Source organism: Calliopsis andreniformis, chromosome 10 (assembly GCF_051401765.1).
Source record: "Calliopsis andreniformis isolate RMS-2024a chromosome 10, iyCalAndr_principal, whole genome shotgun sequence".
NCBI lineage: Eukaryota > Metazoa > Arthropoda > Insecta > Hymenoptera > Andrenidae > Calliopsis > Calliopsis andreniformis.
In genome coordinates this window covers 7,470,971-7,543,059 of record NC_135071.1, presented here as the reverse complement: position 1 = coordinate 7,543,059, position 72,089 = coordinate 7,470,971, and positions in this window count along the sequence as shown.

Genomic DNA, 72,089 nt, shown 5'->3' with positions numbered 1-72,089 from the left:
ATCTATTATTTGAATTGAAGTAATTATTTATTTTATCTGTTATTTATATTTCAAATGAAAAGTACCCAATCCTATATGAAACCAACAGACAACTCCCAAGAGAATAAACTAAATGCTCATCATTATTCTAACTGCATAGTATACCGTATACTGCACCTGACGCGTCAATTTTCATTCCAAAACCAAAAAGTTGCAACTGAAGTCACAGATGCACAGATATGCACACTCGAAAAATAGTGTGCTCACAAATTCACGCACAAATTAGCGTCACTAAACAAGTGACTCAAAAGTCAAAAATGAACCGTTAGTCATCCTCCGAGGCCTCATTTAATCTCGAATGAAAAATTTGCATCGGAGAGTTTTTTTTATTTTCAAATTAATTCCACCACCAGTGTCATTAAGTTCGGCGGGCCGTATGATAATTTAAGGCACCATTAATCAGCGTGGTCAATGACAAGTGCTCGATTACTCGAAATCGGGCCTGCCCTTTTATGAGAGAGGAAATTTCAAAATGGGAACCATTGATCTTCGGATGATGTTGCCTTCAGACGTACCTCGATGACGAACGAGAAGCTTCACGAGTGTCGATGACTTTGAGACGAGTAGAAGCACGATTTGTAGAAAGGTAGTGGCGAACACTGAGAGTAAACTGGTGGTTCCTGCAAATCGGCACTGATATATATGTACTCAGTGTAGTAGGTACCTGACAACACTTCCGTGCACGTTCACCTATATGCTGATAAACTGTAGCTCAGAAATGTTAGATAGATTGGTACATAATTTTTTAACAATAAGGGATGATCGAAAACTTTGTACAGAATGGATTAAAGTGAATTTTCTTGGTTGGGATTACTTTTACCTTCGTTTCCGAGATAGGTTCGGAGTTTTCATTTCAAATTCATTTGAATCGTTTTTAGAGCAAGTATGGAATTATTTAATTGCGAAGGTGATTATAAAATTGAAGTTTTCCACATATGCACGTGTATCATGAAATAAAATACATTAATTAACAACATAGTCACGTTTATGTATAATGTTCATGTTTATATTTGAATTTTTGAGTAGTTATTTCAATTTCAAAAATTTTTCAGTAGGTATTTCAATGTCGAACACCTTGGAAATTTCAGTGTTAAAGCATTGTAACTATTTATTTAAACACTTAAATATTGGAATAGTTGAATATTAGCATTTACATACAGAAATCTTGAAAAATTCAAATATTTTTAAGTTGGAATATTTGAAGATTTGAGTATTTAAGTATTGAAATAATTGAAAATTTAAAAATTGTTAAATTCGAAAATTGATAACTTAAATATAGGTATCAGAAAAAACACAGTTTGTAAGAACAAAAATTTGTTCTAAAAAAATTAATGGAAGAAAGCATCTTAAACCCCATGCAGACCACCAATTTTTTACGAGCACTCGTATGTCTTTTCTTGTTTCCTCAGTTAAAAGTAATAAAACAGACGTAGAATTATGTGGTAAAAAGTTACTCGTCTGCATCGAGCCTCCTCCTTCTTTCTGTTTTTAATCGCATCAATTACTTGCTTATTAACGACTGTAAATTGTTTTAGACTATTTTGAACATTATTATCGAGCCGTATTATACAAGGTTTCAATACTTCTAAACGGTGATGTGTACATATAACACATTTTACTAAATAATACAAAATGTAGTATAGGGTGGAGGATGGCGAGGAAATTCCTCCAACTATTTCTAAAAGAGAAGCATTGGAGTACTTTTAAATATGAGTGTATATATTTGTAATTAGAAAATTTTTGTTTTTCTCTCTGAAGGACTGACAAGTCTGAGTATACAGAAAAATCGTTTTTTCTTGAATTGAAAATGAAACACATTCTAAACGAAACCAGTAACCAATCCTTTAGCTTTATCTACAAACAGCACGTGCCCACGTAGGATTAAAGTCAATGGTGTAATAGTATTTGCTGGAAAGAGAGGTGGTTGTTGTCAGAGGTTTAATGTTCCGGAAGACCAGTCTCATAGTAAATTTGATCGCGATAGCGAACAGGTTTGCACCCGGACCTAATACATTATAAAACGTTTTGAAATGTCGTGTGCAGGTATTTATGCGTGAGTTTATTTATTCCGAAAAAATAGTTTGCTAACCAAGTGAGTTTTTCTCAGATTTCTATAAGTGTTTTTCGCAATAGCTATGTTGAGTTTTGGCGGCTTCTTTCGTTTATGTATAAGATCTTACTTAAAAACGATAGTGAGGAAAATCTGTAGACTTATTAATTCTTAATTGAGTATCCAAAGTGTATAGTATTATTTAGCTAAGTGAGGGTACCACATGTTTTTTAAACGTAAATTTGGATTATTTTTGAATATATTTATTTTCAAAATGTCGAATTTGAAAGGTTAATGAAGATAACTTTGACAATTTTTTGACTATTATAAGAAAGAATACATCTTTTTAAAATTTAAAACAAAATTGAAAGATTGAAATATTTAAAAGTGATTTAAATGAAATAAAGTCTAGTAATTTTTTAAGATACATATATTGTCTGTCTACATGCGAAACAACATTTCAATGGAATATTTCACTCCGCCATTCTTTCCATCTAGAACCAAACAAAGGGTATTATCCCAGATATGTCGCTTACTTGAAACACAATACGAGTTACCGCACTACTAAAATATCTAAGTGCATTTATTACTCACCCTAATAGTGTAAATCGTGCGAATAAATAAACTTTCACGAGGAGATTATACAAGAATTATGTATTGCTAAAGATTGTTAAAGATAATTTCTGTTGCAATTTGAAATTTAATTAAGTTGAAGCAATTTATCAGTCAAACGACGTAACAGCTTCACACATAAAAAATGTCGAATCTGTTCATGTGAATTATTGCCAAATTAATGAAAATACGATATGTTATAAATCACTTTGAATTAATTAACTCTTATTATTTATTGTGAAGATTATTATAACTGTCAATGATTATTATCATTGTACACTTGGTTAAACATGTTTTATCGTTCAAAAAAGAAGCTAGATCAGTAAATAAGCTTTAAAAGTCCTAATCGCTATGTTATGATATTTACTTGAGTCTAATTAGTATAATTCACCCTGAAATAATAAACTACTTTTTCGGATTATCAAACATCACACTGGGATATTTAAAAATTAACATAATTTCTGTATATATAGAACGTGCAAAACATTTTACAAAAATTTATTAAAATACATTTGAATGTATAGTTTAAATGTTCAAAAGTAATGAGAATCATTTGGAAATGAATAATGAAAAACTACGACTTCGCATTGATGAATTGAAGTTTTTAGAAAAAGTGTTGCTTAAACGAATTTTTGATAACTTATACTTATATGAGAGAATGAATATTAAATTTTTATATACTTTCAGCAAGAACGTTTTGTATAAAATAAACACTTTTTCTCTTTAATTTACTAATACACAATATGTGAAAAAGACCTCATTTCTACAGACAGATATTTTATAGAATAAAGGCGATTTCATGAAATCCAATTTTTATTTATTTATATAAAAATCACTCTCTATTCATTTATAGACAAAATTTGGCGGGACACAAACAGACGAAAAACAGTGTGCCATTCCAGAATTACATGAAGTTTGCTTACAAATAAGAAAATTCATTACAACCTTAACATAAATAAAGTGAAAAACTTGGCCATTATGGAGACCAATGGTTATAATAGGATTTAGTTTGGATTATTATATGGAAGCATTATAGTGTTTCATGTGGATTCCTTATCACATATACAGTAATTGTGATCAAAAGTGTTCAATGATCAATTAGCTGAATTCGGTATCAGACTTCGTGGACGTTAACGAGATAGCAATAAGAAAATAAAAAGCTATACAGGAGTTCACAAGAAGAACTCGTTACCTTCTTGCGTTGATTGACGTATGAAATTGTATTTAGCCCTTTCCCTTCATGTCCCCGCCACCACTTTTCATTAATCATCGCGGAAGTCCTTTGCGAACAGTGTAATCAATGTTTCTCGAAATGAGCACTCGCCAACGGGGTTGCAAATTTGTAAACGTAGGAAGGAAATATAATTTTAGTTTAATTCCAATCAAAATGTAACGCAAAACAATAATCTTATATGCAGTAGTCCTATGTTCATTTATTATAACTTTCTTTTATACAATATTAATACTGCATTGTCGTGATCACTTTCACAATCTGCTTCCTCATGTTTTTATTAGTATCATTAACAAGGTTATAGTGGGTAATCAAATTATTTATTATGATTTGGTAAAATATATCATTTCTTTGGAATTCAATGAAACTGGAATATAAGATATATTTAAAATGTAAAATTTATTAATGATATATAAAAAGGATTTTAAGATTTGTATGTCAGCACGTTTTCCATTATCCTTTTCTTTGTATCCGTTTCTTTGTTATGAATAAATAATGAGAAAAAAAAATAAACAAAAAGAAATTTCTGAATCACTAATATAGAATCATATTGTTTATAATGAGAAATAGCTGCACAAAGTGGCAGCCTGTTATAAATATAAATTTTATTGTGTATTAATGAGACAGAACAATGTTATCAACAACTGGTATACCAAAATATTCTACTTTTGAGGGAATATTTGTTATGTTTCCGTTCTTTGCATTCTTAAAAACAAAATAGAAAGCACAAATTGTTTGCTTCCTAATCATCACTAAAACGTAAAATAATTTTACGGTTTTTATTTGTAATATTCCCATTGAAAGTCTGATTTCAATTATTGATTCGTAAAACAGAGGTTTTTCAAGTATAACATGATTGTAGAACGAAATAAGTGGTACAGACAACGTATAAGAATGCGGATAAATGTAATGGCATTTTAAAGCACCAAGTGCCCATCAACGGCGGTTTGAGGGAATTTTACTTCAATGCAACTGTGGAAAACGGAACGTGGGCAAGCCACTCCTACTCTATCAGAAGTGTATCATTGATAATCAAGAACTAAATACTGTACAAATGTATCACATTTGTAAAAACGCAGTCGTAAACGACACCACCATTCATTGGTGGTCGCATTTCACTCAAGTAATTATTGGAGAAATGCTGTTGATTATTGCAAGCTACTGTTTTCACGATTGATTCTGTGAAATCTTAGTGCAACAGGCAACTTTTTCTTGAGACAGTTTTTTCCCTATTTGAGGAAATGTTTGCTATAGATCTTTACATCTACATGTCTAAATCAGTATATGTATAGATTTTATTTTTTATTATGTCCTACTTTTTCAAACAAGCTGTTCCAGTATATAATTTTTTAATTTTTTGCATTTCCTATTTCATTATTTTTCAATTCAATTCGAGTCAATTTTTTAGCTTTTTATTCTTCAATTTTTCAATGTTCTATATTTTCAATCTTATAACTCTTGAATTCCGCAATTGTTCCATTTTTTGTTACTTGCGGTTTTCAGTTTTTCTTTTTCCAATTACTCAATACGTCAAGTTTTCTATTTTTTAATGTTTCATTACTTCAATCTTTGATATTCCTAAATTTTTAATCCTGTCATTTTTCAGTTTTTCAATTTTTCCAATTTTCTTCAGTTCTTCAATTCTTTCAATTTTCAATCACTTGCGTTTGTCAAGTATTTAATTTGTCAATTTTTCTTCAATTTTTCAATTCTGCAATTCTGTAATTACTTCATTTTTCAATTTTCAATTTGTCAATTATTTAAAATTTATTTATCGATTATTCTATTTTTAAGAATAGAATTTCTATGAATATGGTGCTCTTCACAAACATTCAAGGTCTCGGGAGAAATAAATCCAGCATATGAAAACTTCAAGACACACCTGCTAAGTTCCCACAGTGGAACTCTGTTTCAGAACAGCGTACTCACAGTTTCTCCGTACTTATATCTACAATGACCAATGATCAAAAGATTCATAAGAATCTGCATCAATGACAATCGCGTTTTCGGTATAAATCTTGTCCTTCCGCCGTGATTTCGCGACTATCTTGCCTAATTATCCAATAAAACCCGCGAACGAAGCACCGCGCAATAAGTCCAGCACGAACGCGCGTGCACGTTGAGGATAAATTGCTGGCCAAAGTCAATTCCAAACTTAACCGCCCCCTGTAATTTGTAACGAAATCTCGAAATCCCTGAAAATACGTGTCGCTCATTAATTTCACTTTAAGCCTGGTTCGGTGGCTCTTGCGTGCAATTATAAAGCGTCGGGGCCCGCCGAGATTGAAATTCTGCCATACGAGTCGCGCGCAATCGCGTACAGAACTTTCGGGCAAATTGCAATCATTAGTCTGTCCGGCTTCTCCGATTGTAATGAAATAATTGCCGAGACTTGCGTCTTGCACGGGGCCACAGCTGCCCGTTTCGATCAACTCGCATGAGGCGCATAAAAAGATTTCTTCATTTGCGAATTCAATTGTGAAGGAAGGAAAATTAATGGCGGACCTGCTCGGCTGATTCACTTCGCTCCAAGAGCTATGGATCGCATGCAAATCTGGGTTTCACTGATAACGAACGGACTTTTGCTTCGAATATGCACGGTCGAGCGAAAAGTATCCTTTTCGAAAGTTGTCTAACTTTCAGGAACACGATCAAAAATGCAAAGACTAAAAAAGTAATCAAAGAGGAAATATTGATAAAATAGTTCTTTTTATGTGGAATGTTCATATGTGCCTATTAGAATCTTTCAAAAACTTTTGTAGATATTTGTGGATCTAAATGTTTAAACATTTCAATATTTGATATCTTGAAAATTTGGATATTTCAGTATTTACAGATTGGAACATTAAAATATTTGAATATTTAAAAATTATGATAGTTGACAATCTTGAAATTCGAGTATTGGAGGATTTGAATGTTTACATATCTATTAAAAAATGTGCAAATTTAAAAATTTAAATATGTGAATATTTATATTTGTAAAGATTTAAAAGCTTGAATATGTTAGTAACTGAAGTATTTAAAATATTGAAATATTAAGTAGTTTGAATATTTAAGTATTGAAATAGTTGAAAATTGAAAACAATGAATCTTTAAAAATTTAAGAATACGAATGATTGAAAGTATGAATATTTCTGAAATATTTAGAGATTTAATTGTTTGTATATAACTGTGATGGCCAACTTGTTCGGGTGATTCCCTGAACTTCCAGGACTGTCAGTCACATGTAAAATGTCACTACTAACGAATAAATTCAAGCGACAATAATCTTGCCTTGATATCTAACTTTTAAGAAGATTATTTTACTCTGAAGGATTTATTACGTTACCTTTCATGAAGCTTACATAGCGTAACGTTGATGAAAGTTTTGACGAATGGAACTCCTAATCATTTTTAAAGGCTCACTTGAACGATGTGACGTGTAAAAGCTACATATATCTTGTGTTTATTTTTCGTCTACACTATCCTTTTATGATCACTTCGTACTCTTTATATTTTTTTGGTTCTTCCTATTATCGAGTATGGATCTGTTATTTGGGTTCTCTACTACAAGTATCATTCATCGTTGATCGAGGGTGTACAGCATAGATTCTTAAGTCTAGCTTCAAACTGAACTGATTCTCCTATTTCTTTTTTCTGTCATACCTATAAATCTGTATTACAGCACCTTGGTTTGATGACCCTCGCGTAGCGTCGCACTGTTGCTGACCTATTATTTGCTTTTAAAGTCATCAACCATTTTATCTTCTGTTCTGAATTATTTGAGAAACTAAATTTGTATGTATCCACGCGGACTCTTAGGAAACACTCTCTATTTCTTCCGGAAGCACATCACACACATTCCGGATATCAAAATAGTTTTAGCTGCCTTTTTCTAACCTCTAATCGTTTTACTGTTTTTTTAGACTTTCTCAATAAGACTCTTGACTCTTCCAGGTGCTCATTTCTTACAGTTGTTTATGATTCACTTTAATCTTTTTTCTTCCTCTCTTTTCTTTTTTGTCTTGTATAATGCGCTCTCTATCGACCTTGTTTTATTTTTTTATATTATATATACATATATTATATTACATTATATGTATATATACGTATATTCTAGGGTAAAAATAGATGCGAGCACGTCAGGTTTAAGTGGTGGCATGTTGATTATACCGCAACTGCAACATTTCATGTTTTAACACTTTGCGTGATTAATTAAAAAGTAATTAACAGTTACGTAAAGGGGATAAATGTTTTTATACGTACAGTGGTAATTAGATACACTTGAAAGCATCATTGCATTATATTATTCGAACGTATACACTTTCAAGTGTTTAGTTGCATGAAATGAGGAAGCTTTTACATTTTCAAGTGTTTTCTCATGTAGGAAATCAATTGTTCAAATTTTTCTTTTCTTTGATCATTTGTGCTACATTATTAAACTATAATCTAGAAATCTCACATCGGGGACTTAAAAATATTGTATTTGAGATCTCAACAGAAGCAATAAAAGTAACAATCGGGTATTCAGAACCGGAGTCAAGGATGGCACGTGGTTTTCGTGCTAACGTAAGCTACGCTTTCTGGCACGCGTTTCGGTGGTCCACGAGTGGGGGAAGCTCATGGGGCCTGGGGGCACATGGGAGTGGGTCTCACAAGACAGGAAGAGGCAGGTTCGCGTAACTTCCCCGTGCCATATTTTCTTCCGTTCACCATGAGAAAGAAGTAACGCCTCTTCGCGATTCTCTTCGCGAGTGCAAAATATTGATAGTACGTGCAGCTAAATTTGTAACAGAAACGCGTATATTTGAAATAAATATTCTTGCAGATAACGCATTGTACTATCACATTTCACATCTTACCATCTTACCTAATTTATTGTTTCGAATAAATCGACTTCAGAACAAAAACGAAAGTAAACATTATTTTTATTGTCATTTCAAGTTAAATGCGTCCTTTTAGTTTACAATAGACTGTATAATTCATACTTAGAATAAATGTGTGAATAAATTCCCAAAGGTTTGTAAGTCTTTCCGTTAGTTCCCTCAAATACATCTGAAAAGTTTCTTATATTAGCCTATTTAGAGATCAATTTCTAATGAAAATATCTGTTGCTCCATTGATAACAATTGTCATCGCTCTGAAAATGATTTCTTTTTTTATTATAGTTGAATATATACTTAAAATTACCTAAGAAACTGCAGCATTAAATATACAAGTTTTCCAAAGGTATGTAGATATTACGATGCCTGTTAGCTATTCCTCATCAGTGAATAATTTTCTAAATTAAAACTCCTTCAAAACTTTCCTTCATCAATCTAGGGATTAACTGACAACGAAAACTCTTGTTGCTCCCTTGATAACAATTATCGCTTATTTTCGGGGTCCACGAATGATACGTTACTGTAGATACGAGAGAAGAAAAAGAGAGGAGAGGCAAGAGAACGCGCAGGTGCGCGCGTTTCGTTCGTGTTCCTCCGAACAACCTCAGTTTCGTTCCAAAGCCGACTTGAATTCGGCTCTTCGCGATTTTATCCTTATACACCTTTGCCCTAGAACAAAGTCTGTAGAAGAAAAAACATAGTCTAGAGAAACACAAAATTTCTTCTTATCACGCTTCTCTCTGTCTAGAATGCTTTCAAATATGAAAATGAAAATTCTGTTCCCACTTTTGAATCAGTAAAACCTAAACTTCAGTTGTTAACTGAAACCCTTCGAAGCGGCGCAGGTTGCCCCGTAACCTGTGGGAGCCACTTTAGGGATGGATTCAGCACAAGAAAACACAGTTTCAGCACAAAAAAAGGTATACGTAAACCTATGTCCTATTTATTCCTGTTTTCGAATTATAGCGAGTTTTAATTATTTTAACAGGCGGAAGTAATTGAACTAATTCCATTTTCCTTTTTACAAACAATACATAATATCTGACATTCAGCCTTGTAGTCTAATTCTGTAAACACTTCTTCTTATCATTAGCATATCACGTATAAGTTACTAAAGGACACTCCACAAGCCCGTACATTAGGTGTACTTATATATATCTCCCTCATTTTTTTTATTAGAGTAACTCATTTTTAGTTTACTCCTATAATACTGTGATGACTAATACATGAAACGCTAAGAATATATATCCTCTGTAAAGCAGTTCTAACATGTTATGGGACATTGTATATAACTTTGTTTTCGCGTGGTTGTAAATCGAGATTTTGGATGTGGAAGAGACTAATTTGCAAGCAACTAATTTATTCATCAAGTCGACTTCAGCTCACGTTCAAAAATGACCAAGTAGGCTAACATTTTTTGCTGAATTGTTTCATATAGAGCACTTAAAATCCATCGATTATCATTGTCAGTTCTATAGCGATTCAGCTTGTATGATATATTGTTCATATGTGATAAAAGTGACACAACTCAAGAAGCTACATTTACTGGAATATACTTTATATTAAGCTGCTTTACGGTCGTAATTTGTAAACCACATTTCCTGTGAGTTGTGTCATTTTTATCGCATTTGAGCAAGATATATATCTTCGCGTGGTATTAAAAGTCACGAATTAGGTACCTTATGAGCTAAATGACTATAAACCCCAGACTCTCAGAATATGAAACAATTATTTGTAAAAAAGATGATAGTTTACTTGACCATTCGTGGATACAAGCCGAAGTCATCTCGGCGAATAAATTAGTTGCTTTCAGAAACATGACTGTCGTCGCTGACGCGAGGCACGTGAACAGTCCCTTACTGTCTCCTGGCGCAGTTGGGCCCGAAATGGGGCTCAGTATGAAAAATTCGTACTCTGCTGGGCGAACACAGGTGCATGGGTTAACGAGCACTCTGCCTTCTCTGTCAGCTAAAATAAAAAAGGAAAGAGCAGAGGAAGAAGGCGAAATGGAAAACATATACGAAACATATTAGTAAGAGCTAGAGGTCGAGGGACATCAGATTTGAGTAAATTTGATTTCAAAGGAAAAAAAAAAAGTAAAGGGATCTGCACAGTTTTGTCAAGGTAATCGCTAATTTAGAGCAATATATGTATAATTTTTTAAAATATTAATTTAGAGATTTTTCTAAATATAGTCAGTCGATGTTTAAATAGTCAGGCGGAAAAATAGCACAAAGTTGCAACTAGTGAAAGTTGCAACTATTACACGATGTACACAACTTTGCTTTGATATGACGTAATTGCATGCAATATCTTCTGTAGACATGCAATTAGATTATACGTTACAGAACCAGTGTATGTGATAAAATATGAACGATTTATGTTTTACACTTTCTTACGTTATCTTGTATATTTATTGTATAATGTATTTAGAGAAAAAAAAGAAAAATGTCTTTTTGTCTTATTTAATTAATCCAACATATTGTCAGTGATAAAATTGTAAGTAAAGCAGCAGTACTCGTTTAGAACAAATGAACTAATAACGCGGCAGATAAAACAAAAACTTCAAGAAGGTTTCAAATAAATGTTACAAATAAAACAAAATTAAATGATACGTTAATTTAATGTTGATATTATTTATTCATGAGTTATAAAACGTATTTAGCGAGTAATAAATTCTTTGCCTTTACATACGCTGCGCTAATTCTATTTAGCGATTCTAATTTTAACTTTACGAGTTTTGTTATGGATGGCGTATTTGAAAACGCTGGTGAAATTATGCACACCTACGTTATTATTTAAATGACTATTATTCAAATATTTTATCTAAATAATACCCAAGCCTGAGGCAGATAGAGGAACAAGATAGCAAAGAGATTCTACGCGAAGACAGGAATCGCGGAGATTATTATCAAACACCGAATATTACCGAAAGGAGCAAAAAGCGACGAGTGATGCACGGTGAAGATGAAACGATATTAAATCGAAAGGACACTCGGAACGCGTGCGTGCCAAAAACTCGGGACATTTATGGGCCCTGGAGAACCAAGCTCCAATTAAATGGTTGGAGAAATCGAGAGGAGACTGCGATGCATCCAGCCGAGTTTCGAGCTGTTCGCGGTACGTCTGTCATGGAAGAGCGATAATTTCGTCGATTAGAGGCTGAAATTAATCGTTTTAGTCGGCCGTGTGCGTTTGATGTCTCAAAAGATTAATCTGTAGATCAAGTCGACTCGTCATTTGAGAGTGTCTTCATATTCGACGAAGGAAATTAATTTGTCACGAAAATTTAATTACAGTTATGTAAAGGCAGAAATGATAGTGTATCGAGTCGCGTGCAGTATTTGCTCTGAGTGAAATGAGTTAATTCGATTTTAATTATTTTTTAATGTATGTCTTTAATTATATTGGATACTACACTTGATGTATTGAGTTTTAATCTGGAGCTTGGGATTCATTGGATATATGAGGGCAATTTTTGTTAATAGTAAATAAATTGTAGAAATTTAAATGCATTTATGAGAAATATTTAGGTATATTTAAGATGACTATTTTAATCTATCTTCTATCTTTGGTCACGTGGTTTCATTCTAGTCGTTTATAGTATAACATTTGAAAATTATAAATATATTCATTATTTGAATTTTGGATGTGCTAATTCGATTTATTCAACTTTAAAATTATAATACATCGAATTAAATTTTAATCTACAAAATATGCTTCAAAATTTTTTCATACACTAAAATATTCTTATCAAATCCCTAACTCTAGAAGCTCGAAAGTGTAATCTGAAGGAATCTAAGTCTAAATATTGGTTAATCATATTAACTTTATTTATCTATTACTTTGACTCCTATAGTTAGAATTATTGCAAAAGAGTCCGCAAATTTATTTGCATTCTCTAATGCCAACATTCAGCTGAAAAATGGCATAACATGACATTAATCTAATGGGATAAGTTGGACCAAACCTAGAATGGTCATACATACTACGTAGTTAGAAGTCATATGACTGGTTAAATTATTGATGCATTTGTGTATGTAACAGGCGGCATTTTTGAGACGAGTGTACAGGTGGCCGCAATGTCAACGTATCATGGCAATCTTAATTCCAGAAATCCTGTAGTGAATAATTTACTAAAATTAGAACTGCTTTAAGTAAGGATAACTGAGCTAAGTAAATAGAAGATTACGTTTTTGACGTTATAGAAAATTTTCATTCACAACTAGAAGAAAAAGAAACTCAGCAATACTAGTTTCAGAGCAATTGATTATCCATGTTCATTATAGTCTAGTAGAACTGACCTAATACTGGGTCAACGAAAACAACAGTCGAGTCTTGAATTTAATCTTACCGATGTTTATTGATGTTTAATCGATTTTTTTTAAACGGTAACACATTTTTCTATGGGACTTCTCGTACTTACATTGTTCGCCTATACTTAAGTAGAATACACAATTCTTTTATGTAAAAATATTGAAAATTATAAAAGATACAGCTGCTTTAGTATAGAGCCTTCTGTTGAAAGTGTCTTCATGGTTGTCACGATTCTGGCCGTTCTACTGATCTAAAATAAACAAATTAAAAATGATCTTGTTCAATGTGAACGTAGCTATAACCGGTACTAGCATTGTGCAAAAATATTGAAAATTAAAAATTTGGCAACACATTAAACTTAGATTATTCTTTTTGTGTCCATTTTTATCTTTGACATGTTAAAAAAAATACTAAAGAACACCGAATTTTCTAAATTTTTGCTCGCACGATAAAGACAGACGTGTTGAAAATTCCCTTCAAATTTGATGCCAATTGGATCATAGCAACGATTTGGAAAAATGTAGTTTCGAGAAAATCGTCTTTAAAGTGTATCTAATACCGTGTAATGGTGCGTCGCAAATTGCGAACAAACACTTACAGCTCCATTAATTTTACGAATCCAGCAATATATATAAAAAATAGAACAACCCCTTAAGATATAATAATCAGATCGAAGTATTTTAAATTCTAGAGCATGAAATTATTCTTCCTATTTTTGCATCCTTAAAGTACAATATTCCAGGCTTGAGCAAACTTGATTTGAAATAAATATAAAAAATAATGTTTTAAAATAATGGATCTCTTTAAATACTTATATTTTAGAAGCAACTTAGAAAAAATACTTCTACTTTGTATGAAAATTAAACAAATCATTGTTAAACAATTTTTAATGAAACCTCTTGCGTTGAGATTACTTGCTATTTTATTAGATGAATTAACTTCTATTTTACTATAAAAAATTGTTGACCTTAGAGTATGGGGAGTTATAGCAGTGTTTATAAGGTTTTTATTTTTTTATTGAGTATTTAACGAACCGTAGTTTAATAGTGTATAAAATATTACATTGAAATAGAAATTGTCAGTATTGTATTAGAGCAAAGAATTAAATGTATAATAATAAATTCTCAGAGTAGTGTATTTGTAGGTGAGTTTGAGAAAAAAATCTAAATGACCAATAATGTGATTCGCGTTGCGACAAATTCTAGTTACAGAATCACAAGGAAGTCACTCCTATTTGTATCACTGAGTAAGATTAGAGTGTTGTATAATGAACGACAACTTGTAGTATATAGATTTAATTAGTTGACATAACAGAGGATTGTCAATGTGGTCGTTAATCATCGTAAACAGGGAAAGAATGTCGATAATGATTCTCCATTTTCCAATGTTAGATATCCTAGGAAAGGAGATACAATCGCAGGAATTTAAACTATATCCTTCCTGTTAATTGAATATATGTATTTAGTTTGATAAGAAAAAAATTTATATATTTAAGAAATCTGTATTTTTTATGTGGACGCAGTAAACAGAGTTAACAAAATAAAATTAGAAATTATTTGAAAAATTATTTCCGGCTACATTTAGCCTTTTGCACTCTTACCGACAATTGGGGACCATCAATCTTGTCGTTCTAATTGTAAAGGCCGATTACGTTATTTATTAGATGGGAAAAGAAGGATTCTATAGTCTGCACAGAAAGAGTGTTAACCTGAAGTCATTAAAGTCCTTTGTAGAATTTATAAAAGTACTCTAACAGGTCTGAGTTTAATAGAATCAGTAAGAGTCGACTTTGTAGATTTAATAAAGCTGCTCTTACTATAGTCAAGCTACCTTTGTTAATTTCACAAAGATTTATAACATATTCTACAAAAGTGTACCCTGTTTAAATCTACTTAGGAAACTTTTAAAAGATTTGTATGACCATTTTTTTCCATGAATCGACCTTTAGACCGACAAAATTGCAGGTCACCGATGGTTGCTCGTGTGTGCATAAACTTATTCATATCAACTAGCGCATATTTACTTCAAGATAACATCTAGGCAAATAATCATTTTTTAAATACCAATTTTACTTAAATAAAGCCTATAAAAAACTTTTTCTGAATATTTTTGCGTTTTCAAGATACTAGTAGTCTACTAAAAATTAATGAATTCGAATTCTGTGCGTGATGTTAAAGAAAGGGAGTCTCCTGTAACGCATGCAACCGTTTCGCAGAGCTGCACAAAAAATGTATCGACCGTTGGGTGATGGGCAACGAAGGTAGAAAAAGATCCCTGGACCCGCAGATTTAGCTCGATGAAATACCGTTCGTCCAATTAAGTTGTGATAAGATCATTGCAGTCCTGGGTGGCAAGTTTGAAAACGACTTCATTAGACTACCCATAAAAATCATTGGTCCGTTGTAAAACGAGCAGAGGACCTGATGCCCGTGGACAGGTTAAAGGGACAGGTGGCGTCGTCCATCACTTTTAAGGCACCAGCTACATCTACGCGGGAAACGTCTCGATTTCTACAAAAAAAGGAATGATTAGGGTTTATTAGAAGCGACATACCGGTCTCTGGGATTCCGAAAGGACTGAAATGGAATTCTTGCGTGTGCTTCTATCACCAGTCATTCAACTCGCCGCTTTCACGTTTCCTTTCGTAGAAACAGAAATTTTTTCTGTGCCGTGTGAACAGATTTGGCGAAAAGGTTTTTAGCGGTATTTGTTAAGGAAGTATTTATGTTTATTCATGACTAAATTTGAGTTTATAATGTTATACATATAGTGTGGATCAAAATTGGCGATACAAATAAGGTCAGGGAGATAATACAGCTAAAAGTAAGACGAAAATCAAGAGTAACAAAATTTCAATGGAGGCTTCGTTTTTGAAAAAAGTGAATTTGAAAATCAATTTAGTACACGTGTACCTAAATGAAACTCTCGCCTCTTACGGACACGTAAAAGAAATAGTGTATTCCGAAATTATAATAAGTCTTGAGCAATTAAAACAAAGAATTATCCTGGCATTTGAAAAATAAAAGAGCAGAATGTGCTGCAAGCAGTTCGCCATAATTTAATTCGCAGAATACAACTTTGCATACGGAAGAATAGTCAACATATCGAACAGTATCTAATCTAAAATGTATATAAACTGGACTAACAAGTAATAAATTAAATTTGATTGAAACTCAATGTTTAATTCATTAGTATCACTTATTACATCTATGTATTCGTTTGCAATCTTTAATAACCATTCAGTAAAGGTAAGTTAGATGCACGTGTACTAAATTGATTTTCAAATCTACTTTTCTCAAAAACGAAGTCTCCATCGAAATTTTGTTATTCTTGATTTTCGTCTCATTTTCAGCTGCACTATCTTAGTGCAATTTTAGTCCACACTGTATAAAAGAAGCTTGGAATTGATGAGGTGATCATTGATCATCTTGAATTATTAAATCTGATTTGCTTTTAACCTTTAACTCTTCGCATTCTAAGGTGAAGGTCATCACTCTCGAACACGAATGGTTTAGAATGTTCAGATTTTCAAATTTTTGAATTTTGAGCTTTCAAAAACTTTTAGCTTTTAAATTTTCAAAGCTACAAATCTTAAAATCTTCAAATATTTAAAATACATATAAACCTGAAATTTGTCAAATTACCAATATTGAATTTTCAAATATTGAAATATCTAATTTTTTAAATCTTTTAAAATTTTTTACAATCAATATTAGGCACAAGTAGTTGATTTCCGATTGCTGATGATTTATATTATATTTCATAAATAATAATAGTTAGCAGTAGTCTGTTCTAAATTTGGAAAGTAATGAAAAAAATAGATCTTGAAAATAAATATATTTAACTTTCAGCTGGTACAGTAGTAGTATTCCACAGGTCGTGTAGTTACGTTATAATAAACCTATTGGAAAATATGATTTAATTTCAGATAGATTTTAAGAATGGGTATATCTAGAAAGGATAAACAATTTATAATGTTTCTAATTTTTTTCTCTTAAAGTATAACTGTTATTTTATCTGTTTTTTATTGAGTTTCATATATATTTAGCTATAATAAATAATTTTCTCAAATACAAATATGTATACTACAGTCCAGTTATAAAAGCAAGTTTCGCATACGTCCTTTGCTATAAAGATTTGTGGTTATCACTTGTCACGATCACTTACTCAAAAATTATTGAACCGATTTAATTCAAATTTGCACAGCTATTTTTTACACCAGTATGCAATTCTTGACGTAGTCGTTTCTAAAAAAGTCAATTTTAAGAAAATGACTGCACTCTGAATATATATTTTAATTTTCGGGTAAAGAATTTATTAATTTTTCTGTAGTAAGGAAACCTATAAATGAAAAAAAGGTCGCAAATTTGAGCTAAATCGGTTTAATAGTTTTTGAATAATCGTGACAATCGTAAATATCTCTAGCGCAGAACGTGTGTGAAACTTGTTTTTGTAACTTATTCATTATAGCTAAATATTAATATTAATAAGAAACCCAGACACAATAACCTTTGTTAAGTACATTAAGAAAAAACATCAGAAAGATCATCAATTGTTTGTCTTCTCTAAGTGTATATTCCCCCTTGAAAAATTAAGTTAGCATACAAATATTTAGACATATCCATACAAAACTTATTATTTTATCTATATATAAAATATTCTCTACAGAGAATGTTTTGCGGTAAAGCAGGATATTCAGGAAAAGCATAGAAAACGTTGAGATACATAAAGAGACCGATAGCAGCAACCTGATAGAGACGTTCCAGCAAGGAATAATGATACAGGTCGACTGGACACGCGCCCATGAAGCTTCCGCGGTGCCGTTTATAACCAACCGGTCTCTGGCAACCGACAAGCTTCTTTTCTGTTGTTTTATTTCCCTGAAATGAGATCAAACGGTCGGCCATCGACGAAATCCGTGGCCACAGCGAAATTTGGCACCACAGTCTTGCCTAAAGCTGGATCTACACTACATATTATTTAACAAAGTTATATAATTTTTTAGAAAACAGAAGACATTATACATTTGTCTTTTTTCTATTTTCTCAAAAGTTATATAACATGTCGTGTAAATCCAAATTAAGACTCTTTCGTTTAAATATTATATACCTTTCTACGATCAAAGATTAGTGCTGTATGAGATTCTAAGATTAATCTTGGCATTGTCTTGTCTTGTCTCGAATTTCAAAACAATAACGAGATAAGACTACTTTATACAATATACAAGACAATACAAGACAAAGTTGTCAATAATCTTGGCCTAGACAATATTTTTTACAATAATTTAAGTGTTTTCTTCATTTTAAGAAATGTATAAAATTATGTATAAATGTATACCTAAAATTACGTATAAGAACATTTTTGTATCTAAAGTAATTACAAATAGTAAACATTTAAACAATTTTTTATGATTTATTTAGAAACAATTATTACTTATTTACATATGAGTTAATTTTCAATTATTTGATCTATGTTGTTTGTGTATATAAATCCATTAGTTACTTTAACACTTAATTACGGAAAATTATTGCGCCATTAATTATTCTATACTATAAAAATTAGATATAACACATGGTTAATACTATGGTTAATGGTTAATACTAATTAAATCAAATACAGAAAGTAAATCTTGGCCTAATTGAGTTTCTGTAAATTACCGCAGGATATAAATGTACGTTAGATATAAAATATCTCTAGTAATAACGCTTCATCCTTATTGATGTCAAATGTAAGACTTGATATGTCACTGTTTTTCATTTTAATTTCTTTTGCGGCATTCTATTCTTTACATAGTAAGCACACTCCTATTTTCGTAATATTTATATTTCTTTTTGTAATGAAAATAGGTTTGATATGTAAGCACAGCTGACTTTATTACTAGCCATGCTAAACGAGAAACAGCAACACTGCGAGACTCCGATTTTAGACTTAATAGAAAGAGTACGCAGCATTGTGCATCTCTGTCTATCCAGTGCAAAATCAGATTCTCGCAGTATTGCTGTTTTTCATTCAGCATGACTAGTACTAGAGTCGGCTGTGACGGAGACAAGGTGTTAGATATGATACATCAGATTGGACATAATATCAAGACAATACAAGATCCTTTTAATCAAGACCGAGACATAATTTTCAGGACATAAATTTTCAAGATTTTTCAAGAACAAGATAATATTCTTACAAGTGTTACGTACGGAGAATATTTTCCGTCTACTCTCCCAAATATTCAAGTCTCTGCCTGTTAAGAGAAAACGCCCTAGCACTCTCGTTTTTCCGTTATCTTAATGTAAGCGCGACTCCGAGCAGCTGGGTAGCAACCACGACGCTGTACCAACCGTGAGAAATTTCCTTATATGGAAATTTCTAACGAACCCCCACTCATTTTTCGGCCTATATAAACTCAGAGATTTTAGCCCTAACGGGTTCAGAACAGTACCGTCACGTTGATAGTCAAGTTCGTCAGAGTTGATTGCTATCCAGTTAGATCGGGCTAAAGTTCCCTTTCGAGTCTACAGTTAACCTCATAGAATCCGCGAGTCGGCATAAATTCTATCTGGCAATTTCTACGACCACTCTGTAAGTCCCCGCATCGCCAGTGCGTTAACACCGTGCATTAAAATCATACACTTTACGCGACAACACTACACTGTACACTTGTACGTAAAGACTGATTTAGAATATATTCAAGTATTCATTGTAATTTTGCGTAGATTGCTTACAAACCTATAACTACCTTAAGCGATCCCATTCGAAGTTGACAGATCCACCACGATACAGCTTAACCGCTCAAGTTGTATCAATTAATAATTAAAAGTTACGAGGCTCACTAACATCTCCTGCGGCTCTCTGATCTTACATCAGTTTCGTCCGCTTACCCTTACTTCCAAAGAAACTGCATTCAACCTAGTGGCTCCTCGATTTATTCGAGTTCGTCCACGAAAGCTAACCTATCCTGTAGCTAACTGATTTTTACATCAGTTTCGTCTACTTCCTACAGCTACCTGATACCAGGTTCGTCTGTACATTATCCAACTTCCTTACAGCACCCTGATTTCGCATCAGGCTCGTCTGTTCGAATTCGCCAACCTCCTTAACAGCACCTCAATTTAATTTGAGTTCGTCTGTAAAACTGATCCTAGTGACTCCCTGATTTCGCATCAGGTACGTTCACAAACTCACTCTCCTGCGGCTCACTGATCATCGATCAGTTTCGTCCGCAAGCACACCTATCCTCAGAGGCTACCTGATTTTACATCAGGTCCGTCCTCGTCTACAATAATCCTAACGGCTCACTGATCTCGCATCAGTTTCGTCCGTGTACCATCCAACACATCAACCACTATATTCTTTGGAATTATACCTATCTTCGACGGTCTCTCGCGCTGCTCGCCTCCCGTCTCGTAACACAAGTATTTTTGTCTTGACTCTCGTAAAGCAGTACCTTGTATTTTTCGAGGAAAGAAAGTGTAGAATGTCGGTACCTAAACGTTTCTTAAGAAAAGTGGAAATTCATTTCTGCGTTTCAAGCCACCAGAGACTATATATGTCTTGCTCTGTAGTAAACAAGTTATGCAATACAAATACATCATAGTTCCTCGTTATTTTTTATTTATGTGTAGGAAATAGTTAAACATCATTAGAATGAGATTAAATTGATTGAGATTGAATTCAACTTTTTGCGTGTATTTATTTTTTCATTTCTTCTACATTTCAGAATGTTCTTTTTCAATTTTGTTTCACCATTGACGATTCAGTTGTTGTAATGTATAACACAAATACACAAAATAATACAGAATTACAGCCCACTTCAAACAGTTAGTAAATATTAGGGCTGGAACTATTCGAAGAATCGGATATCCGACTATCGGTTCGATTTACATAGTTACGTTTTTAAACAAAGATGCAACTAAGTAAATTTTATTTAACAATATAAATTACAGGGTTCCAGTCTTACAATCATGCATAAATGTACGATCTACCTTTATTCCTATCTTAAGAAAAATATTTTTTCAGTTATTTGAAATATAAGAAGGAAAAGATTACATATATTAATCACATGACTTAAAGGCCGTATACATTTCATAAATAGCTTAGCAATAATTTAATATTTTTATGTATTAGTTATACAATATATATTAGTTATATAATATTATTATAGTCATATTAGATACATTAATTATATAATTAATTATTGTATACTATTCATATTGTATTATATTATCTGTAACCTTATCTTATTGTAAAATTGCAATAGATTTAAACCATTGTGGTAGTTTTGCATATTTTCTTTTTATTATCCGAATTATATGGATATTTTTAACTATTTGGAATATTTCGTTATTATTTTGAACGTTCGAATATGCAGATTATCTGAATAATTAAATAACCCCGACCATTCGCCCAGTTCTAATAAATATACAATGATTTACGAACTTGTTTATGAAGAGTGAATAAATCCTTAAGTATAATATGGTTGCTTTTCAACTCAGCTATATTTCTTAATTATAGAAGTATTTTACGCTTAAGAGTTAACTCATTTGCAATTCTGAGTGCAGTTTTTGCACCTCCATTTTCATTTGAAGACGGATTTAATATCGAGAAAGTGAAACGCAAATAACTCAATAAAAGAAATTCTTATCAGGCAAAACACCATATAACATGTCAGTTTTAAGATATTCGAAGTTTTGAATCTGAATTCTATATTATTAACTAGTTCCTCATTATTTCTCATTTTATAGAAAAAATATACCTTAGTTGAACCCCTTTCGGCTGAAAATATATATTGCATTTTATGAGCTTTAAGTAAAGTATAAATTTAATTATTTGAAAAATATGACTTAAGTCATTTTGTCAACAGAATTATTGCAAAGATTTCCAAGACAGAAAATTTTTCCCACAAGGGTATCGAAAAGTGTCGTTTGGCGAATCGAAAGGATTCGGTCAAGCAACCATCAGCCTTCAGTAGAATCAAGAGCTTTAATTGGCGGAACTACACGGAGATATCAAGGATGGTACGAGGAAGCAGACGATAAGTAATAACTCGCGACGAGTGAAAGAGAAATCGATTGGACGCGAGGCGAGAGCGAATGAAGGGTAGAAAGCGTGCGCGAGGAAGAGAAGGCGAGGAACGAGGCGCGCGCGAGTCAGAATGAGCGAAAGAGGAGGCCATTAGACGACTGTGCACCGAGTCGAACCGCGGACCCCACAGTTACCTTAATTATTTCCACATGACTCGTCGAAAATCTCGCGTGGACCTCTAATGAATACTAATTTCGAAGGCCCGGGCAAATTTCGGGCCGCATGCCCGGGAACCGCCTTTCGTTGGTTCCCAGGATCCCGCCTTTCGTTGATTCCCAGGATACCTTCCATCGAATTTCATCGTTAAGATTAAACGAACCAGGGAAATCATCTTCCATTAATCGATTTGTTATTTTCAAACACCTTCGTCTCTTTTTGGTTCACTGATTCTAATCAGTTTTCTATTTTCCTTGTTATTTTGGTTCAATTTCAAAATCTCGTTATTAAATTGATGGGAAAATTGGATTGAAATAAGTACTGATGTCGTAAAAGATAATTAACATGCAATTAACAATCAACCTAATACTGTGAGTAATTTGTTGTAAAAAGTACCAGAACAAACTGATAGACTTTTAGACAGATTTGATTTGAAATAAGAATCAAAAATCAAGAATCAATCTATGAGATATAATATGAGTTCTCTTTTTAGTTCAACTGTTTTGTAATCAAACTTCAATTTTCAAAACAGTGGAGTATGTAGGTTATTCAAAGAAATTTGGAACCACGTCACAGTTTGAGCAATTTCAGGGGTCAATGTGTTTAAAATGATGAAATTTGAAGCGTGAGCAAATTATTTCCTGAGACTGCGAAATGTGTGGTCGTGCTCCACTTTGTAATGCGTTCATTAACATCTCCATCTACCGTTCGCCGAAGGAGCGCGCAATTACAGAAATTGGAAAGGAAATTAAAGAGAAAGGTGGAAGTTTACCACTTTATGTGGTCTTAGTTTGGAAACCTTGGCGATATCAGATACTCATGAGTGGATAAAATGTATGTATACACTGAACATTCTAACGATAGTTTATAGTTTTGAATATGGAATATTAAGATATCGAGATTTACTGTAAAAGATTTTAGTTTTCTACTTATCTAAAAGATTATACTAGGTTATTTAATTATACTTCTACTTATCTAAAAGATTATTATACTTTTCTACTTATCGAAAAGATTATATTATACTAGCGTGTAGTTTACCTTTTTTGTAAAACTAAAATTACAATTGTGAGTCCATTAAATTTCTCTTTAAAAGAGAAAATTTAGAGAAAATTTAAATTTCTCTTTTATAAGACAAATTTGTAAAAATCTCACATACAGGTAATGTCTGGTATAACGAACTTAATTTCTTTGCCACACTAATTTCAACTTTGTCAACATATTCAAAACACTTGTCTCGCAAATCCTTCCTTGAGTTGATCCTTTATTTCCACGAATATTTCAAAATTTCATACTATAATAAGTCGACATAACCTATGTTAAGTGTAGCTTAAACCCTTTGTAAGACCCAGCGCTTCCGTAATTCGATATTTTGACAACTCTCTTGAGAAGGGAGGAAGCATTCGTTCTCTAACATTAATCAATTCGAGCAAGTGAAAACGAATGCGAGAAATAAGAGGAAGCCACGTTCGTGAAGAAGCGAAGAAAAAGGCGAGACGGGTTTGAGAACCTGTCGGGCTGACGATACCTTGGCCAGCGTGCACCGCTAATTATGCAAAATAAATAAAGGCACGTGCACTGTGCGTTCTTACGCCCTCTCTCGCGTCCCTTCCCTATCCGATCATCGTTCGCACGCGATTTCAACGACCGCCATTATCGGTCTTGCGCTCTGCTGTCATCCTCTCCCTTAGACTGTCTTTAAGATTCTCAGTTCCGAAGAACTGGCCCAAAACACGTAATTTCCCCTCAAATATGATTCTCTTTTGACTGGCCAGGTTTAATAAACTAGAGTGGAGTCACTACTTCCCCAATATAAACGATTCTTGGTGCGCAGGGTTATGGCTGCACTTAATAATTTACGATAAGAGGAAGAACAAAATTTATTATCGTGCACATGGCGAACATATAGCGTTAACTGAATGAAGAAGGGGAAGGAAATACAGAAAACAAAAACAAATCAATCTAACTCTAATCAATTACAGGATGATGCAGTTGTGCAAATAACTAAAATGAAATCAAAGTGAATTGTGTTATTCCTCGTTAAAACTTTGCTTAAAGTATAAAATAATTATTAAAAGAAAGATGAATTCTTATTGAGTTCCATTTAACTTTTTATAACTCTGAATGTTTAAATGTTCAAATCTTCAGATATTCAAATATTTCAAATACTTGAATTTCTTAAATTTTTACATTTCGGATTCTCAAATATTTGAAGTTTTTGAATTTTCAAAGATTTAAGAATTCAGTAAACTCGTGTTTTTTTCTTCTTATCAAACGGATCTATGTGTGTCAATCAGTGATTATTGTCTCCATTGTTTGTAGGTTAATTTTTACGAGAGTTCAGACAGACCAGCAGTTGTCAGATTACATTTCGATTATAGAAAGTGAAGGTTGACGTCATCTACTGTTTGTATTGCATTGATCAAACGAGTTTGCTATGGGAGATAGTGTTTGTATGAAGTGAAATGAATGTTTTCAGAGTCCACTTGATCAATAGATGACATTTCTTAGGTTCGTAAACCTTACCTTGACCACATTCTCAAATGCAAGATACGATCGCTTATGATTAAGACATTTCGTGTAAGTAACGTATCATATAATTTTAATAACTACCGTATCATTTTACTATTAGTTTGTAATGACAGGCGTAAAGCGAGTATTTATGCGTTTCATAAGTGAGCCAGATGTCAAACTGATCAATTGTATGAAACGGAAAGTAGGGGAAACTAATGGTATGATAATTAATGTAGTTCATAAAATGTTCAGCTAAGTGTATTGTGTGCCAAGTCGACATTGACAATGTTGTTATAATATCATTCCGACACTGAACAAACAATTTATTATGAGCACTCAACATTTTTTATTTTGGTGTTAGTGGAGATATATCAAAACAAATTCTTGTTAATAATATTCTTTTATAATGAGCAAAAAACTTGGTAGCAAACAATTTTCTGTAACTTCAACTTTCATTAAGATACAACATCTATACCTCCGCATCTCCTCTCCTACTTGAAGAAATTTAAAAAAAATTTAATACCATGGATGCCTCATGTAAAGACGCCACCACACCAAATTTCATGAAATTTCTATGACCCAGTCTAGAGATAGAAAGCAAAAGAGACGTCAACACACATTCATATATACAAAATTTAGTCATCGATTTTTTGGTAGTTTTGGACTCAGGGGACCTCAAAACGCCGAGAAATTAAAAAAGTCGTAGAGGTCAAAATTTGAGCAATTGCAATATCTTTTCTATGTTTTCTTATAATAGTCGGGAAAATAAGAAACTATACACTTGGTTCAAATTGCTAGAAGTGTGGGAAGCTAAAAACACGTTAAATCTACAGGAAGAAATAGAATCGCTTTAGGCACGAATATAATCACTCAACGGCATTAATTCTTCAGCACACACATTAGCTCATCGGAAGGCCATTAAAAGTGTTTTTGTCTCTCGTAGTCGTTTTGCTAATTAGTGTTGAAGGAAACGCATCGCTGCCACCAACACGATTGTCGACATTCTTGCACCTATATATAGCAAGCTGTCATATTATTAACACAGTTTTACAGTGGTTTTATATGAGACTTTACTTGTTTAGCGAAATTGGATTATATCAGGTAAAAGAAGGGAGAAAGCGCGATCGCAGGCTACGAGAGTCGTGTAACGAGTAATGGGGAATTTAATACGATCAACTGGATGATAAATTCGTGTTGTGAGAAACAGAACGATGGGAATAAGAAATTCAATTTAATAAGACGTGGAACGACGTTTTATGCGCTGACAGTAATCTTCAGGTTATTATCTATTGCAAAGGGAGGACAAGTGGAAGAAATTTAGATTGAGAAATTGAGTCAACTTTAAGAGAACAGTAGCGTGCAGACTTCGATTCAAAGTTAGGCATTGAATGATATGTGGGTAGTACTTAAATTAATCGTTTGAAAATTAATGAAATTTTTAATTTAAATATTCAAGCATCCGAAAAGGTTTACAGTCTTATGATTCATGTGTTGGTCAGGGCAATTTTTACTATGATTTCTAGTGATATTTTCATCGGTTTTTGTTAAATTTCTGACAACAGAATGTATCTTCACTACTCTGCATTTAAAATTTTTAATAATTTTCCAAAACTTGTATCGGTTTCCCGAATATAGGCGTATAGTAGCACGTTTATGATGAACAATGAACGTGTTAAATTAGATTCTCATATAGGAAGTGTGAAAATTTGAATATTTAAATATTGGGCACCCTGTACATTTGAATATTTAAATATTGAAGTTTATAAATTTGAATATGTATTTGAATATTGAAATATTTGAAAGTTCAAACACTGAAGTATTTAAAAATTTGATGATATTAAACAAAGAATATCTCAAAGAGTTATGAGTAAAACGAATCAAATTAAAAGCAACAACATAAAAAATCGACAGATTTTAAGGTCACGGATAATTTAACGGTGTTTCAGCTGATACGAAATTGTTGTTTCAAATAGCATAGTGACTCTCGATTCCATATATGTTTATTGTCTTCTTTCAATTACACCATCATATGTATCAGCAAAATGGTTCGCATCTACGGTTAGAATAATAATAGTGTATTAAACGCAATTTGAAATGATTGGGTTCTCGGTGACGAAAGGAGGGCGAAATCTTTTGTAAAAATACAAGGTTGTTCGCCTTGAAGGACATGATACAGGGGGAATAGCTGTAAAATTCATAGAGATAAATTAATTCTTCAATAATGGCGCTGTGGACCCTATCATTCGAACGAAAATGAAGAGGAAAGTACCATGTCATTTGATCAAAATTTGCTTCAAAGAATCGGTGCTGAGTTTCTACCCTTTTCGACACATTTCCGCTGTTTCGCAATCGCTGAAACGTGGCTTTCGATTTCAAGGATGTTTTTTCGTATCCAAACTATACAGCTCTGAAGTCCCCAGAAAAAACTCAATTTTTGTAGAGAAACTAAAACAGAATTTTCATATTTTACAAATGCAACTTCTAGAAAAACTATTCGTACAAAATTTCGTACCGGGACTAAATAAAATATTTAAATTTAGACTTAAGAACATCAATTTGGAATTCAATGAAAAATTTAATTGAAGGCTTCAAAAGATAAAGGTGTTATGTTATGAATATTAATTTTGTAGAAAATTCAATTTCAAATTTATTTTAAATGTATTTTTCTTTATCCTGTCATGAAAATAAATATATAAAATATTTAAAATATATAAAATAAATATATAAAATATAATATATAAATATATAAATATTTAAAATATATATAAATATATAAAATATAAAATTCAATTTTCACAAAAATATTAAGTAGCGTTTTCTTCGTTAGGAATGTTGCATAGACGTACGTACCTACGTACAATTGCATACATGAAACAGGATTTGAATTATTTATTTGTATAGGGTGTTCCTTTTTAGTTGATCCGCTCAAATATTTCTGAAACTCTCAATGATATATATTGAAAAATATTTTAGACAAGAATTCAATGATTTCAAGGGGAATATAATTTATTGTAAATGATTTCTTCTGGTATGTAAATGATTTGTTTTGTTCAACTAAAGTTATATATTTGTAAACACATTAATCGATGTAGTTTGCCATTACATATAAACAAAAGTAGGTACTAAACTACATATGGCAAAGAACCAGTTTAGATGATATTTTTATTTTAATATTGCATATTGGCTATTGTTCTATTAGTTATAATGGGTGTATTAAATTTCCACCAAAATCAACAAAACTGGCGTCTTTAGACATTTTTCTTGTTGAAATATTTAAAAAAGAGATGAAGGAAATATTGAAAAACAAAGGCCAGTGTTTTTGGACTACTTTTTGCAATACACAAGTGATTGGAGTTGGGACCCAAGAATTGTGATTGGAACATATTGATGAACTGGCTTTAAGGTTCAGTAACCTAATGCCCAAGAATCAGCTCATAATTCCAAAACATATTGTCTTAAACAGTCCACATCTTTTTGTAACCAATGCAATATTTCTTCAACTTCAATCGGAAGAGTCCAGTAAATCAGAATATCCAGAAGAAGATGAAACATTATATCATCGTCGTTAGCTTAAGGACCAGGAAGAGCTTGCTACTTAATTCAAGAGCAGGTTCTTCGGGAGTAGATATCGCCCAATGTCAGGTCCTTGAACGTCGTCACTTTTCAGTCACCGACCACTGACGCGTTAATTTTGGATTTACTATCTATGGAGCACTCTGGCTCCGGGACATTCGCGGCTTTGTAGCCGAAGAGAAGGACCAGGGCAGAAGAAAAAAGATTCCTCGAGGGTGGATCGAGCACGAATTCCTGAAAGCCATCGCCCGATGCACCTGTACCCTGCACGGTTAGGTTCTGCATTTTTCACCTCTCCTCTGCCTTGTGTCCTTTTTCCTCCCCTTCTCTCGAGCAGCTCTTCTTCCTTGTTCTGCTCGCACTGACCACGCTCGAAATCGCTCCACGAGTCTACTCGTGTTCGAGAGCGACGAAGCATTCCTCCTGAAGACGCGTGCCTGGCGTGTGCTTCTTCTCCCCCCCTTCGCTTTTAAATTCACCGTCCGTCGTCTTTTTAATGTTCTATGCCCAGCTTGCCTCTTGGCTGAATAAATCCGATTAAAAGTTCTGACTCTCTCCACTACTTCTTCAACGAACCAATTTGCGCTTCCTCATGGATTGAATTTTCGTTTTTAATGAACATTTGGACTTCTATACATGAATCGACACGTAGGTTTTGTTGTATATTACAAATTTGTAAATTTGGGAAATTAAGGATTTATATTTCAAATATTTGAAAATTTGATGACTTGGAACGAAACAATTCGAAGCTTTGAACGATTGAAAGTTTGATAGTCCAAAATTGCAAAATTTGAGGGATTAAAGATGTATATTTTAAGTACTGAAGATCTAAATATTTGAAAATTTGAAGTATTTTTTAACAGATTGCATGCATAATTCAAAGAAGTGTTTTTAAATTTCAACATGTCCATGAAATACCCATGAAACATGAAGATGATGCACAAAACAGGCGGATAAAATTTGGTTTCAATATTTTAGAAGGTATATATTCAGAAAAAAGTTTCATATATTAACATTTTGGAATCATTCTTTAACTAATATTTTCAATTAACATTCTAATTAAGATTTTTTATATTATTTGAAATAATTTTAAATACACATTTTAAGTAGCCATAAATATCTAATTATATACATTTTGTAAATTCTACTGAAATGAAGACAATTCTAAATATTACCGAAAGCACGAATTTCAAATAAAAAATACCTACTTATCACTAGACTGAAAATATTTGTACAAATTCATGATACATAGATACGACTACAAAAATGGAGTCTAAATCAAATGTTTTTATCCTCCATTACTAATATTAGAACTCATTACCATCTAATGATTTATTTACCATCTGAATATTTTATATTTTAGCAAATTACATATACCCGCCTATTTTAACATCTTGACTGTATAAACACCTATAGTCTACTTACATCTTTTTATATAACTTGAAAAACCATCGTCAAATGATTTCAAACTTTCGATCACTAGCGTAGACCTCTTAAGATATGGACTCCAATTTTCTGAAAATAAGAATTACATGCGTTCCTTTGCCTAGCTGTGACTTTCACCAGAAGTGAATTTACTGGTTTCTTTCGTGAGTATCGTTGGTCAGAAAATTCGAAGTGTTTGGGGATAGAGGAGAGCAAGAGAGGCTCCAAAAGGAATTGAAAAAGTAGAAGCTTTCGCGGACAAGTAAGGCGATGTAAGCGGTTCGCCGGTTCCCAGGCTCGGCTGCGTTGAATCCGATCGTATCTCCCCGAGGATTTATTGTTTGGTAAATCATTTAGTCGCTGCCAACCTGCCGTAGGGGAAGTCGAACTGACGTTGCTCTTGCTTCTTCCTCTCTTTTCTTTATTTCCTCTCCTCTACCGTGCGCGGTCTCCTTTCAACTTCTCTCTCTTTCACAAATTTACTCGAGTTCGCCAGCAAACGGCAGGGAACTTCATTGATAACGTCTTCAGGGGCAAATTTTGAATTATTGGTTCGGGAACTGTGTAGTCGACCTAGTGCCGTTAAAATAGAAGAAAGGGTAGGAATATGAGATATCCATTTTAGTTTTTGATTTGAGGATTTTAGATTAGCTGTAAACAAAAAAGTCAGACGTATAACTTGAGGGAATTTCATTCGAAATATGCTGCATGAATATAAGTACCGTGAATCTTACAGACTTTTTAAGTTTTAACTTTTTTTAAATTAACCATCGGACAGTGGACTGTAATATACTTACCTAATATTCGTGTCTCATGAAAAGTCTTCTGGAAAGCATTGCCCTTAATACTTTTCAGGTGAAAAGCATTATGAGAGAGGAATAGTACATAGTAGGTCATTTTGATTCGACATTCGCTGTCCGAGGGTTAAAGCGAAATCGGACAAGTAGAACTTTAAACAGTAATATGAGACAATAACACTTTTGAGAAATAAATTTTTAAAGCAAAAAATAAATTACAAAACTACGTTAAAGCGTTAATAGAAAAGTTGCATTGACATATAAATGTTACATACTTATAAGAACCCGATGAGAATTGATTTAGTTTTACAATAGCCACGTATATTTATCTTGTTCTCTGGGCCTGCAACAATGATCATTAACCAACAATTAGCATAACAAACACTGAATCCGCAATCATATAATAAATAATGAAATTAACTACTAGTTTAAATTACTAATTAAAAATTAATTAATTTTGAACAATTTCTCCTTATAACTTCCTAGACATGAACAAATTCGAAAAGTGTTTTAACAGATATGGGTCTCAATACAAATCATTATGAATCCATTCGTAAGTGAGTCTTGCACACCCCGGAAGTGCTAAAATGATAAATAACAAGGCCTGCCATAAATTGCCAACCAGTTTCTGACAAGGAAGCAGAAATTATGGAGATCTTGAAACTATATACAGCTAACATTACCAAACTTTAAGATTTCAGATTTAAAATAGAGATTTAAAAATTTGAAAATAGCTACAAATTTGTCAACAGAAACTACCTTTCTCTTTTATTAAAAGATGAAAAATAATTTACAGTAGTCTCCACAAAATTTTGGTTTATTCTATTTTGCATGTTATAAATATATATTTCTTAAAGTTAAGTTTAAAAAGTTGAGTGAGTACAGGTAGTATCACCTCGCCATATCATTTGATATAGTTAATCATCTTTTTCTTTTATCGCGTATTTGGCTACCTATTTAATTATTAATTTCCTGTAGAAGTAAACACTTTGACACCATGAAGTCAGATGCTGATTGTAAGTCTTCTCTGTACATAGTAAGAAAAGGACGTTACTACGGTACGAACTTGATTTAATGCCTCGAGGAGTACTGCTGAAGCCAGAAGAAACTGAATCTCGATGCACCGCGCCAGTTCTTTATAAAGTAAGAAAGTACTCCCTCGCTGTAGTTCGCCACCCTTTCTGGTGTATCTCTTACTTTCGTTCTCTCTGTTTTCGCCGTTTCTTGTGCTGCACGTGGAAATATCACAAGCGGCACAAGAGAATTCGTTTCAATGATTAAGAGTCCTTTTTGGAGGAGCGATTTTCTGCATAAAATTTGGAAGTTTGAGAAATTAATGATTTATATTTTAAATATTTATTTATTGAGTATTTACTATTAGAAAGAGTTAAAATGTGTTATGTTCAGAGGGTCTGCAGGAGCCATTGAAACAGTTAAAATAGTTTATATATACATATATGTATGCGTAGGATAATATTTATGTATTTTTTTAAATGATAAGTCACTTTGTATTACTTAAAATATTGTCTTTAGTAGCATTGTGAAAATGTCTTCTGTATAAAACATGTGATTTTAATATTGGACTTGAAGTATTAGGAATAAATCTACTACCTATTATTTATTTAAAAATTAGTTTTGTACTTTTATAAACACTTGTATTTGTGATCCTATGTTTACGGAGACGAATATTATAACAATATAATCAGGAAAGTTTGATGCAATGATAGAATGAAAGGTTAGGAACTGTAAATTTTGAAATATGGAAAGTTTCTAATTTTCAAATATTCGAATACTGAATTATTGAAATATTCAAATATTCAGATATACAAATTTTCAAATATTAAAACCTTCAAATTTCTAAATTATGAACTATTTAAATATCAAAATATTGAAAATACCTAGTGTCATCAAATACCTATTCACATATAGAATTACCAAAGTATTAAAATTTCAAAGATTAAAATATAGAAACATAAGAAGCAATTATAATTGGTAATATTTCGTAAACTCTTATGACCATTTATCTGTAACAGACATTATTTGTGAATTACATTTGTCGTGTTCTACAAATTGACAAACTCATTAAAAAGTGCAAACTAGACTTCGAGGGCTCTAACGAGAAAGTATTTTTACGTGAACATGAGTGGTTATAATAGAACGTCCCACAACGACTATAGGTAATCCGTGTAATCTTAACATAAATCTTGGTTTTATAATATACGTAATTGTTCCTGTTATATATTTGGTAAATATTTTATTTTGATGTTTCATCATCGATAATAAATACCCGACAAACGAAATTCTACAAATTCATTCTCAAGAATAGACATCAGATAAATATAGATAAAAATTGCGACTAATAACAATTGTAATGAAAATGATGGTTAAGATTTGTAACAGTGTACAAGGTTCTTTACTCTGAATACTTTTATCTTGTATATTCCTACGTCATGAGTGCTACTACATTAGATTTACAAAGTTTATTCTAGAATAGATCTAGAAGCTAGAACAAGTATCTGTTCAACAGAAGTACAATCAGTAAAAAGTTAAAAATTCATAGTTAAAATTCCCACTACATATTATACACCTTTTTCCACACTCATTTATTGTACCGAAACCTTCCCTTACCCAGGCTTTCGCACAAAGTGGCACAACAGTTACATCGTCCCGACGAGATGGTTTCTATCTTTCGCAGCTTCTCTTCCTGCGTCCCACGCCCACAGTCTTCTCTCCCCCTCGCTTCCTTTTTCTCCATTCATCCGGATACCGTCGGTTATCTCGCTCCCATTTCGCTTTACGTCTTTGTACATAATGCTCTTTGTACCGTCCGCCTGTAGCCACGCCGTCAGCAGAAGAAGAAGAGGCGGCAGCAACAACGGCAGCGTTGCACCGATGCATCGGCCTGCGCGCCACCCTCTTGCTTCTCCTCCTCGGATGAAGCTGGATCTGGTTGCGTTCGTCGACCTCGCTCGATCATATGGGCGCCCCTACGTACTCCTGCACGTGGGTGGCACGAATTCTTGCGGATCGCTTTCGAACGTTCCTCACGGAAGTCGCTCCTCCGGCTTCTCTTGCTTCTGCCCTCACCCTCGTTACCTGCAAGTCAGCGAAATCGATTGAGCCGTTAACAGTACATCGGGACGGCATGGTAATATCGAGGTTCTGATTCAGAGAGGGGTGAGGATTTGAGGGAGATAGCGTTGGCCAACTGAGGTGGAACGATATGTGGGGGCAGAAATTTGAAAATATCGAGAGAGAATTATTTTTGGTACTTGTTAGGTGTTTGAAGGTATGAATGAACCTTGATAGAGTTCTTAACCCTTTTGGGACTTTACAAGTTTTTTATGTATGTACTTCTAAGAGATACCCTGGAAAATATGCACCTTAGAAGACATTTATTGAAATTAAGATATTTCTTTTCAAAATATCATTTTGACGTTTTACATGAGGGAAGAAAAAAATTATTTTCCATAAATTGAAGCTTGTAATTACTGGTGAAAAAACAGTTTTACTTTTCTTTGAAAACATGTTACTTTTGTAGAGGGTGGGTAGAAAATCGTAGTACGATCAGCCAGGGGGTAATTCTACATAAACAAATGGGGGAAAAGTTTGGTATTCAAGTTTCTCATCCAAGTCTCTGTTTTCGAGAAAATCGAATTTGAAGTTTGTTCAACTACGAAATGCAATTTACTCATTGATAATGATAAGATAATTTCTTCAATGCTGTTGTGCAATCGCCGACTAGGACCGCGACTTTTATGACACGATACAAATGAGTTAGTCTCAGCTGTCGTTTCGAATTTGACGATCTCCAAATTCGATCTTTTCGAAAACGAAGCCTCGGATGAAAAAATTGTATACCACATTTTTTCCTTATTTTTTTATTTAGAAGTACCCGCTGGCCTGTTGTATTACGATTTTTCATCCAGTCTGTATAAACACTTTCATATTTTGGGTGAAATGAAAACAGGTATATTTTCTGGAGTGCAAAAATATATAAAGTTTTTAATAAAATAATATAAATGAAAATATTATAACCATTTTTTTTCTGCAAATGACGATGAGTAAATTCTCTGTGTCTATTTAAATTTCTTTGCTTTTGTACATACATATATGTACATACTCCTGTTCAGTAGGTATATTTTTTATTATCAAAACTCATTCTATAAAAATAAGACATTATTACATATGTTACAATTATACTGAAAATGAAAAGCTGAAATATTGAATTTGAGGTTCTAAGAGGGCTGAAGATCAAGTAATAAAAATAAATACAAGGACAAGTTTCGAAAATTTATTGAAATTTTTGTTGAAAACAAATTTTCAGTCTAAAAGTTTTAAAGTTGAAAGTTTGTATTTAAAATATTTGATGCTTTAAACATATCGAAATTTCAAAATCTCAAAGCTTTGAATATTTGAAGATTCGAAAATACGAAATCTTATGGGTTAATAAATAGTAGATTTTCATCTTAAATATTTAAAACGTTGAACAGTTCAAGATTTTGACACTTTAAAAGATTAGATTCAAAAATTTGAGAACTTCGTGAGTTGTATTTTAAATATTTTAAAATTTCAAAATTTGACAGATTAAAAATTTGAAGCTAAATACAAAATTTCTTAAACATATTTGGGAAAAAATCAAGTCTTTAAAATTCTATAACTCAATTTTCTAAAAAATAGTTTCCCTTATGACCGATTTATAAATAATTAACAAGTATTTTCTTATCCTGTGAATGATCATGTAACTACTTCAGCCTAAATTTCTAGTTAACATTAGAATAAAATCTTTGACGTTGATGCAACTATAAATAAATTAATAAAAAAAGATTAGAATAAAATATGCATACCACCTACTCAAAAAATACAATCAGTATACCTACTTATACCTACCTATAGCAAACCAGTTGAAATTTCAAAGTGCTAGAGTGCTACCCACGCACCAATGCTCCAGCACGTTCAAGGGTAATTACACTAATGCTTCAAAGGCTGCTATTTATCGTCCCTGACCGATCCCTCGGAAGTGTTAGATTTACCGTGTAACCCTCGACTGGACTGTCCACGCACTCGACACAACAACAATCGACACGTTCCGTTTCTTGTTTCCTTTATGCGTGACGAAAGCGACGGCAGAAACTGCTAAATCCGTGTTAACTCGACACCAAAAACTCAGGTGCACTTAAAATGACAGAAATCGGTCTGCAAAAGGCCAGCCGCGAGCTCTGCGCAGGAGGACGCACTTTAATTCGGGCTTAGAGTTCGTTAGCGACCGAAACCAACCCTAAGACGACAGACCCTGCCGAGACGGGGCCAAAGCCGGGTTAAATCGAGATTAAAACTGGGTTTGGGCTTAATCTAGTTTCTAATGACCGATTAACCTGCAAGCTTTGCTCGAAAAGCTGTCGACCATTCGCGCGCGTCTTTTCGACGTGGTTCGAAGGCCTATTTGGAAGCATCAAAATGAAAGAAACAGGAAACATTAATTTTGTGCATGGAATGTCATTGATAGAACAACTTCGTTCAAGCCTCTATGACTTTGTACAACTTTCGACCCTTTCGTGTACGGTCATTCAATGACTGTCGCCTTCTTCGCCGGTTTTTCCTTTGAACTCTCCGTTGCCACGTGCCTTTCCCTTCTGTTGTTAATAGGTGAAGATTCGAGAATTTGAAAATTTTGGAAGCTTTAATTGCTTGGGAGTTTAAAATTTGAACATTTGAAAATGATTGGAGAATGTATAGAAATTTGATAAATTTTATACATGTAGCTATAATCTTTGGCTCGCTTGGGTACGTTGATTACAGGATACTTTTTTCAAAAATAAATTCGAAGTAGCCTAACACTTTATTATTCAATTTTGAATCTTAACTTAAAAATGTACTATTTAAAATATAGTTTTTTCAAACTTTCATATCATATTTGGACCCCTATTTCAACAAATTTCTGTGATCTCTATAACTCTAGACCAACAGTAGGTATTCGTGATCAACATATTCAATACGATAAGTAATCAAAGAATAATATCTTGATAAACACCAACAAGTGATTTAAAAGTAATTCTTCATAAATGTTTCGAAAAAAAGTACTTTCGACTTTCAACTTATTTCACATTTTTTAATCTTCCCTGGTGACTTTTTTAACAATAAAAAAGAATAGGGAAACTAAATAAAAACAGAAGAATGGACATTGAAGACCCAATGTTGGGATCAAGGATCAGAAGACAAAAAAAAAGACAAAGGGTAGAAATAGAAGTGCTTTCCGTTGACCATTTATCATGAAAGGGATTTTACTCTATAGTCCACACACTCGAAATATGAGAGCCACACCCTTTTTCCGGCACCTCAATCTATCGGTAGTACACGATTTTTGAAGATAATCGAAATCTTTTCCACTTTTCCGTTTTTTACTCTCTCCATCGTTTGTTGAGTGCTCCAATAGGCACCCTTAACGATCTCTCGCCACACCCCTACGAAAACTCAGAGAATCCTCGTCATTTCGCGAAATTTCAGGGTTGAATCGTTTTTATGCCACTGAAAAAAGGGAGAAACGTAAGTTGAACGAATTGAAATTTTTTGTATCTTTTGCAGCTACTGTGTGAGGGAAATAGGCATCTTTCAATGAAATTGAGTTCTCCCTGTGGTTGATTGGAGATTTAACAAGATAATTAGTTCAAATAGACGTAGAAAATGAGCGATTCGAAACTGTGTAAATAAGTTTTACCTGAATTTTACTATAGCTGTCTGATTTTACTTAAGCAGGTGCATATTGCTTGCAGATATTATGTTCGTAACTACTTAATGCCTTACCTGTATAACTTTCTAGGAATAATACAGAAGTATTTTTAAAGTGCAAAATGTGATAAAAGACTATAGAAAAATGATTAAAGAATGTGTGCGCGTTACCTAACGATAGCAATATGCATGTAAAGATTAAAAAGACATTTTGTTTGGCAGTATATAATAAAAAAGTCGACTTACTTTTAGTTTTCAGAATTTTTTAGACTTTATGAGTCTTTTCTTCTCTGTAATTGATGTATTCTACTCAATTTAATACAAGGAAGTTACGTATCAAAACGAATGTTAATTATCTTTATTTAGGTACGATGTTCGTATTCGAATTTTCCAAATTCTCTTTTTGATGAGATAGCGCTTTATTTATTATATAATTCGTTTCTTCTCGCCCCTTCTAGTTAGTGACCTGCACAACGCAGTTGCATGTGAGCAACGAATAGTGCACGGCGCACTCAATCAAAGACTATGCATCTATGCACTGTCATACAGCTGTTTAGGATGCTATTTGCAAATTTCAAGAGTACAATGCACGGTAATTATATGGAAAAGTCACCTCACCATTTTCAATAACCTCGATTTATATTTTATCAGAATCAATGTCCTGAGTAATTTTTATTGGTGCATATGAGCATATAATTGGCCTTAGTTTTCAAGATATACGCAAAAGAAATTTCACTACCATTTTAAATAAATTTTGATTAGCTTTAAACTAGGTTTGGGTTAAATTTAAGTTTGGAATAAATTTAAGTTACTTTAGAAAAGAAAAGTAATTACAAATTATATGTACTAACTTTTATCAATACACCATTGTGTACTGTACATAATTAGTATTAATTGGTAACATTGTACTGGTAACAGTTAATTGGTAATATTTCAAAGGTATATGTAAACATATTTTATTGCATACTGATATTTTATTATTAATATTTGATTCCATTCTTATGGTTCTTTGCTTTAATATTAACAAATAAGTTAACACTATCGTTCATTTTTATGTAATTTGTGTGTTTAATAAGATACCGTTATTTTTCTTAATTTAGAAAATATATCCAAACTTCTGTATACTTTTCGTAAGTTGAAATGTAGAAAGGATGTGCTGCAAAATGTCTCAACGTAATAATAAGAATACATTGAAATAGGTTTCGTCGAAGGAAGTGGCGCCAAGGAAGACGAAGGTTCCATTGTCTTTTCGGAGACGAATTTAATCGTCATCCCTCAGGAAATAAGATCGACAGAGGTATTTGGTTTCGGAGACAATCGGGGATTCAACGTCTTAATTAGTACTTCGATCCACGAGCCACCGTGATCGAAACGTCAGATCTTTGCCTGCTCCGAGGATACCCTCGAGATACCATCGCATAGTAGATTCCTAAAATTTCGGTTGGATACTTGTACTAAGAATAAACTCGTAAAAACCATGGAATTAATAACTACAACACTATCGTGTAAAACTGATTCAATGATTCCAATGTTATGAGTAATAAAGATGAAATCAAATATGATTCATAAGGCAATAAAAAGCAGAAAGCTTGAAAAATGTTGTATGGATGGAGATGATTGTATTATTCGAAATTCTAAGTCTTCGTTTTAAGTAATTAAATAATTCCAATGAAGAGTTAAAAAATTTAATTAAGACACTAGTTAGATTTCAAGTACCTTTTTTACACTAGAGAAAGGGAGGGGTAGGATCGATTAAATTTTTAGAATTTTTATTTTCAATGAAAATAATTTAGCACTTATGACACATATTATATAAAAAATACTATATAAAATTGTTATTATTGTGGTTTTGTTAAATATTTACGTGACTATCAGACTAAGACCAAATCTCTAAATATTTCATAGAGCTTTTTTTATTAAGTATTTTCCTGAAAATTCTTTGCATTTTATACTAAAAGGCTTCAAATTGAAAAGAAATTAGTGCCTACATAGATAACATTAATTAACCCTATTAAAGCACAATATCGAGAAGATAGATAAGAATGTGTTGGGCAGGTTGGTCAAGTAGGAACCCTTAAAATTTATTACCATTTTTTCACTGGAAACGTCCTGCTCCTTTTCCGAAACACTTTCTTTTTTTTACTAAATAGATGAATTTTCTAAACAAGCTGCTGAAATAATTTCGTACATATGATATTAAATTCATTTAATCTGTTAAAAGGGTTAGTCTTAAGATAGAACCGATTTACTCTATTTAAAATTGTACGTTTAAAGGACTTAAGAATAGATTATGTTCCTTTCAAGATTTGAAGATTTGGAGATTTAAATATTCAAATATTGGACGTTTAACAAATTTAGAAATTTAAGTATACAATTATTTAAAAATTGGAATATTTAAGTAGTTACTTGGAAGTATGAATACTTTAATACTTGGCTATTTCTATTTTGAAATACTGAATTAGTTGAATATATGAAAATTTTAATATACCATTATTTAGAAATGAAAATATTGACAGTTAAACATTTTTAAATTGAAATATTTAATGTTGATCATTAAAAATCGTAGTCCATTAAAAAATTTGAATATTATAATATTTGAAATTTTTAATATTTCAATATCGAAAGTTCACAAACCAGAAGGTTTACATAAATCTCCGCTAATACTGCGTAGTAATTTTCAAAAAAGATTATGAAAAATAGATCCACTGTGCAACCCACAATGTCCATGTAACCTTGCAATTTTCGATCATTATGAATTTCCATAATTATATAATTATATATTATAATTATAGATCTACATATACATGTTCATAATATAAAAGACGAAGCTATAAAACAATAAATGAAAAAATACTCGATCGTTCTCATGACGGAGGCCCTTAGATCTCAAGTCACTAATTAAGACACCGGCGGATCGGCCATTGTCTCTTTAACAAAAACAGTGCACTTCTCTCCCTTCGTCTAAGTGTTTGCGATTAAATCAGCACGTCGGATCGAACGAATTAAGTCCTCGGCGTGGGTGGACCCAATCGCAGAGAAGGATCAAAAGAACCAAAGGATCGTCCTGGATTCTCGTCCGCCTCTTATCGCACGCGCAAAAGCGCCGAGCGCAAAGAAACCACACGAAAGAAAATTTGCATATTTAATCCCTTTGCGGAGGTTATCTAAATAAGCGCATAAAATGCTTGATTTCAATTAAACCGCACCCGAGCCATCGTTTTTATATAATAAACAATTCGAAACATGTGTATCGCAAGAAGATTGGTTGATTAGATTCCGTGTAATTTAATACTGAATATTTTTTTGACTTTGAATAAATTTGTAATTTATTTTCATTTTATTGTTTTTTGAAAGTGTTTCTAATTCGGAAGTGTAGGGGAATCCAAGGACAAACATAACAATTTGGGTTTTTGGCTCTGTAATTTCTAAGTTTCATAAAATTTTTAAAAAATCGAACAAAACAGTAAATCTACATTATTAAACAACGTAATCAAACAAAAGCCAGCAGTATATTACACCAATTTTTTAAAATAAACCTGTTATTAAAGTATGTCATTTGTTACTTTTTTCCCTACCTCTAGGGACAAGAGTAATATGCGATAATTTGAGGTAGGGACGATGATAACATGTGACACATTCTGTAAACAGTAATTCCGTATTTGAAGATCACGTTTAAGAACTTAATAACTCCATTTTTGTCCACTTTCTGTTTTTTATTTATTTTGTATGATAGTCAAAAGAGAATGCTTTTATTGTATGTCAAAGTTGAAAATCTGACAATCTTGGTAAGTCCCAAGATATAAATAACTATTTTGTAATGGGTATATAGGGATATAATTTAACAAGCCTATGTGGAACAGTAGAACAATTTGACAAATTAACGAGAAATTCAAAGTTATTACATAGTTTCTAATAATTGTATAGAAAAACATTGACGACGCCGTTTGCATTACTCGTTTTTGTTATTTTGTACTATTCTGTTTCAAACTTCAAAATCATTCGTCTGTAAAAAGGAAATATAATTTAACAACATTTTCCTTAATAAATTGTATTAAAATAACATATCCGTTAAAGCAAAGAGTATAGAAGAAAGTTGCAAGTTACTATCGGGACAAAAGTAACAACTTGTTGGTGTATTTGTTGTTATCCCTACTAGCAGTATTTCTCATGAACGTGTTCTACATACTAATCTAACTTATAGTCATAACAATTTTTATATCTACCTATAAGGTCAATGTCTAATGAATACAATACAAAAAGGGTCAAAGGATTTTATGGAGTCAGGACAAAAAGATACGTAATTGAAACAAACTGTACAAATTTTCTTTTAATATAGTATTTCAAAAAAACGTTAAAATACGAAAAATCGCTTATTATCAAGTGTTGCAAAAACTAAAGTGGAGGACAGTTGAAAATGACATGCAAAGATGGAAGCTCAAGATTATTGATCGATTGGTATTTGTTTTATAACATTTGCTACATTTGTCCCTGGTCTCCCTTATTCTGCAAAATTTAACCAACCTATTTAGCAAATCACGTACCTACTAAAATTGTACTTTTCATTTTGTATCTATTTCGATACATCATTTGTACTGCATTTTATTGTTTCTCTGCCTCGTTTTAATATTTGATTCATATTAATATATCAAACTGGTTTTATTGTATTCTTACTTTTCTTTTTTCTATTTTATTTATATTATTAAAAGCTATTATCTCGTTCTTTCATGTAGATTGAGGGCGCTATCGTTATTATCATCCACTTTTTATGTATGTAATTTGAATTAAAATGTTGGAGAAAATTAGTCGAAGAAAAGTTCTTCATGACATCAGTAAAATTTTGAACGTGACAAATGTGTTTTACGTTATCGGGTTACGCACGTGGCAACTGAACTTTAAACAATGTCGCAAGCCATTAACGGACCAGCGGGACCTTATTAATATGTAATAATAACCTTTGTACAACATAATTGTAATCACGCAGTGACAATTATAGTAGTTGATACTAGTTTATACTGGGAAAGATAATTCATACACGCCTGTACGAACAATGAATACTAATTTTCAGTGTCGTAAATAAGAAATAAATTTGTAAAGCAGCAGGTAGAATAAAATGAAAGTCAAGATAGTAAATAATCAGTCGGATATAAGACTTAGATCAGATACTGATTGTGAGATAAATTTTTATATACTATGTGCATGAATTTGTACATGTATATGGAATGTATAATTACTCTATTTTTGTAACTATTGCATCGATATTTGTCTATACGTTCCTGATACGCTAGTCGGTCACTATCATTTTTATTAATACTAAATACTTAGTTTATGTTAACGTTTCTACCGCCAAAGACGAAGTATACGAGTAAGGTAAATAATCCAATAAATAGGCAACTTGAAAATTCACGTCCCGATATTTGAATTGCATCTCAATAACTAAATATATATTTATACTATTTTATGATATAATTTTTGGTTTTTTATTCAGTATATTAGCTTAAAATGAAATAAAGTTAGTGTTGATGTTCAGGTACCTAGACATGACCAATTCAATTCAAAATAAAATTATGCCACTACAAGCTCCTACTTTGATTCTTAAAATTATTCTCAAGAAATAGGTGGTATAAATTATTTCATTAATAAATTTTCATAGAAAAGCAATTGTTTGCTTCAAGAAATTCTGAATATTATTATTATTATGCAAGGGCAATTGAAATAATAATACTTTTAATGAAAATATTAACAATAAAGTGGTAGAAATAGTATCTGCATTATTCGTTACAGTGAAAGTTATACTGTAATTCCACGTATGAAAAATTTATTTCAGTATCATCTTCTTAAATTATTTTCCGGATAAAGCAAAGTAAGGTAATACAGCATTAATCATCTAAAAAAACATCAATTTTCTTTCATTCCATAATAGATCATTTCTCTACAACGTTCATAAAGTTTGCTATACAACATGAATATATGTATGTGTATATTGCAAATGAGATACGTTTTTATATTAAATTCCAATAAAAAAAAAAAATCAGGAACGTAAAAAAATTACGTCAAATACTTGAAAAAGTCTAAGACGAAAATATCCCAATAGTAACCCAAAAATACACGCATAAAAAAGGTGTGACATCAGAATGAGCTACAAATATTTTTAAATGTAGTTTAAAGCTTTTTAAGTTCTTTGTATAAAAAAAGATTAATATGTTAAAATCATATTTTGATATTCACTCAACCGCAAAAATTGTAACGTGAAGTTTATATGTGTATATGTAACATCTAATCAAAGAGATTTGCTTCGATTTGCCTGGAAGTTAAATATTTGGCGTGGCCAGGCAATAGCAAAGGATCGATGAATGGTATTTATTATTTAAAGATGCAAAATAACGAAAGTGTTTTCATATTGTGAAAGTTTCAAATTAAGAAATTATCTGACAACCTATAAAGGCATGATATCGATGTTGATGAATGATTTCAGAATGATTTAATGACGCAAAATAATAACGGTGTATTAATACTGTCAAAGACTAAAATTAATGAATTATAAGAAACCTTGTGAGAGGCAAGGTATGGGTGTCGATGAATTATCTTAGAATAACTTGCCTGGTCACGTCAAACCGCGGACATCTAAGTAAATCTCTAGATGTTACATACATGTAAACTTTACATTAAAATATTTGCGATATGAGCAGATTACATAGTAAACGTAGCGATTGATATAACAGCGATATCGTGAAAACATGATTTTAACATATTAATCTTTTTGCATAGAAGAAGCTTGAAAAGTTTTAAATTACATTTAAAAGTATTTGTAGCTCAGTCTGATGTCACACCTTTTTTATACGTGTACTTTTGGGTTACTGTTGGGATATTTTCGTCTTGGACTTTTTCATGCATTTGGTATAATTTGTTTACTTTTTTTGAAGTTTCTTTTATTGGGATCTCACTTCCTTTTACAAAGATGATTTGCAAGGAGAATTCTTTCATATAATTTTTGATATTATAAATTACAAGGATTCGTCTTTATTATAATTTAAAATGCGCATGTTTTGACTTTCCGCTAAAAATTAATCAATGCTAAATATCACTAGAGAAACACGAGAAGGAAGGGAGGGAAAGAACAGAGGAAAATATTCTTATAAAAAACCAAATTTATATTCGTATAAAATGTAAATAGAAAAATTGATAACAAAGTTTATTTTCTGTTTGTTTATATTTAGTACAAAGCAATACCGTCTATTTTTTAATTCCACATAGTATGTACACACATTGAATATTAGGGGTAGTGATCCGAATTATATCATATTGTCTTTCCTAAAACAAGAAATATTTATAGTGTAATGGTGCAAAATCATGGAACATTTTAAATCCTGACAACTTATCTGATGTAACAATTGGCAGGTTATCCTATACATTATGCAATGACGGGCAACGAGTCTCGCCGAATGATCTCGAAAGTTGACGAACGAAACATGTGTTAGTTCCTTTTGTCTGATTGTGTGCGAGTAACGCGTATACTTATATAGAAGAATAAGAATCTTGAAGTTTTCGTGTGACCTATGAGACAATATTACACTATCTCTGTTATACGTGGATCAATTTGATTGTAATTGGTCTTATTCAAAAGCTCATATTCGGTTTAAATAATAAAGATGCATACAAATTTAGAAAATATTGTAAACCTGTCGAGATATTAGTTAAACAAGTTTCAGAAAAGGTTGAAATGCCCGGCAGCAGTCAATTCATGTACTTAGTATTAAAAAACGCGGCAGCAACGGTTTATGTACTTGGCGTCAAGATGCTGTTACGTATTTTGATATACAAATAGAAATAGAAGATCACTTATTGCGTAAATAATTGACTTGCGAAAGTATGACTGTCATATTAAGCGCCTCTTCATTTAAAGAGACGCAAAAGGAGCATTATCATTTTCCGGTAAGATCTCATTGTTTATATTGCACGAATACTTCTTTAATGGAATGTGTGCTCTCAAGTGTCTGATTTAATTTTGTGCAAACGAATAGGAGAGAAAAGGAAGGAAATCCAAAAGTGTGACGAATGGTGGAATTGGATTTAATGCTGGCTATCTTGTTTCGTCTTTTGACCAGTTTACGAGTATTAGACATTCTTATTCAAGTTGCTTTAACCAGAGGCTCAAATACGAAAGAACTTGCGAGCATTGCGTTTGGAGTTTATTAGTAGTATAACAGTCTTTGATTGGTTCTGAATCAGGGTATAAATATAATGGTATAAAGGGTATAATTTAAATAACATACTCATTGCCGCAGTAAACAAGTCAAAGTTGCAAAAATAAGTTTTATTGCGTTTTGAATTGTTTCTACTATAACGTAATGTGTATAATATTAATATAGTAGGACCTCTGAACTATTATGAGATTCACATCTAAAGCATGCTTTTAATAACTACCTTTATTTTCTTCAGGAAACTATTACTTCACTGTCTAAGTCTTAATCGGTATCCTAGAGTACTCTTATTGTTATTTCGCTGAATGTGCGAAACCCTAAATAACAAAAATTTCAAATATTCGAGATTCGGTTAATTGAAGTTCTGCTGTATATTCAATATCCAACATTCACATTTCTTAACATTTTCTTTTTGAACTTTATATTCAATTTTTCTATTTTCAGCCGTCTAGTTTGTTAATCATTGAGTCCTTGAATGGATCAATCTGTCAATTTATGTTCTTCTTGTTCAATTCTGTTCTTCCTCAATTATACCTTTATTTTTGAATCCTCCAATATAATTATTTCATCAATTGTTCCATCTTTATATTTCATAAACATACTAAAAGCTAACAGTAGGACTCATTATCACAATTTTCACTTTCTATCAATCTCGAATCCTGTTCTTTGCTCAACGCCGCATTATCACGAGAAAGGGGGCAAGTATTCGCGCAAAGAGGCTGGCATCGACGCGATGTGTCCATGAACGGACGCATGTATCTGTCCGCTCCGTTGCATCTCCCGCACTGACCACATGGATGATCTTTGTCTTGTAAACGAAGCCACGCTGATTCGTATCCAGACGTTGATAAATACCCCCGCAGAGTTTAGCAGTTCTCCGCGGAGACTCGCCCCATGGCTCGCCACCTTATCCTTCCTTCCCATTCAGCACGAAAGGACGAATGGACCTGGCACCGCGCATCCTCCTCTGTCGAGCTCGCCAGGCAAGGGACCGAGAGAAAGAACTCGTGGGAAACCGCTTGTACGAGCTCAGCTCGGGCTGATCTTCATTCACGGACTCTACGTTCTCGTTAAGAATGTACACTCCGTCCTGTGTTTACTATTTACCCTTCAGACCGATGCCTCTCCTGCACTAATGCATTTATTCCTCCTTCTTTCCGAATTACTGTGTCTACATTTTTGTGTAGATTGAAGTGTTGAATAATCAAGGACAGACCAGATTTAATTCTCTTATTGTTTTAGTAATTTGGGGAGAAAGGTTTTATAGGTTTAAGAATGGCAGTAAGTTTTCTTTGAAATTTGACTGTATTCGATTTTTTCTAATTATCAACTAGAAATTTAGGATAATCCATGAAGGGATGTTTAGCGATAATAGTAGTACCTATTACAAATGTCAGTGAGAAAGATAACATTTGGCTGGTAGGCAATAGGATATCCGTTCTTTTTGTATCCAATTTTTAATTTAGTGAGATAAATTTTCCAGTGGACGACTATGTCGGAGCACCAAAAACTTGGGACATCTATCTTAAATGCTGTTTGTTCTTTTCTTCTGACATTTGCATTTCTTTGATATGTTTTCTTGGTGAAAAAACAATTTTCGATTTCCAAAATATGCGATGTCGTAGTTTCTTTTCATTGATTCTCTCAGTTAGTTCCTACTTTGTGTGAAGAATATTTTATCATGTCATTTAGTAGAGTAAGTGAGGTATCTTGAAGCATGCTGCAGTTGATAGCTTCCTTCGCTGCCTTATCAGTTTCGTCATTACTAGGTATGCTGTGGTGAGATGGTATCCAAACAATAATTATATTTTTATTTTTTTTCTTTTTTTACCTGGTCTTGTATAGGTTTGTTGAATATCAAATATTATGTGATAATTAGAAAAAATATTATTTAGAGCTAAAATGTTACTTACATAAAGTTTCTGAATATGACATATTTTTTATCTATTGAACTTAGAGTAAGTTTTACTGTTTATATTACGATTACTTCCGTTCGAAAAATTAAAAATTCTTCACGGAGTCCAATTTTATCTATGTACTACAAAATCTGAGACAAGTACACAATCCGTTCCTTGAATGATTCCTTGTTGGTGTTATATTCTAATTATGGTGTAATATTCTTTGGATGGTGTTAGATTCATTTATGTAGACAAATTTAGAATTATAATATTTTTTTACAATTACGAGCACTCTTATTGAGCTTTAGGAGCTCGAATATTTTCAAAATTTTGAAAATTAGGAATTTGAAGAAGTTACTGTGTTTCCTAGTTTAGCACGTGATCTGCTGTCGCAGGGAATGCCACTTTTGGTGCATTCTATATATATAAATATGACACTCTTGAATTTTGCTCAGCCCTTTCCTTCAACAAATAGAAAGCACATCGTTACTTAGTTATTTCTGCACGATTGCATAACTCAGTTAACAGAACTTGTTCTTAAATTACAAAACGTGCGTGCTTAAAAAGTCACAACTGGCTAACTTGACACCCTACATTTGGTGTGTAACTATATTTACCGATTATGCCTTGTTCACGACACTTTCGGCTATTAATTAACAGATACGTCGCGTTAAAAAGTGGATTTATACCAGTTGTTTCAGATTAAAGTCTGTCAAACAAACAGGGATTGTAGCCGCGGTGAGAGGCTCATAAATTGGTGATTAATAAATATTCATGAACAATAATGGTGATATTAAATCTGCGATGAACAGCGAATCAATTAGCTAGGGCTTAATTAAGACATTTTACACATTTAGATTCATCGATTGAATAATGCTTCTTATTAGGGTTTTGAAAGTAAGCTTTGGCAAATTTAATTCTGGATAATTCGCTAAATAGGGATCAATTATTTGGGTTCTTGTTTATTAGTGTTCGTGTTGTGCACAAAGATGAATGAGTAATCGAATAAAAATGAAAAAATTGAATGCTATTTTATATACTACTTCTACCTTGTTAGAGCGTTTAATATTTATATATTAAAGATATTAGTTGAAGATCGAAGTTTGAATAATGTAGCGATAATGTTATCATGGTGTTTAGACTATAAGATTTGAAAATTTAAATATACCACAATTTAAACATGGAAATATTTAAATATTTGAAACTATGAATATTGTAATATTATTACTTTTAAAAATTTGACGATATAACAATTTTTAAATTCGAATGCTAGATCATTTAAAAATGAGAAGATTTAAATGTTTGAATATCAGTGTACATGAGTACTTGGTCACTACGAAGGCGTAAAAAGTAGAATAAAAACGAGGAAATTCTATCTTACTTTGCGTAATAATCCTATTTCATCACACAGTATAATATTCCGAGCATTAGTTAAAAATCGAACTTTATGTAATTTAGCGGTACTCTTATCCTGATGTTCATCACATCATCATACCAACGCAATTTATTTAAAACTCATGATCTTCTGTCACGTAAAAGCATGCCATATGAAAAAATTGCACGTTGAAAATTCGTAAATACCATCCAAGAATTTATGGATTGGCCTGATAAACGCACATCCGATTCAAGTTTCAGATAAGTAATCGTCGATGCCTCACGAAAAAACAGGATCATTCGAAGCACCATAAGTTTTCGTACAATTCTCCGCCTGTAACCCCGTTCTGTCGCGATTCTGTTCGTGTCCCTCCTCCCCATGCAAATATGCAGGTGTCGCGACCTAAAATATGTGCAATCGCACGGTTGGCGAACGTAGTCACAGATAGCGCAGGCAGTGACAATAACATAAACTTAGCCGAGCGTGAGATGTAAATTCTGAAAGATGATGAACGAGGACGCCCTTCTCACGAGTGTGTTTTAACGGGATTCTCCCTCGCTATGTGTTATGATATGTTGGTCCGTTTGAAATTTAAGTCTGGCTTCGTTGCGAAACGAAGTCGACAGGATTTTACTCCGTGATTGCAAAAATGGGACGTAATCGATGGTATGTACACATTTGTCATTTTGACACGAGAGTCTGCAGGGATTTTATGTTGTTCCAAGCCTGTCTTGATGGAAGTTGGCGAGGTAGACTCAGTGGAGAACTGAGAATTTGAGAAATTCGGTATTGAAAAATATTGAGGACTAGTTTGCTGGTTATGAAAAATATGAATTTACTATCCAGCTTGCATCGAGACAATGATATCAAAGATATTGAATGATTCAGCAAGCTTGGATCAAGAGATACCATATATGGGATTTATGAAAATTCGACATGGTGCTAGAACAAAGAAAAAATGGTGAAAGCACCACTTTAATACGTAATTGAGATTATGCAGTGCATGATAGAAGTTCACCTGGGACAATCGTGTACTCTTATAATCACAGAGGCGTAGTTCCAACATAAATTCTATCTTATAGACTTCACTTAAGTAATACGTTATTATCTTAGAAATATAATTTATATTGTTTTGCTTCACAATCACATGTATTCGACACTCAACTTTTTATTTAAAATAGCTGAATCCTTAAGCTATGTTTACGTTAAGACAACAACAAGAAAAATTTTATCGCCTCATATATAAAAAATAAGAAAAATGTAGGAAGCTCTTGAAATATAGGTTCTAGGCACGAAGACAACGAAAAGATAAAATGCATATATGCCCAAAACCGCAGTTTTTTAGTTACATGCTATAAGCAACAAGAGGTGACAAAATGTTGCTCGTTGTTACCTCAATGTAGACATGGGTTTACAGCGTTAATAATTAATTGTGCCATTGGGTTTTCGGTACTAACTCGTCAATTAGATTCGTCAGCGTGGAATTAGGAGGTAGATCGCGTGACTGACACACCGTTTGACGTGAATAGGCCTGTAACCACTAACCACAAATCACTCCCTATACTCCTATACTATGTATATTACAGAAAATTGTGGTTGTCATGTAAGGTTAATAAAGAGAAATGTATAAAAGTTAAACTAACAAGCTGAAACCGCAAGTTATGGTTATTAATTTGAGTTTTTCAATAACTTTCAAATGCTACATTTACTGTAGGAATCGCTAACATATCGTCTGATGTGGTCAAAATTCTATCTAATTATGTACAGTGATTTTAATTAGGTCCAAGTAAAAAATACTTTTTTCTCTTTTTATTTATGTATATTAGAAATTGAAATACATATTTTGTTAATATTGCTTTTAATTTAATAAGTAAATAACACTGTCATATAGGTAAGAATCGTACATATGGATACAAGTTGAAATATGAATAATGATAGACTCATTGATAATTAAAGTTGCTCCTTATTTTCTTGAATGATTATTTTACAAAAATTGAAAAATCAAAGATTTAGGATTTCAAATACTCGTATTTTTATATATTAACATTTTAAAATTCCCGAACTTTTGAATATTCGAATTTTCACGTCCTCAGTCTTCACGATTCAAAATTATTAAAATTATGAGTTGTTTGACTTTTCAAACTTTCAGTTTTTCGAATTTTCAATTCTTCTCTATACTTAAATGCTACAATTTTTCATACATTCAAATCTTCAATTATTCAGATGTTTAATTTATCAAATATTGTATCAATTCTTCAATTTGTCATTCTTTCAATTCCTTAATTTTTAAATTATTTCATTCTTAGAAGTTTGAAATCTCTAATTTCCCAATTTTCTAATTATTCAATATTTTGATTGTTCAAGTCTTCAGCATTTTAGTTCTTGAATTCTTCAATTCTCCAATCACTCAATTATTTAATTTTTTCATTGTATAGTCCCTCCACCCTTCAGTTCTTTAGAAAATTCAAGGTTTCAAAGTTTCAAAATTTTGAAGTTTTAAATTTCCAAATCTTCAAACCTGCAAATTTGCAACTATTCAAGTCTTTGAAAAAAATAAAATACACCTAGCAACTTTAATTGTAAATACGTGTACTGTAAATTAGGTATTGCCCATAAACTTCTACAGGTAGATACCTATTAATATATTCAATAGAGAAACTGGATTATCTTTTAAAACTGGCAAAGGCACGTTACATCGAAATCGGGTTCCGCATATCTGTAACCAGCACAGCGGCTCAAGAAATATTTCTCAACTTGACAATCTGCAACAAGCACACCCTACACGCTCGCCATTCCCCATCCAGCCGCAATATTAGCACGAACAATGTCCGTCGCGAAACGGTGTCGAATGGCGGCATTGTTATGGCCGTAGCAGCCAAAAGAGGTTGGTAAATTTACACACGGGCGTTATTTTTTTCTTAAACTGCACGCGAACGGAAGGCAGATGCGCCCCCGCGAGCGAACAGCTGTACGATTGTCCATCTCGTTTCCATGTCCAGTCTTTAATCCTCGAAAAGCCCATCGAAAGATACGGGGATAAGGATCGCGAAGTAGGGTATAGAGAGAGAGGGGAGAAGAAGGGAGGGAAAAAAAAAAAGAAAAGAAGCAAGGGAGGAGGAAGCGGACGAGACGCACAAAAGAAGAGGCGAAGATAGGCCGCTAGATAGGGATAGACGTAGGAAAGGAGTGACGCGAGGAGGGGTTGGGGGTGGAAAAAAGCAAATCACGAACGTGCCACGCGACCGTTCGCCGCCGCCAGTTGAAATGTAAAAAAATTGATTGAGAATCTTACCCCGTCATCGCCGCTCAAACATCTGGCCCTCCTGGCTATCGGCAATAATCACCGCCAGTCAGTGAATAAAGCGTTCCCGAGTGTGATCCATTTAACCGATGTAATGCTCCTCGATACTGGCCAATTAGAAGACGCCCTTTGTTCGAACGATGTAGCCAAGCCCCTGATTAGTCGATTTGAAACATGGGGTACGTGAAACTAGACATATAACTCACTTTGAAAGGAAAAAGGATTAAAAAAGAACAAATGGTTTTTTAAGAATTCTTTATTTTATCTGTTAAACATTGTTTGTTCATTTGTTTTTACTGCTTTTAGTTGAACTTATAATAGGAAGAAATAGGAAGAAATAACAAAAAACACATAAAGGTCTGTCTTTAGAGAAACAAAAATATTGATACACCTTAGGATTTGATGATATGAATAATTAAAATATTGAATTTAGTATTTTGTACTTACGTAGTTTTCTTTTTCTTTATGAAACCATACTTAGTTTTATTATTTTATGAAAATAAATGTAATTATGCAGGTAAATTTTCCAGTTTGTGAAAAGTTGACCATTAGTCGAATACCTTGGCGATAAAAATGAAATTTTTACAAAAACTGGAGTTGATCAGTTGGGCTTTATTCGATCTTTCGAATACTTTCGTGAGAAACTGTTCATATTCAAACTTCAGTAGGGTTTCAAAGTCCAGTAGCCGTGGAAAGAAGAGTTTTTCAAATTTTGGCTTCTATTTTACGTGAACTGCCTGAAATTCGATCCTTTCTCTCAAATTGCACAGCTATGAAAATACTCTACTAGTGTTGCGTAACCCATTCATAGGCAGAGTTCCTTTTATCAAGAAAAACAAGTTTCCATTGTGGAACACAGCACGTGCTCAAGTGAGTACTATCCTTGTTATTTGACCGACGTTTCCTATTTACCCTTTTCTTGTGATTGCCGACTTTTCTTTTAAGGTGATTTTTAAATTCCAGTTCATCAGTACATATATACACACAGAAAGATTGTAAGCTTTTTAACACTATTTAGATTTATTGAAGAAAGTTAAATTTTAATATAACAGTTGCCATACTAAAATCGGGTATTCAATTGACCAGCATTTAGCTACAAACAATTGACTAGTTTAATCTCTTTTTTTTTATTAGCAAAGTGAATACATTCGCTTCATAACATTTCAGTATAACTTCGTTCTAATTTTGGTAACGTTCTTGAATATATTTCTTCTGTTTCAGATATGTCGGTTATTATGAAGGTGGTGTAAGTCTAAAATTTTAAAAAAGTTATGCTATTAATTGAATCGCATGGAAATGAGCCAAATCACAAAAAACCAAAACATACATTTTAGAAAAAATTTTAGATTTACACCACTATTATAAGAAGTGTCTGAGAAGCAACTTTTTCATTCTACTATATGCTACGGTATTAAAATGTGTTAACTTTGATTAAGAATTTTTCGGGAGCTATACGCTAAACCAATTCCATATTTTGAATAAGGTACTATTTTCTTGTAGTCCAAACTAGTTTTCCTTATAATTTGAACGAAGTCTTTAGCTTTTGCATTTGGCTAAGAATTATGTTAATTATTTTCGTATTGAAACCTTTTGTATGACGAAGAAAAAATGAATTATCATATGTAGGTTATTATTACGTGTAAAATGAGTGGTTTATTGAGTTTCATTCTAATAATGGGAAAATTTAATTATGTTAGATTGTATTACGGAATACATCGTCGGAATCATGGACACATTTCTATTCCTATATTTTTAAATACTAATCGTGATTAGTTTATAATAGTTTAAACTACCCACTGAATAAAGAAAATTAAGGAAGATTCAATAACGTACAAATGGCAAGAACACATAACATTTTTTTTAAATCAAATAAATGATGAAATGTTATTAATACATTTTCTCTTAGATAATTATCTAAGAAATCTTATAAACATATAGATTAACTACAGAACTGCTACTTTGTAGAGGAATATCAAAGGACACCGACCACTTTAAAGCACCTTTTCCCAGATTTTCATGTAACTGACAGTTTTTCAGAGCTCGAACGCAATCTTATGGGATTGGCAGCAATTATGTTTGAGAGCTTGACGTGGAAATGAAACTCTTCTTGACTTTCTTCCTGTCACTTCTAAGTCCCAAATTGTCGGAAGAACTTTCTCAGAAACTATAGAGAAGACGATAAATTTAGAAATTTCTTATTTCCTGTTTTCGTGAAAAACACTTTAAGTAGGTAGTACTGAATATGCTTCTATTAGAAAAACTGTTTTTAACACTTAACTATTTTTTAATATATCAAATCAAATTTAGGCCTCATAGTCTTCGGATGTGGACTCATATTAGATTAACAAACAATAAAATTGTCTAATATCCCAACACTTTAATAGTCTAATCTCCAAATTTTTAAATTACTCTGATATTTAACTTCTCAAAATAAAAAATTTTTAAATCATTAAATTTTTAAATCTTTACATTTTTAAGTTTTTAAATGGACAAGTTGTTAAATTTTCGAATTCAGAAAGAACTAATTTTTCAACTTTCCAAATATTCAAATTTTCAAACGTTCTAAGTTCTAAACCCCTAAATTTGCGAATTATTAAATATTAAAAATTTCATGTTCGAAATGTTTGAGAATTCTCTAACATATAGATATAAATTCTTTCAATAAAAAAAATAAAATACAAAAATGGTAATTCTACACGGTAATTTCATTTGTACTTTAAATTGTAATTGGTAGCAGCATTTACAATTATAAATAATCCTCTCTTATTATTAAAATATATTATCCTCGCTCGAAATATATTCATTCTGAAACGGTTATTAGTACTACACGTCAAGTAAGTACCAATTTCGCGTAATTCCAAAACCTGTTCAACTCTCCTAAATTGTTGCTTTTAAGACAACAGATTAAAGCCCATCATGCGAAGCTGCATTTCTTATCCCACTAATGTTGAAAATCGAAACAAGGTACAATATATATCGCCGTCCTATCGCAAAAAAGTGTTTTTTGTGGCCTCGAACTTCCTTGAACTGATTAACAGCAACCGTCCGAAACGGTCCCCCGATTTGTGATTTGAATTTCATCCCTTTTGATTATGCAACGCGCCACTCGTTCTTTCTTTCGTCCTCTCTTTAAAAAGGTGAAGGGAAAATGTTCTAGGGGAATGTTCTTAACGGTATGACGCATAATTACGCGGTAATCAGTTTTTTATCTGTCGATTTATTTCGTCGAAAGGTTGGGCGAGCAAGGGCGCCAGACATTTGCATATTCGGAGGTAGCTCAGAAAGAAACCCGATGCCGATGTCTTAGAGCACATTGCTTCGAAATTCGCCGTGTAATTTGTTCGCCATTAATTTGATCGGGCACTCGTTGCTTCGTGCTGAATAATGGTGTCGTGAGGATTGCGATCCAACAGGGTTGCGTGTGGATACTTTCTCACGAAGACTGCCGGGGAAATATTTAGAGCACTCAAGTAGATTCTTTTTTGGAAAGAAGAAATTGTTAAGATTCCATAATTTATGGCACGTGGAAGAAAAGATATGGAAATTAAGAAAATAGAAATTTCTTGGAAAGAGTTAACTGAAATTGAGTGTTTTAGCATTAAAGTTAATAAGAGATGGCAGTAAGGTTGGTGCAGAAAATAGTTTGCCACTAGGTTTAATTCTAGTCTTATAATCGTCTTTTTATTATTTTCATGGTGATGGTTGTTTTACACTTTGACATGTCAAAGAAAATAAAGTTTTAGATATTCGAATGTACCAATCAAATTCAAGTATTTGAGTATTGAAATTTTTAAATTTCTAAATGTTCAAACATGAAACTCTTTAAAATTAAAAATTACCAAGTATTAAAATTTTTAAATATCCCAATTTTTCAAATTTTGAATTTTCAAATTTAATCTATTTAAACTGTCATGTTCCCAAATTTTTAACTTATTAAATATTCAACTTCTCGAATTCACAGATCTTTACGACATCAAAATTGAAATTTTTAAACACGCAAACATTTTAATTTCTTGATTATGAAATATTCAAGTTTCCAAGCAACCAAATTTTCAAATTGTTAAACATTGACATTTTAAGATGTTCAAATTTTTAATCTTCCAATCGTCTACACATGTGTGGAATAAATCTCTGTGGCTTTATATTATGAAAGTTTGACCGTAGAATGTATTTTAAGGATCTTTAAAGAATTCGTAATCTCTACTGTCAATGGATCCAATACTAAGCATTGTATTTGTTACTGACAATTAGAAAATCGAGTGCTCTAATTGCGTATGTACCGATCGAAAGTAAAAAAACTTTTTCGTCATCGTATTTTTAGACCCTGTTTTTCCTGTCCTACTTCATCTTTCCGAGCACGGAATTTCAAGTTCGCAGGTAGACATTTCGGAAACTCGTCAAAGGACGAAATTCGGGTCGAAAAAGGGATCATTGTGACGCACATTGTTCGCGTATGCGGTAACCTCGTCCGGCATAGCATTAGGTAAACCTTAATTCTAACTCCGAAATGATTCCAGGGCAAGGAGAGAGACCGAATCTGTTTCGGTTTGGTGTTGGCATGGGAGAAGTAGTGGAAACCCAACTTAAAAACATCTCTGAAATGTGGGTTATGCGTGCCCATCACCATAAGCTTTATACAAGGTAGTACGATGGAAATGGTTTCTACGTGAAAAATGAAAAAAGACGTTTCTGTTTTTAAAAGTTGGCTTGATATGTCATTCGTCTTACATAACACATAAATTTGTAGTAACACAGACAGAGAAGTAGTTTTGTTTGAGAATTATTTTCTTTCTATTATTTAGTATATATAAATATTGGTAAAAATATTATCTTTGTTTGGTATAGGAATAATTGTACGTTATTTTGTATTTTTGCGAATTATTTGAATGCAAATAATCGACTACGTTTTATATGCTCTTAAGTGATAAAATATTATAACACTTTAATATTTCAATCTCCAAGTCTTCAATATTTAAATATTAAATTTCCAAAATTTCAAGTAACTATTCCCGCTCTTTCTTTAGAAACAGTTATTTGCAACACCTTTAAGGTAGTATTTTATTTGTCACTTAGCATCTACGAGCAACAAATAAGTAATCAAAATGTAACATTTTCTGTAAAATGATACATATAGTTCATTACAGATAATAACTCATTTCAAAAATACAAACAATAAGTTCAGTTTCAAACAAAAGAAGAATACTATAAAACTCATTTTATATTATAAATTTGTGCTTTTAAACTGTTTAAATTAATACTACAAACTTCTACGTTCTTACATACTATTATTTTTATTACAACTTCTCTGAATTAGACAAGTATTTTACCTATGCATTGCTATATTATTGTATCATTTCAAATTATTTTACATTTAATAAGCGTTAAATATTAGGAACAAGTAGCTGCTATCTAACATAATTATTTACCGAAGCACTAAACAATGTTTCACTTGTTTATTGTACATGTATATTTATTTATTTTAGTCCCACTTATGTGACCTTTGCGTAATTCGTCCTTCCAAGATTCTTCAAGGAATCGCTCAATTTCATGCTCTTCGGAAAATCGCGCCACTGTTTCTTGCAATTTCACGTCACCCGTTATATTTAGATCCAGTTTTTCTCGTCCCCACTCGACGTAGCAGGGATGCAGGTAGAAAAGTTGAATGATATCGCATCGAAAAGGAGTCCTGCCCTAAATATACGTGATCGACGAGCGAGCTAGGTCAGTCCCCTGGAAACTAGTGCGCAGGTAAAACCGTTAACGTCCTGGCAACCAGCACAGTTCATGGTTTATGAGACACTTCGTGGGGTGTAAGTCTCTAGTCCTAAATGTCTATCATTCAGGCTGTGCAAATACTGTCGTTCGACGAATGACATTTTCCCTCCAGAAAATTTTAAAAAAGTTACACGTTCAACTATGCGAACTAGTTCTGTTGCTTTTTTACATTTCTAGTTCCGAAAAAATGGTTGCCAATTATTGGCATTGCTAAATCTGTTACCATGAATCAGAAGTACTCGTTGCAAGTAAAAGATTCTGTCATTTAATGTAGGAAGGATAGGTTAAGTTTTGGGCTGTTTTTGAGTCTAGTATTTGAAGTTATGGAGATTCAATTATTGTAATTTAATTATATGTGGTCAGTAGCGATCGCTAAGTTACGAATTTGTATAAATTTATAAGAAATTTCAATATGCAAAAAAAGTACAGAATTTATATAATATGTAAAACTGTACAAAATACTGGAAGTGAAGTACTCTTTATAATATTTGAAGTGTTAAACAAATTCATAGCTGAACTCCATTTTTCTAATTGTTTTTGTGGAAATAGGAATTTGTATAAACAGTTACAGTATAATGATCATATAGGGTGGATCATTATAAATAAGTAGGATTGCGTTATTAGTAGGATTAATAGAAAAAGAGAAAAAGAGAAAATATAAAATCTATATTGTAGATCTCAATTAAAACTTTAACTCGAATGTTTCGAAAATATGACATAGTCCGTTTTCTTTTACAACCACAGATACAAATATAGGACCAAGGGAATTATTAATTGCATAATTTTTGAAAATCTAAGTGTATTTAAAAAATCATGTAACACTTTCTATGTAATAGTGTAATTCCTTAACTATTCAAAAAATCGTTTATACCTATATTATTATACCTGTATTATATCATAAAAGTCTCATTGCAAAACGTACTCTGAGACATCTTTGAAGAATTCTTAACCTTTTCCCTTCCGTGGAATTCAATCTCATAAATATTTGTTAGAGAAATATTGTACAAAAACAGTACCTAAAGATACTAAAACTGCGAAATGAGTTTTAAATCAACATATCGGATTTGCCGAAGGAGTATCTTCCGGCACTGCGCTGCTCAGAAAGATAAAGGTAATCATAAGGATAACTGCGATGTTAAGTAGTACGAATTTCATGATTGAATTACTTTTTGTTACGCGTTTGCTAAGCAACTTTGTCTTCCTTAGCGAAATTACAGCAATATTTATACTGACGAAGTTCCATTAAAATTTTAATCGAGGTATTCCTATTTTTTATGTCCCTATTAAAGGAGGACAAATATTAAGATTATATTAAAATAAAAATAGAGTATAGTACAGTCAACACTAGTTAACACACTATTAATGATTATTTAAAGAGTTAGATGAGTTTTATTACAACAATTTAGTAGGTCGCGAATAGACTTCAATCTAAACTTAGCAATTTTATAATACTTTTATCACATGAGAAACAGTATATGTAAAGTATAATCTTTAGGTGTATCTATGCAAATGTGTTTTGTAAAAAAATAATGGCTAAGTTGTAAATATTATCAGGTCAGTTCATCAATACATACGTGTTGTCCAAACGTTTTTATTAGTTCTTGTCTCGAAGATAGTTGAAAATTATCTGCAAGTTCACTTTATTTTATTTCTTGTAATATATACCACTAGAAAGAAACAAAAATTCGACTTATTGTTAAATCTATTTATCTCGCAAATGCACAGTTTAAAATATTAATACACTTGAAAGTTAGTGCCAAATGTGTTCTATATTTTTATATCTGTAGTTCTAAAGCAAAACAGAATCCGTGGATGAAACTTATCCTGATTGTTAGATCAGCGATCAGAATGACGATTTTCGCTGGGCAAAAGGAAGTCAGAGTTCAGAATCTTGAACAATCTCCCTGTAGGAGCCGGCAGCAAGTAAATTTCGAGGATCTGCCTGGTAATAGCCGCTCTGCGATGTATCATGATCTCTAAATTCAACCCCGAGGCCGAGTAACGGGCAGGGTGGTAGTCTACGAAGCCGCCGCTGGATTTATGAGCAAGGAGAGAAGAGAGAGAAGAGTCGCGTGGCTAAAACTCTTCCTTCCCCCTTTAACTAAAGCCTACACGTATTCCTTTATCCTTTACACTGGTTTTCTTCATTGTACCTTCTCACAGAAGCCTTCGGGATAGGCTGGCATGAAGAACGCGATAATCTATGGACGCTACGTAGTCCTTCGGGACCCAGGCCGATTCGTTTCGAAATTCGAGCCAGCTGAATTGAAAATTTGTAAATGAGCTCAACCCTAGAGCCTCTATGACAATTTCCACAAGATTTAACGCGCGAATGACAGATCCTGATGATGGAGGGGCATCGATTCTTTTCTCCGCCCCCTACTCCGGCCGGGAAAATAACCCTTGCAACATGATTTTTAAGCTATTAAGGAATGATAAGTTATCCTGGGAATAAAGAGGTGAGGATTATTTGAATAATTGTGAGATACAGTCGGTGTCTTTGATAGAGTCTTAGTTGAGAGATTTTCTGGTATTCATGGTAAAAGCTTTGTTAAGTACTGTTGAGTCAATTAAGTTAATGACCTTGATACGTGTGCTAGGCTTAGCCTAGGACAAAATCAGAGCAAAGTGGAAGGATTTTACCATAATGGGACGTTCTTGATAAACTAAACAGATTTAAATGTGTGTATCTACTGAACATAGGACTCTGATCATGAGACACGGTAGTTTTTCCGAATTGAAGCTTTATTAAAGGGGTAAAACATTTTGCAGTCTTCAGTAAAATGCTGGAATTCTTAGAGTCCCTTTGAAAAATATACACTTTATTTAATGTCATAATGAAATACACGTTTTCAGTACTCTACTTATTAATTTAAAAGAACTTAAAACCAAAAGTGTTATAAAAATAATTTTATTCTTATAATAAACTTTGATCGAATATATAATTTCTGAAAATCTAAGTGAGGCTAAGAAAACCATGTAATATTTTCCATTCAATAGTGTTAAATTCTTTAAAAGATTGTTTATTCGAATATTGAGCGCCTCCATAACTTCATATCATTAAAAATTCACCGTAGAAAGTACTTTGAGAACCTTTGGAAAATTTGTAATTTCTACATTCATAAGATTTAATATCATGGATAGATGGTCAGGAACACAAATATTAAAATTTTTAAATGTCTAAAGTAGCCAAATTCTTGAGTTCTCCAATGTTCAAATTTTCAACTGTTCCAATTTTTAAATTCTTTAACCTGTCAATTATAGAGCCTTGAATATTTTAAATTTAGCAACACTCCTTAGGTGTGAATAATATTCTGTAGTCTACTGAACTTAAGGCATAATGTTCTAAATTGCATAACGTGTTTTGCTAGAATAAAATAAGCGAGATTTACTTCTGTAGGTAGTACAAGAAAAATGAGAACATTGGCCCTGAAATATATCTAAAGTTACTTTCTATCCTTTTTCACGCTTTCAGCTTTGGGAAGTGAGAATACATCCAAAGCGGTGTCCTTTGAAGGTTTTTGAAAAGTCTAAGCCGCGAGCAACGATGTCTCGTTGATAGATTTTTACGACACTTGGAGTCTCTGCTCCTCCTTACGTTTTCCGCCTCTTGATTTATTCCCTTCGGCTAGATAAAAATGGTTGTTTTGAATTATGAAACAGCTGGAATTCTTTGAAATCTAACTATACTTCACTTTCCATATCCGCTTCTAACAGTATGTAGAATATCGATTATTAACCAAGTATTTTAAATATTAATAGAAATTCATAGTTAACTGCTATATTCTGCTTGAAAATATTATATTAATTAATATTTATTAACAGCACATCGTTATGAATACAGCTAATGATATTTTAATATACATGTTATCATGGTACCAAGAATGCAGATACTAATAGCAATTGTGTTACAGTTTTTTTAAAAGTGGAAAAGTTGATCACCCTTGGGTCTAAAAAGATTGTAGGAACGTATGATGGTCAGGCTAATAATATTAAAGGACTTGCACATTATATTAATAAGCAATTAAACGTGAAAAGAAATTAGTAACAATGCTTTCGAATTTTTCGAAATAAAACATTTATTTTCTCGAATATTTAATGGGTTTATAGCATAAAACTGAATTAAAATAAATCTAAAAAAACATTGTAATAAAGGCTTGAACAGTATCTCTATAAAATAAAAGCAAATAAACATACTAATGATGATACAATTTTGACAAATTATATGAAAGTCATAACTGGGTATTATTTGTTTGCTTAGAAATCAAAAAGTGTCGACAATAGTGGTAGTCTCACGGTGCTTCAAAGCAGAACTGTGAAGTAGCCGAAAGGAGACAAAAAGCTAAGCAAGTAACAGCAATTCAAACTGTCGCGATTACAGGACAGTCCATTAAGCCAATAGAAGTGTCCCTTCCGTCGGAAGTCCTAGAAAGTGGACACTACTTGTGTACATACGTGCAGCAGGCGGAACAGGATGAAAAAGTCAGAGTGGAGACACGAACTATGAAACTTGAAGCCTACCATGGGACGAGAAACAGATTTTCTTGTTTCCAGAATGAAATACTGGGTTTCCTACTTTATGTGAGAACAAGGGTAGTCCTATTGTCTCTCTCTAGTAAGGGTTGATAAATAATAGGGTCCACTTTAGGACCCTATTTAGGACTGTTGCACATCTTCAAGTGTTCAAAATATCTCAGATAGTTTGAATATCTCAGATATTCACAACTTTACTAATAAAGCTTTAAAAATAAAAAATACTAAAATTACCTATTAAAGATTTTATCTCAACTAAATAAGATTTTCATATGTAGATATATACTTTGCTCGGAGAACGTTAAAATTGAAAACGGAATATCACACTGTCTATTATTAACGCGAGTGCATAGTTGCCCTAATTTTGTCATTATTTCTTGTAACGGTTAGGGAGTGGTCACGCTCAACCATCACCACTGATCGACAGCCACCGACCAAATTTCAAACGTAGAAACGACAGGTTTAACATAATGATTATATCTGAAAAATGGTAATGTTTCTTGCAAATTATCTACTATAAGTTATTTCTTAATTTTAATTAGTGTATTGAACCTGTAATTCTTACGTTTAAAATTTGGTCGATGGCTGATGAATGGTTGTGATGGTTGAACATAACCGTTCCCTTAATGGTCTTAGGTTGGCCTCATTCGCCCAAAAACTTCGTACTCTTCCAGCCTTAATCACTAAGAACCTTAGTCTTTTTCATCTCGTCTCTAGATTTTTAGAATGCATAAAGTCATTAGCCCCTGAAAAGATTTGTCAAACAGATTGCTGGACCACTTTATGACGCTTACTTATTAGAATAACGCTCATACTGGATTTTTTTTAAAAAGTGTTGAACCAGGAATTCAACAAAGCTATGTATTTAGCTCGTACACAGTCCTATAACCTATAATCCACAGGTGGATCACTTCTGGGGTTATATCCTTTTTGAATTTCTAGCAAAGGTATATGTTAAGATATTTAATAATTTTGCAAAATTTATATCGCATTCCTGAATGTAAGAATGAATCAGTAAATCTTTGGTGAGCTTTGAACGTGTTAATTTTTTTAATTTAATCTCGTAAGGAAAGATCATTAATATTATCAACTCAGTGCGTGATTTACTCTTATTATTATACATGAAGTAAGTGATTTTCAAGGTATAGGATCGTAGTAGAGGAAGGCACTTCCTTTCTAAAGGAAGTCAAATACGAAAGGGTCAGGAAGCCTGGGAAGGAAAACGAAATTACCGTTTTGGGGACATGACGCCGTGCACAAACACACCGCGCGCAGCTTATGGACACTTTAATTGATGTGACAATATTTGGATCGACTAAAAGTCGCCCGATTTATTTAGGACGAAGTGGGTCGTCCGTACACACATATCTACTTTGTTCCCACTAGTGCGTACACGAGCAACTGTTTTTTGAGTTGGAATTTTTGTTTTCTGGGTTGTTGAGGCCTTTCAGCTTTAGTTCGAATCAAACATAGATTTCCATTTGGGAACTGTTTGTCTGTCGTATATGAGAACCAAGTGTTTACTATTAATACGGTACTTAGTTTGAATTTGTTCTTTGAGTCTCAATGTTCTCTGAAGCACTTTATGAGACTTTTGTCTTTTTTCTTTGTAATTGAATATAATAAAGTTTTTTTCTAAAAGGATGCATATTCTGCAATATTTCTCGTACTGGTCTGTTACAAAATTTCTGTTTTGTTATAGAATTTTAAATGTATAGTATGACAGAATGACCAAATAGAATAAAATTTACAATAAACAATATGGGATAACATAATTCAGAGTCAAAAATGTTTAATGTCGTTTCGCAAATGGAACAAAATTGGACCCTAGAGAAGTGAAATAACGCTTGACTGGTTCAGTAGCAATGTGAGAAAATGAATCTTCGCTGAGATGGAAGCAAAGGGGAAGAAAAAAGCAAATCAGTCGCTTTCGGTACGGTCTACCCTCCTAATCGAACTATCTTAGAAAAGTAGATATCCCGCTCGGTGTCTAGGCTTTGTAATGATCGACTATCTGATGGTCCATTAATACAATTATCTCATAATTAGTCGACCGATGAAAAAGAAAGGCTTCGCCGCTACCTGTTTTTCAATTTTCGAGATCGCCGATAACAGTTTCTACTCCGGAGGTATTTTTTTTTCATTAATGGATTCTGTATATGTTCGTCGGAGAGGAGTCTCGTAACTAAAATTCAGGAGGATAAAATTCAGTCTTTGAAATAGAACATTACCTATTATTTATTTGTTCACTTCGAGGCCGAAAGATGGTAAATCTATTATAGATACATTTTTTCATATTTTATATTACAATCTGCTGTATCTATACAGGTGTTTTAATATATCAATAACATGAAGCATATTAGTATGTATAAACGCGTGTACAATTAAAGTAAAGTGTGTTAAAAGTTATATAAATCTCTACCTAAAACATGATTTAAATTGGTAAATGTAAAGGAAATGTCACTCATTGTCAGTATTTAGCATTGGATATCATTCAGCTTGTTTATATTTCAAGGTTTTATTTAAATATCCCGCTAAATTTAGTTAATAATTCTATTTTTTTATAAATAAAATTAAATAGACTGGCGAGGCTTACTTTCATTTCATTTGTATAGATTAATAAAAAGTTATAAAAAATTTATACTGAAAAGGATTATTTTACAATGTCTTAGAAATGGAAATTAGAAAAATTTTTAAGTTCCATTGTGAAATTTTTAAACTTTCTATCTCGATATGTGACAAGTTTATATAAACTTTGTCATTTTTAATTTTGTTTGAAACTTTTAGTTGTTTAATAACTTTAAATATTTATTCAAATTTCTTGTAACTCTGCTAACGCATGTGTAACTGCAAAATTTTATGATTGTATATATTCGTGTACAATATTATAATTCTTTATGCGTCAGTAATCTATCAGTAATCATTACATTCATTTAACTATTCAAATAAAAATTAACAATCCCAAACTAAACTTCAGTAGATTAAATTTTATTAAGTCAGACTAGAATATTCATAGGTACTTATTGGTAATAAATAAATACTAGTGTCACATTTATCTGTAGTATACTAAGATAGTCACATCAATTTTCAATTTTCAAATTCTGAACTTTCAAATTTTCGTATAGGTATAACAATAATAACAATAATAATATACTTAAACTGATCTATCTTCACTTTAACCAAAAAATTTTTTCCTGAACTTTTCAAGTACTGAAATATTGAAACCGTCAAATTTTCAAATATATAAATATTGAACTTATCAATTACTTATTGAACTTATCAATTTTTGATATATTAAAATTATGCTCAATTTACCAATTTCTGAAACTGTATTTGAGTTTTGAGCGATTCCATAGTAACATAATACGAATTAAAGCCACAATTTCACATATTATTTTATCTCATTACTTATTCATTTATCATGAAAATTATTCCTCTACTTTTATAATAATACATCCCAAGAGAAACACAAATGAAAGTTTTTCACAAAGTTATGCCTGAAAACTCTGTTGCAGAAAGAGTTACTCGACCAATAACGAAGCTCTCTTTCAGCGATTAACCGTGTTTAAAAATTTCTTGAACGCAATCTAGATAAAAAGCTGCGGTTGTCTGTATGATTGCACGCGAATCAGAGAAACGAAGGATCCGTTGTTGAAAGGAGGAGGCCGCAGGCTTCTCGTGTGGTATAAAATTACGAACTCTGATGTTAATTATACCGACCGACAGAAAATTATTCGGCCAGGGGTGTTTTCCATGCGGTCGAGACTGCTACCGTTTTAAAGACGTCACTCGATCGCATTTCAGGAACGAAAGTCGACCTCGATCTTGTGCTCGCGGCAGAATCGCGAGGAAAAGGAGACTGACGACGTGGGCCAGGACACGCCTTCCAGAATCGTGCAAAAAAGGATCGCGGATTGAGAAAGAGAGAGAGGCAATCAATTGATAATTACGTGAAATAACGGGAATTCGATAATTAATCTTGGGCGACTTTGGTCCACTCGCGTGTCCACCTCCTTAATTTATTATTCTTTCTTGAGAACATAATAACACTCTCGCAAAAAAACATCATAGAAGTAAAAAAACTTAGTTTTTAATTTAATTATGGGTCTAGTTTCTAATATCTAGATGTAATATAGGTTATAATTTTAATAGTAATAATTTTAGTAAGTTTTAGCTTCTTACGTTTCATAATGGTGCAACGAAGTACATAATTTTACAAATAAATATGTTCACTTTGCCATATTTTTTTAACAGTTGTATGTTTTTGATAATCTTAATTTTTTAATAAATTTAGCGTATCTTTACGTTATTCTCACGCTATACGTATCTATAATGTATTTAACATGTTAAACATAGATTTTTATCAGAACTGGACAAATCGCGACTTCTCCTCTACTTTAGTAGTATTGTAAGTTATGTGTAATCACGTGACTATAATTGTAATGTGTGGTTCGTTTAGTTTACATTAACGACCTTCTTCTCGTATCGACAGCCGATGTGTACGCAAGAGTTTATTATATCTACATACATATATATATCTGAGTATAATATATAATTGTTTAAATCAAAAGAAGTTGCTTTCCATCCCTTGCTAATATCCATCAATTTCATTTGTAATTACTCAGATATTTAAATATTGAAGTTTTTAAACTAAACTTTGATACACTGACTTACTGAAATACGAACTTAAAAATATAAATAATAAAACCTACAAAAGAGTAAGGACAATAATAAACATTAAAATACAATTATGAATTACTTATTTTATTTTATTTTTCTTCCAACTCTTCCTCTTTTGTAATTTTTTTTTAATTTTTTACTCCTCTTATCTTCTTTTTTTAAGATCAATTATTTTATTTCGTTTTTTTTTCTATCTCTTTCTCTTATATTAGGTTATGTCAGATTACATTTGTAAAAAGTAAATATTTAACAAGTTTTTATTATTTTCCAACATAAAATATGTATCTTTAAATTTAAATGTATGAAAGTTTATTAAAATTTTCGTATACTCCAAAAAATGCTGTATCGTTAGGCAATTATTTAAAGACTGGGACACGGTGCATTTCTATGAACCAGTTAATAGATATTAATTTTTAAATCATATCGAATATTTTCGATTAAAAATAAAATTTATTTCAATTCTATGTTCTTTAACAAGCTTATAAATACTGTACTGTGCTTAAGAAATACGCGGATCTTCTTAATAGAAGTGTTAAGAACATAAATTAGACTGTATTATAACATTTTCTTTCTTCACAGTACAATATTCTATAAAATGTTCAAAAACATTTTCTGTTCTTTTATAGAAGAACAGTTTTTAGCAGCAGTTTTTAAATATTTTAATTATTGGTACAAAGCTTAATGTTAATATAAATGCAAATCGATGTCCAGTCACTGAGACATTTACCTTACCTGTACGCAGGATGGTAGGATATTCACAGTATAGAACTTCCATCAATCGTTAAAAATATTAAAATTAAATCATGTTTAGTATCATTTTTATCCGGAAAATACCAGTAATTCATTAGTAACACATTCATCAAAATTTAATGCAAAATATAGAAATTGGAATTTTGATTATTCAATGACCTATTGCCTTCCTTGTTTTCACTACTATTTAGGACCCTCGGACTGCATCGTTCCAGAGGTTTCCACCTGAGAACCCCGCAAGGTCATAAAAAAAGGTCTCATTCAACCGATTTCAGGAGGCATTCCGTAGGTCATCGGCAGAAAGCCAGAAAATCATCGCCAACGATATTTGACTTTCCATGGAGGCAGTAGACTGGCCTGGGATGGGATGGAACGGATTAAGTGTAAACTCCTCCATTCAAAAGCAAGGGAACGATACTTACTATCGCCGAAACGGAACGGAATGAACTTGACGTGTCCGTAAGACCATCTGATATTTCGCCGGACGGACACTGAACGTCCAGTGTAAACTGCTCCATTTGAAAACAGGGGAAAGTATACCTATGCCCCTGGCACGGTTCGAAACGGAATGGACCTGTGTAAATCCAACTTAAATCCAATTTCAACCAAGTTGAAACGCTAATTTTGATCGACTTCAAGTTGATTAATTCGGTGGCTCAACCAATTAACGTAAACATAGCTCAGAACCAAATTGACGCAACTCCTTTCTGTTATTTTTCAAAACAGCTGAAAAACAAAAATGTGATCACCCAGTGCTTAACATAGCACATGTTTTAAGTAATTCACAGTATTAAACCTTCTGTACTTATAACATAATATAGATAGATTTTCATTATTCTAATAAAAGAAATAGTAAGCAGTAAGATTAAGATTAAGTTTAAAATTAAGTTTATAAAACTTAATTCTGAAAAAAATAGACTTGGTTTCGTTTGGCTTTCAGCTACAGATTTTATGTATTAAGGCCAATGGAAACAAGCGATATTTTGACGCACGATTTCGTTGCGATCATATATTTTTCTTTCTTTTCCAAATTCCAAACAACGATGACAGCCATATGATCGCAACGAGATCGTGCATCAGAGTATCACTCGTGTGCATCGAGCTTAACAGTATAGATAGGAGAACTGCATGCAACGGTTGCATGTAGGAAATCCTACCTAAATTCAAGAAACAAAAAGCGTAATCATTAACATGCACGCGATATTTCCTCGAAAGAGCCGCTCGAACGTCTTCATTTCTTGGACCCGATTAAGAAACCATTTCAGAAGTAGAGCATTCGTATAATTTCCCCCAGGACGCCTATTATTGGGGTAATGATAATGCTCCACAGCTCGCATTGCTCGCGCGCTTACTGCTGGTGGTGCTGGCGTGCACCATACACGTTCTCCAATTCTGATGGCCCACGAATTTTGTTTCTTTCGCAGGACGTCGAGGATCAGGGACAGTGGCGAGAGGGGAGAAGAAGAACGACACCTTTCATTATCTCATGCGAGGCACGTGGCTGGGTGCACGACAACTTTCTCGGAGTTGCGTTTTTCATCTCGACAATTATCTCGGTCCCTCGAGAGTGTTCCATGTAGAGATTAAGTTCAGCAAAATTCGCCAGGAACTCAAAGGGAATATTGTTACGCAAAAAATGATACAATTATGTTTTTAATATGTATATCTGTTACGATGGAAAAGTATCGATCAATTTGAGATAATTGAATGTGATCCATATGAGATATGATACGTTCTGGATTGGGTAGGAAATGATGAACTTGTTTATAGATTTGAATATAATCAAGCAGGAAGTTAAATAAACATTTGTCTCATTTTGGATTCAGTATTTCAGGAAATTAATATTTTAATGGTTAAATATTTGAGTATTTGAAAATTTCAATATTTCAATTTTCGATAATTTTGACATTTCAGTGACTTGAAATCTCTATAGTTTAATGCTCCAATATTTGAGCATTTCCATATTTGAATCTTTAAGTATTTAAAAGCTTCAGTGTTAACAAAGAGAGTATTTGAGTACTCTGAAGTTTTAATAGTTGAATATTTAAACATTTTAATAAGTGAATACTTGACGATTGTAATGTTTGAATAGTTTAATAATGTAGTCAAACACATTGAAAGATTAAACTACTGAACTATTGAAGCTGTAAAACATTAAATATTGAATTACTAAAATGTTGAAGATATTATTCAAATATTTAAATTCGACAAATATCTAAATGTTCAATTATTCAAATATTGAAATTTCCAAATTTCTAACTTTCCTAACATTGAACTATTTAGGTAATCAATTCGTCACTAGAATTCTTATTACCCGAGTATCCGAGTACTCGGACTTTGTTTCGAGAACCAGGTATGAGTACTCGAGTACTCAAATTTGAATCTGAGTACTTCAGTATCCGGATTTGAGTTTTCTTTTGTGATTATTCAAATATGAAGCATTCGTCATACAGTTGAATTCAGATTAAAAAGATCAAATTTAAGTAAATTTATTAATAGTGCTTTACTTGCATTTCTGTTCTAATATAAATAGACACGATTACAAGTCCATTCGCCACTTGCTGAAGATGCTAGTATACATATAAATGTATGAAAACGTTTTAATTAATGTGAAAATTTAGTTTTTTGTGATTATCATCAAATCATACAGTTCAAATTGCGTTCATCAATCTCAAACTCAGAAATTGACGTTTTTTCAGTGCGCTATATCGTAATCTATAAAATCTAAAGCCGTCTTTTCTAAATTAGACTGAAATTATTTTTTTGAATGTTTATTAATAAGAATATGTAATAAGACAAGTTATTAATATAGATAAGTTTGATTTAAACAAATTATTATACTCGATATTATTATAGATTTTAAATTCTTTTCTATAAGCTCAAAAAATTAAGAACAAAATTTAAAGTATAAAAAAAGCTATAGGGATTAAAATATCATTTTCTCAAGATTTCTCCAGTCATATTATCTTTTTTTGCATTTGACTACTCTTTTATTTTCATTTATCTGAAATAATTATGCAGAGATAATTTTAACGGGTGTCGAACGAGGGGTCCATTAGGGGCTCCAAATTCGAGGAAGACCCCGAATCCGAAGAGACAACCAATCAGAACACCGCAATTTCTTGCAGATATAAACTTCCTGTTTATTAAAGAAAGATAATAATTAGTCAAATTGTTTATTAAAATAATACGAAACGGAAGAGATAATACCAGTTAACTTCTATATATTGCATATCCATTTTTCTGTTTTCAAAAGGCCTCGTAAATTTTTACTGCTAGGACCTCCCATTCACCTAATTCGTCCTTGTATTCACACATTCATATGTATCTGGTCGCGTGCGTGTGTGTATAATTGTTAAAACAATCGAAAATGAAACTCCAACGCGGATAAAAAAAAGACGTTATTAAAACAGTTTTTGGCGAGACGGGAACACGTTTTATTATCATTTTTAGTTTAATTTTAATTTTTTAACATCTTATTTTAATTTTTTCGTAAATTATACATAATGTTGCAACGCAAATGAATATGGCAATATTGTTCATAAATAGATTTTTTTAAGACAAAATGTGATAATTGGAGACGAATTTTCGCAACTAAAAATTGAATGTCCACTTTAAATAAACACTTAACGAACACATTACCAATAAAAACTGAAAATGTGTTTGAAAACCTTCAATATTTATTATCTAACCGTCCAACTCCAGGTCCTATACTTTATAATCTCACCACTCTCTTTTCCAGTTTTTGAAAATGTTCTCATTATCTCTTATTCGATCTCATCATTAAAAAAGAAAAACAGATAAACGAATCAGAAACGCACAAATTGGCCTCCAAAGTTTCTGTATTACCCTTTATAATCTTCTTTCTGATGGAGAGTTTCGAGACTATAGCGAATATCGGTACGATCATTATGTCATTTTCTCTCAACACAACAAAAATGAGTGTCCCTTCGTGTTTGTCCCTCTCGCGTGTAATACGATGATCCGATGCAGCATGCACATTTGTATAGAGTATACTTACCCTCATAAACCCGACGTGCATTTTCCGTCATTTCGCGATTAAACTGTCATTCTTGAATATTTCGGCATAATTGCGGCGCTATGCAGAGCGCTACGCTTGAGTGACAGTCGAAATGAAAGGAAAGGTGAAAGGGGCCAGGGAATCACGCAACAATGTTCTTTATAGCGCACTGTAATGTCGCCTA